Source organism: Mytilus californianus, unplaced genomic scaffold, assembly GCF_021869535.1.
Source record: "Mytilus californianus isolate M0D057914Y unplaced genomic scaffold, xbMytCali1.0.p SCAF_9, whole genome shotgun sequence".
Lineage (NCBI taxonomy): Eukaryota > Metazoa > Mollusca > Bivalvia > Mytilida > Mytilidae > Mytilus > Mytilus californianus.
In genome coordinates, this window is record NW_026262745.1 from 95,211,088 (window position 1) to 95,283,176 (window position 72,089).

The 72,089-nt window shown below is 31.8% G+C and overlaps 3 protein-coding genes across 3 annotated transcripts; 1 reads left to right on the forward strand and 2 right to left on the reverse strand.

Annotated features, from left to right (window-relative positions):
• The first annotated feature begins 17,941 nt into the window (after window positions 1-17,941).
• Window positions 17,942-20,764, forward strand: LOC127714053 (putative nuclease HARBI1). Its single transcript, XM_052219999.1, has 4 exons — window positions 17,942-18,215; window positions 18,351-18,698; window positions 19,649-19,719; window positions 20,483-20,764. The coding sequence occupies exons 1-4, from the start codon at window positions 17,942-17,944 to the stop codon at window positions 20,762-20,764; spliced, it is 975 nt and encodes a 324-aa protein (XP_052075959.1).
• Window positions 20,765-22,487: 1,723 nt separating this feature from the next.
• Window positions 22,488-26,249, reverse strand: LOC127714054 (uncharacterized). The gene is made up of 5 exons (XM_052220000.1): window positions 25,680-26,249; window positions 24,968-25,024; window positions 24,160-24,252; window positions 23,430-23,583; window positions 22,488-22,686 (listed from the first exon to the last, which is right to left on the reverse strand). Exons 1-5 carry the CDS (start codon window positions 26,086-26,088, stop codon window positions 22,488-22,490), a joined length of 912 nt encoding a protein of 303 aa, XP_052075960.1. The 5' UTR covers window positions 26,089-26,249.
• A 5,764-nt stretch (window positions 26,250-32,013) lies between these two features.
• On the reverse strand, window positions 32,014-46,418 carry LOC127714055 (heat shock 70 kDa protein 12A-like). The gene is made up of 8 exons (XM_052220001.1): window positions 46,339-46,418; window positions 43,095-43,188; window positions 41,972-42,038; window positions 36,777-37,059; window positions 35,247-35,462; window positions 34,045-34,201; window positions 32,667-33,168; window positions 32,014-32,044 (listed from the first exon to the last, which is right to left on the reverse strand). The coding sequence occupies exons 4-8, from the start codon at window positions 36,849-36,851 to the stop codon at window positions 32,014-32,016; spliced, it is 981 nt and encodes a 326-aa protein (XP_052075961.1). The 5' UTR covers window positions 36,852-37,059; window positions 41,972-42,038; window positions 43,095-43,188; window positions 46,339-46,418.
• Window positions 46,419-72,089: the final 25,671 nt, after the last annotated feature.

The following is a 72,089-nucleotide window of genomic DNA, read 5'->3' on the forward strand; positions in this document are numbered from 1 at the left end:
CTTTTAAATATCAAAGGACAATAAAACCTCTTTACGCCATGAAAAAAAAACACAGCACTAAAATGCAAAAAGGAGCAAATGGAACTTGAAATTTTTGAATCGGCGCAAATAAAACAACAAAATCGTCTCAAATGAAAGATTGAAAATTTATAAAATCGGCGCAAACGTCATCCGTCCATATTTACCTCTTGTCTGCTCTCTTTGGTCATGTCGTTATTTGAACTTCGTAATGTAATGGCCCTTATGTAAATTGAAATATTCAAATCTTTGCAATTTGTTTTGATAATAATAATTGTAATATTTATGTTTTTATTTATGAATGTTCCTGTTGACAGTATACAAGAAAAACAATACACATTGAATTGAGTTATAATAAAATAACTGTTTGAAACAGTAATATCTTAAAGATTTTTTTTATACGACATGAACTTCATCGGTTAGAAATACTTTAAATATTATTAATTGTAATGGTTTATATTTTCGCAATAATTTGAAAAAAAAATCTTTTAGATATTACTTTTTCAAACAGTGATTTTTTTCTTCAAATTATTGCGAAAATATAAACCATTACGATTAATAATATCTAAAGTATTTCTAACCGATGAAGTTCATGTCGTATAAAAAAATTAATAAAGGGGCACTAGCTACGAGATATAAAAAAATTATAAAATATGATTTTTTTTGTTCAATCATTAATGAAAGTGGAATAGTGAAATAATAATTCACTTTTAGCAGCCAGTATTGTCTAATTTTGTCAAAATAAGCAGATAAATATTGATGATGAATTATTCACTTGCAAGTGAATAATTCGACCTCATTGAATCCGTATTCATGTGAACTTCAACTTAACCCCTTAGATAGAGTTGGATAACGCATGAATTGTGTGCATGTTTGATTATTTAAAGAAAAGAATGTCAACATTGAAAGTAAACAAAGGTAATTCATTTAGTTGACTGATTCGATCCTCAAAAAAAGCATTCTTATACAGGTAAAAATGATGATTAACATATATTCTTAATCTATAAATGAAATTAAATAGACCTAGAAGAATCCAAATGCACGAGTTGCGCTATCTATTTATATCTTTATTTATGTTTATATCCCTTATATGGGCATCGGTGGTTTTCGGGAGGTCAACTCGACATTTAATTAGATGGCGTCTAGACTGAAATACACACAAAACGAAGCTACATATTATCGACCCTATGCCCTGGAAATTGTTAATTTTAGATTTTTTATAATTTGGATAAATGTTTTAAATTGTTATATAACAAATATGAGAATTTGAGTCAAATTGGTGAACATGAATTTGACAGCTAGTGCCCCTTTAAAGATAATTATATATCACATATTATATATCACATTGACATGATATGATTATCCGTCAATATATAACTCGTTGTGACTTTTAGATCAAGAAATAGAGTACAGTAAAAATTCAAATTTACAATTACAACATTAAATTATTCTAGCTTTATATGTAACACATGAGTTCATTTTGAATAAATAATGTTTTATGAATTATTTTAACGGAGTAAACGAAACATGTCCGCGTGTTCGATTTTAAGAAACAAGCGTTTCAAAAATAAAACTTTGTGGCGGGAAAAGGATGTCTCTAAATCTATATAGAAAAATTAACGAAAATAACTTCTTAGAAACAACTTATTATTTTATAGTATATAGTGTAGTAGAAAGTAATCCGAATAATTCACAACCTCGTAATAGATCTATTCTATTCGCAAATTAATATAGCCATCGTTGAGCAGCGGAATGTAACAACTGAATTATTCTGGCTCAGTAGAAATATAATGAAACATTTTAAGATATTTTTTTCTAACAAATTCATTTCTATATTGAGATGTGCAAGGTATTTGGTCAATTAGTTTAACGTATTGCTTTTAAATAAACAGGATGGGTTACTTAATACAAAATAAACATATCAATTTGAGAGAATAAGTAGGATACAAAATCCTTTTAAATTATATGAAATCGTAAACATGAATGTCATTTATTATTTTGCACGAAATAGTAACTTTATCGTTTTAAGGTTCAATTAACATATCTGCAAATAATTTAATTTTGGATGTAACGCGTCTTCTGATTGGCTGAAAGTGTTTTGTTTATCAGCTCATAGACATAATTTAGTCATGTGACCGTGACGTTGTCAACGTTTTTTCATGATTTACTCCGGTTTAAAATGGAATTTAGAATTAAATTATAAGGAATGACTGTAATGTTTTTTTTGTCTATTCGAAATAACATAAAAAATGTGGTGCACACTTTAAAATAATCCGCTACGCGGGTTATTCAGTGTGCACCACATTTTTGATGTTATTTCTTCATAGACAGAAAAAATATTACAGTCATTCCTTAATTACATTGGATGAAATGGAAACGGGAAACAAAGTTTGTATTCGCCTGTCTATAAATAAATAAATTTTATTGCGGTTTCAATTCAAACGTTTTTAAAACTTAACAAATTTAATCAGCGAACCAAGGTACAAAGACAAAAAAAAAAAAAACAAAGATAAAAAAAAAAAAAAAAAAAAAAAAAAGATTTTACTATATTATAAAAGCAGCAATTATCTTTCATCAGATTTTATACGTTGTATATATACACTGTATCTAATTATTTATGAATTCAGCAAATTGAATAGTGCAATAAAGAATATAAAACTCGTATCAGACTAACTTTATGATATTTATATAAAAAAAGATGTGGTATGATTGCCAATGAGACAACAATCCACCAAAGTTCGAACGAAGTTTGTTTACTTGCAAGTGAAGCTCTTTAGAGAGTGTGTTTGTGTGTGTGTGTGTGTGTGTGTGTGTGTGTGTATATTTATACATTCGGCAGTTAAACATTTGATCTAGATCCATGAGGAAAACGTTCAAAATATCCTGTTAACAGATTGGACTATCATCGGATTTTAACTTGAAATTAACAACTATGTCGGTGCCATTAGTGAAGCCCGGAGCACCTGAGTTCCCACATCAACTCATCATAGAGACCAAATGTTTGGTTGGATTCCTGTTTCGCATTTTTCCGTATGTTGTTTTGTGGTCCTTTGTTTAGTCGTTTTATTTTGCAGTGGTGTTTCCTATTTTGTTCGACTGTGGTTTTTGATTGCTTTCTTTCAAACTTTTTCCCCTTTTCTTACGTGACTGTATTATCCAGAACCTTTTATGTGTCTCATGCTACTTTCATGAGTTAGCTTTAAAATACAAAATAAGTGTATTTAAGGCACCATTTTTAAGTTATAAGGCAATGTCGTGTTATGAATAATAAATGCGTTTTCTTAGTTTTGTTAAAATCACGTCTCAGTTATAAGACTTATTCATTAACATTCCTTCTTTTATATCGCCCTATGTTTTACGACTTATGTAGTGACCAACTATTTTCTATATAAATTATTCAAGTCACGGTTATTGCGTTTTAAACAAATAGACTCAATAATTATCAAACGTGTGATATGTTTTATTTATGCAAAATACATTTAATATATTTTTGCTTTTTGTTTATCGCCTTTTTACTCAATTATTTACTAAACAATTGCTTACGGTAATTCTATTGCAATTTTAAATGATTATGCATATTAATTATGATGTATTAATTTGCATGTTGCTTGATTTAAACTGAATATTGTAAATTACCTTTGATATAATCATATTGCTTGGTTCAAATAGTTACCATTTTATTTTTTTTCTCATTTGACTGCATACTGTATTTAGATTAAATTGCTCTGAAAATTGTATTTTTCTTTATTTCATTCTGACACTTTGAGCTCCGAGCTTAATAAATTTCAACTTTGTTTACAGCCCTAATATTTAGTGTGTACTTGTTGTGGTAAAAATTAAATAGTAAACATTTAGAGACTTGATGAAATTTTGCGTTAATTAATTAAAATTTCCGTATCTTACTGCTGAAATTTACTTAACTTGCAAAGCTATATTTAATAAATACAGTCAATACAGAAATAAATCCATTTACTTTGATTCCTGATGAGAAATCAATTTGACCGTTATCCAGCTGTATTTATACTGGTAAAATACCCACTATTATCCAGGTTATGTCTCTATGAGATTAAACATGGAGATCATATCTGATAACCAGTAGGTAAATAAAACAAAATTTCTATGAATATTAACTATTTCCTAAAAGAAGCGTGGTTTGTGAAGCAGCTTTCTATTTTTACAAAGTGCAACCTAAATATCGTAATACATATATAACTTGTTTTTACAATGGTCTTAGTACAGACTTAGATACGTAAATATTTACAATTCTTTTCAATTTTTTGAAACCTTTCAGTAACCTAACACAATGAACTAAATATAATGCTGTTAAACGAATCATCCACACAAATCGACCTTATTCCACTTTATGATTTTCCAAGAATTCACTATCAATATATTTTCATAGTAATTAAATTTCATTTGGAAGTATTATTTTACAACCTTTAAAAATATTATTAACGGATTACTACCTATTGTTTATACTTAAGGACCTCTTTTTAAAGGTAGGATACTACATTTAGCATATTAAACTTTTCGAAAACTAATTGATACTGATACTTACACCAATGCTTAGGACGACAGGAAACATTTTGATTAGAAGTTATCTCAATTTTAATAATGATCAAATATACATGTAGTCACATTAACTTTGTCAATTGGTGGTTTGTTATATATGTTTTACATAACAATTATATCACATATTTGTTTCTTTCAATACTAATTACCTATCTGTTCAGTAAAATACAACTGCCCAATGAAGAAAGAGATAAGACATTGTAAAGGATTTTATGATGTGAAACATAACTTTGTATAGATTATTTCATTTTTTACGTCAACGATAAATGATATTGCCCAGATTCTACTTATTGCAGATAGTTTGTATGATACAAAATATTTCGAACGCTTTTTTAAGGGAAATCCCAATAACAGTTTTAAAATCGGTATCTTAATAAATTTGTAAAAAAGTAGCTTATAAACAAAATCAATTACATGTACTTACAGCCTAGTGTAAAAAACGTTAATTTCCGGATATTTATCATTTTGCAAACACAACTACATTTTAAAACTCTGAACTGAAACTATATTATGATGAAAGAATTTATTATAATAATTATCATATGAGCTGCGTCGGATAGAAATATACCATGTGCAATTGAATATCAATACATCTGTTAACCTATTTTGGGTTGAAAAAATCTCTACGGAAAGTCTGTTACTGTTTGAAAATTGAGTTGTTATAAGACCTCTACAGTGGAATAGTGGTTACCATTTAACATGGTTAAAATATCGGAATTTGATTAAGCTTTAAGAAACACAAGGAAAGGTCTGTTTTGTGTATTTACTGAAAGTGCAAAAAAAAAAAAAAAAAAACACGAGTAAACGTGTCTTAAAAATGCAGACGTTAAATTACTAAAAAACGTTGCTTCTATATTGATCAATGTTTTGTTTAAGAAAGTCTCTTAAAAGGTATATCCATCTCTTTCCAAAATTCTACAGATGTAATCATTTGATCATTTTACGTAAATTATAAATGTTCATTAATCACGTTTAACCAAGGGTACTTTTGCAAGAAAACAAGGTTTAACAAAAGAATAAATTAGTATCATCCCTTCGTAAATTTTACGGACGCCATCACGAGTTGGTTGACCGTTATGGAATATCCGTTTCACAGATGATAGCGGATATGTTCCAAATGTCGTAACTACAATTTCATCCCCTTTTCCCCGAATGTAAACAACCGTATTAGACTTATTACCGGGTTTTTACTAACATGAGCAACACGACGGGTGCCACATGTGGAGCAGGATCTGCTTACCCTACCGGAGCACCTGAGATCTCCCCCAGGTTTTGGTGGGGTTCGTGTTGCTGTTTGTCTATTGGTCTTTTTCTTTTTTAGCCATGGCGTTGTCAGTTTATTTTCGACTTATGAGTTTGAATGTCCCTTTGGTATCTTTCGCCTCTCTTTAAATAATGTTGATTAAAAGGTAAATAATTTGCGATTCTCATTTCTTCACACTTAACCTATATATGAATAATTCAATAAAACATTCACCTGCATGGCCATTTTTAATATATGATGTATTCTTTGTGTGTTTTTTAATATTGTCTACTTCATGAAAAATATAAAAATGAATCTTATAAGTGTGTCATAAATTAATAAGTTAAAATTATTTCGTAAAGTCATAATAACAGAATCAATCGATTCTTACTTTTTTTTTCTGTTTGATATGATGTTGCAATTTCATTTTACACCTCTTCATGGTCTCAAAGTTGACACGTTGAAAAAAGTATATTCAAAGTATAGATACAGTAGGTAAGTCAATGATACAAACGAAAACCGAGGGAATCAAATGAAACCCACACGGATTGAAACCTTAACCATGTTAACGTGGGTGGTGGTTTCTCACTACATCCAATCTCCCCGCTCCAGACGACATGTAGCAGAGTATTGATAAATTAATCTTAGTAACGTAATGATGTTTAAGTAGTCTATTTTCTTAAATTATCAATGTTAATGTCCGTTAGTATTTACCCGAAATACTCCAAGCGTAATTTAATTGCTTTAAAAGTTCAAATAAAGGTCCAATTAATAGTAGTTCATCTGGAATTTAATTGGATAATACGAGAACTGGAAAGAAGCTTTGTATTCGTTGGTGCATAAATAGTTTCTTTTCTTTTTCGAAACTTGGTACTAAGAACCATTATGAGTTTTAGGATATTGCCTTATCATGACGACAGCCATTATAATGGGATTATAAATGCCCTTAAAATAAAACGGCAAAAATGCCAACTCCCAAGTCGCATCAACAACTTGTCCACATACAGGTGTGTTGTACATGTTTTTCGCCTTCTGTTGGTGTAAAAATGAGCATTTTCTACTTTGAAACATTTCGGCCTTTTCAGTTTGAAAATCGGAAGCGTAACCGTAGTAAAACAGTCAGGATTCTTCTTCCTGAAAATTATCTCCCAATTTACGCCACTTATCTTTTTTAATTGTGAAAATGGAAACCGTCGTAGGGATGACGCGCTGTCAATTTAGCTTTTGAAAAACAAAGAATTTACCCACATATTCTAAAAGACAAATGTATCTCCTAGCTGTTAAGCATCATTTAATGTAGTTATATGGCTTTATTCAACTTAAAAAAACTATTGTCTGATCGGTTGTCATGAAGAAAGTTTCGAATAATCAAAAACACTAAACAATTATAATTAAATATTTCGTAGAAGGGCAGACTAAATATTTTCAGAGGTTGAAGACTTATTACCCTAGATACCACACACACACAAAAATTTTTTTTGATGGTTTGCAATTTTGAGATCCACTTAATGCTTTGGAAAGATCATTCTTTTATCTTTCTGTAGATTTTTTCAGCGGAATTTATGCTTATGAACAAAAAAAGATCCACATGTATTTGTGCCTACCACAATTGACTGTTTTGTAAAAATTTGTCTTTGATATAAAAGTTTACAAATATCTCGAAGCACCATACTATAATTTAAGTAAAAGCACGTTCATAAAATGCAAAAAATCCTAAATTATGCACCCGCATTAAACTTTTAAAGCCCATAGAAACAGATTTAAACAATTCAAACATACTATCTTGGCCTTTTTTAATTTCGAATTTTCTCTAATAAAGAATTAAATTTCAAGTGGATATCAGCCTGATAAATTCTATATAGAATAACATAAATCGTAAAGAAGATTCAAAATAGAAATAAAGATATATACAAGAAGAGACTGTTAATGATTTGTTCGCATATAGGGAAACGCCTTGTAGGATGAAATTGCAGGTTACATTTCATCTCACTTGCTTTCTTAAGTCTTCGGCCAAATTCTTTAGAATTACCCAACATAGTTGTAAATAAAGTCGAGAGGATTATCCACAAATTTGACATCATTTTTATTTTCAATCTACAACTAAGGGAAATAATTTAATCAATAGGGTCAAAGTCATATGGTGCAAATCATATGAATAAAGAATCTAAGATTTTGCCATTTGATTGATTGATTGATTGGTGTTTAAACGCAACTTTCAACACTATTGTGCTATTTCGTGACGGTCAGTTTTTATTGGTGTAGGAAGCCGGAGTGCCCGGAGAGAAACATTTTGCCATTTGAAATTGGAATGTGCAATTAAGTATATGATGCACATACGTGACATGACAAACTTTAACTTTATAATTGACTACATACATGCTAGGCTACTCCAAGAAATGTAGTTGATTAAAAGGTTATTTAGATCGATGGTACTTGAAGAGCAAAGAACTTACGCGTTCAAAATACTAGTTTCTGTTGAGCAATTGAACTGAGGAATGTTATTTGCTAAGATCAACGCGGTGGATGCAACTAGCGAAAGAAGAGATATTAACATTCCCAGAGCAACCTCGTTTAACCCATAACCTTGGCGAGGATAGTGTTGCTCATTTTTTTGTTTTCTTTAGTTTCTTTTCTTTTTGAAATTTATTATAGGGATAATGTTACGCATTCTCCACGTTAAGAGACCCGTGCAACAACTCTGGCGGGGGAGAGGGGGGGGGGGGGGGGGGGAGGGGGTATTGGTTGGTCTGTTGCAAGGTAATTTTTCTATCCTTATCCCCAAATTCCTCATTTTCTAGTGATAATCAAAATATGTGGCCTTTTACACCAGTCAAATTACCTTGCAGAACCTATATGTTGTATCATTTCATTGTGGCAGTCAAAATATGTCACCCTTCACACCAGTTAATTTACCTTGCAGAACCTATATGGTGTGTTATATTATGCAGGCAATATTTGTCAATTCACATAAGGAAGCAAACATCATCCAATCACATCGCAGCATTACGCGAAACAAAAAAATAAAAACAAAAGACAAAAAAAAACAACATGGATTCGTGTAGATTTTCTTAGTTTATTCGTTATTCGATATATATATATTACCTTATTTTGTCAGTTTTTATGGAGTTCCCCTTTTTGAACTTACCTTTTGTTAGATTTTTGATATAATATTTTTAAATCTTTATATCATGTGATGAAATCTATTTTAGCATAAATGAATTATCCTTATGATTCGATCCTTGTTCATTTTGTGAATTTCCAAGAATTTACTATCAATCTATTTTCAGAGAAATGTGAACTAGTACACACTTTTATTTAGGGGCCAGCTGAGGACCACCTCCGGGTGCGGGATTTTCTCGATGCGTTGAAGACCCATTGGTGGCCTTCGGCTGTTGTGTGCTCTTTGGTCGGGTTGTTGTCTCTTTGACATATTCCCCATTTCCATTCTCAATTTCATCAAAGTACTATCTGGTAATTATTTTGTATCAATAAGCTAGGATCGCTTTTAACAGGTAGGGCAGCACATTTAAAATAGTATACCCAATTTGTTATTAAATCTTTTCATAATCCAATAAGTAATGTAACGTGTAACGGGCAATTAATGGATCCGTATCTGAATAAATCAGGATTTCAAGTGTTCAACTCAAATTTGCACCACAACAAGTTGTCCTATTTAAAACAATTAACACACCCTTACATGAACTCACAATGTCAAATATATACGCTACACAATGCACATAAATTAGATTACAAGGTGAGTTTCCTCATTCACAATGTATAAACACAATGTCTTATAACAGAATATATATACACAATGTCACTATGCAATCACTATGCAACATGTATTAGGCCTGATTATTCACAATGTCACTCATATATCACTATGCAACATGCATCAGACACTTTATTACTTTTTTTATTACACAATGTCACCAACTGATTACTATGCAACATGCATCAGATAAATATCACACAAAACGTATGAACACATTAGCACATATATACAACATTTATTAACAATATCCACCGATTTGTAATATCACCTTATTAATGTTCAATTAACCACAATAACAAAATGACACAATGACACTTGCACAATTCTTCAATGCACAAAGGATTTATATGAATACAACTCAACTCACACACTAATTATCACTATGAATCCGAACGAAATGAATATATTCCAAACTGGTAAGATTAAACACAGTGCACTTTCACGTATACACTTCCAGAATACAACAACTTGCATCACCAGCAAGTATACACCTTGTACTTTCACTGTACAATAACTTATTATATAAGTTCACTTTATAACACAATCACTATTCCAAATATTCACATATAAATCCAAACACTATTTATATCCTTTGGAATCACTAAATTTACTCTACTTACCAGTTGGAATATATAATCCTTGAACTTTACCCTTCAATGGTCCACAAAAAACTGACAGAGTTTCTCTGTCTTGGGCTGGTTTATATACTACCATCTGGATCAGTCCATTATACTTAAAGGGGTGAAAATCAAGACTATACCAACTTTAGGGGTGTTTTCAGTAAAAGATGGTGCCCCAACTATGGAAAAACTTATATACACATAGAAACACAATTAACAGGAATAGACAACTGGTATTTCACATCAAAATAAATGAACTATGACCGATATCCGATACAGTAAAACAAATGTTTTGTTATAATATTACAAGAGATTTTTTGTCTAGAGTATATGCATTCACTATGGTGTTTGTGTTCTGAAAAAGTTTAGTTTTCTGAAATGCTTTTTTTTAAATGTTTATCTTTTGTCTATTTTTGTGGATCCATTTGAGGCGTTGAGAATTTGGATGATAGTTTTAATCTTCTGATCGTATTTCTGTATTTTTCTGATCAATTTAAATTCTGTTATTAACATTTCTTTTGTCAAAAAGACTCAGATTGCTGCATTTAAATACTATTTATGGATAATTATCTAAAAACCAAATAATAAGAACCGTCAAAGTAGTATCTTTATATATAATATATAGTGTGTTCGCCTTGAGGGAAGGTCAAATGAAAACAAAGACTCTAAAATAAGCATTTGCTGCTTATCACCAAGCTCGCAGCATTTAAGAGTAAGAGTAGAGACTGAACGACCCAGTATTGAAATATTCTGTCCGGGTTGAGGACTTTACCATTACACACAAATGAGACACTGATTCTTACGACACAACTGGTCTATCTTTGTTTGTAGTGCATTGGATTCCCTCACATTTGTCTTATCTTGGTGGTGTATATATATATCATTGTGTTTGCAGCATCTGTGACGCACAAAATTTATAATTATCATTTTCAATTAAAATATTAGTATTGAAGAAATTGTCAATTTAAATATTTTGTTACAGAAACTTACTAAACTATGGCTCTTAAATGCGTTGTGGTATGCTATGGCCTGAAAGACGATATCAATGTTTCACAAATATTTTATAACAAGGCTGAAGCAAAATGTTTGTTTGAGAGCTCCAAAAATGATGGATGGCTATATGTTCTAAATTACAGCAGGACACAACATATGTATGACGATTATGAAGGACCAGAAACTGAAGATATGATTGATGGTGAATTTGGGGATCTGAAGCATCGAAGTGTTGCAGTGGAAACGGCTCGAATGGAATTCGCAGATGAACCATGACATTTTTTAAAACTGATTAGATTAAAATTAACAATAACACTTTTTTGTGCTTGTTTGCATGATTGTTGTTTTTTTTTTTTAATTGAATTTTTGATGTTTTTTTCTTGTCATAATGGAGAAAACTATGTTAACATTTTTACTGCAATTTATTCCTAATTATTAAAAAAAGTTCAATTATTTATAGAGAAACCATTTAAGGATTATCTAGTTCACTGCACTGTCGCATGGCGTTTACATGTCTTGCATGTTATCACTATACGGACTTAATTCGGAAGGTTCCTCACACAAACACTGCTCCAACAGAATTATGATGAAGAACGACTGAAATCGACACCTCTGTTTTTACTGTTTTCATCAAGAAATGGTTGACGTATACGTTTGTATTGCAACTCTTTACAATCAGTATTTGAAACTGTTTTTTTTTTATTAAAGCTTACGGTATTTAGACCCTATGTTCCAAAAAAAAAAAATCGGAGAGAAGTGTTTACAATGTCCAGATTACCAGTAATAATCAGCCGACAATATGGAAATAGCAGAGGTGAATTCAGTAGGTGTAGACTCAACCAAAGTCATCTATATTGAGATCATGCAATACGTGATTGCAGTTTAAAATTTTAGTCGCAAAATTTTTGTATATGTATAAGAGATGGTAAGAGCAAACCGATTTTCAAAGGAAAACGTTTTGGATAATAGAAAAATAATCAGATATGATATGGGTGCCAATGAACTGGATTATGATAAAGGATATTGCCGGAATTCATAATATCGAGACCTTTGTTTGCAAAGGAAGGGTAGTCTGTGAAGTCCAATATCCGACATGATCGCTTTAAATTTGTTTTGGTTTGAATTGTGATTTCTAACAATGCGTATTCAAACGTATCCTGCGTAAGTTGTACAGAGAACGAAATTTGTTTTAAAATGAATAGTGAATTGAGCTTCCTGCGGATGTGCTAAATACTCAAAGACTTTTGTTTAAATGACCGATGGTTATCAATAGATACATCACGAAGAGGGGTAATGTATACTGAAAGTGAACATGTTTGTGTTCACGTCGATGAGCAGAGTTTAAAATTCTCGTTGTATTTTTTTTTATTTCAAACAAGACAAATATCATATGATTAAATTTTTTTATGAAATAAGTTGTGTCAATTGAGTTTTTTTTATGATGCATTTTTAAATTTTATCATGATAATAGATGAATAGATCAATCAAAAGAACGATCATTTATTTTTTGTCTGTTTTGCTTTGTTTTAAACTATTGAAATACCTATCATCCCACTTTTTGTTTTTATGGTGCGGATTGAAATGATAAACTGCTATCAGTTATTGATTACTTGTGTAGGCATAGATTAGAAAATAATATTTGATTACAATAGCCAAGGTCTTTAGATCATTGGCGTTGAAATGTTTGAGTCGTCATGATAAAGGTAAATACGAAAAGCGCTTCGGACGCACGATATTAATAGTGTTGATTTCATTGACAACATTTTTTTTATATGATACTCGCCAGTTTTTACTTTTCAAATAAAATAAAATATAACATGCAGAAAAAAAAAAACAATTCCAAGGAAAATTCAAAACGTAAAGTCCCTTATCAAATGGCAAAATCAAAAGCTCAAACACATCAAACGAATTTAATACAACTGTCATATTCCTGACTTGGTACAGGCATTTCTGTTTGTAAAACATGGTGGATTGAACCTGGTGTCATGCTAGCTAAAAGAGGGACGAAAGATACCAGAGGGACAGTCAAACTCATAGATCGAAAACAAACTGACAACGCCATGTCCAAAAATAAAAAGACAAACAGACAAATAATAGTACAGATGACACAACATAGAAAACTAAAGACTAAGCAACACGAACCCTACCAAAACTGGGGGTGATCTCAGGTGCTCCGGAAGGGTAAGCAGATCCTGCTCCACATGTGGCACCTGTCGTGTTGCTTATGTTATTACAAATCCGGTAAATAGTCTAATTCGGTAAGTCAAATTCGTGAAAAGGGAAGGGTATTGTAGTTACGACATAAAGAACATATCCGATATCATCTGTGAAACGGTTATTCCATAACGGTCAACCAACTCGTGATGGCGTCCGTAAAATTTACGAAGGGATGATTTCAACTTCATCATTTGGAACTCTTGGCTTAATAGCTTCCTTGTGAGCAGCAATCCTCTATCAAGGAAATCATGATAGAAACACAAGCCCGGGAATATCGTATCAATTGGGAGATATATACTCCGTATGCAGGCGCTGCTGGAATGTTGCTACATAGAAATGGAAAGTTCACAATTGGGAAGCTGAAATCATCTCTTTTGTCGTAAAGTTTTGTTTTCAACCGACCCTCATTGTCAATTTCTAGATGTAAGTCAAGATATGAGGCAGACTTAACTGTATCTGTAGTATCCTTTATCTCTAGTTCGATGGGATAGATTCGTTCAACATAGTCACCAAATTTTGTATTATTTAGTGAGAGAACATCATCTATATAGCGGAACGTAGAGTTAAACCTCTCACTTGTATGACAGTCGATTAAAATTCCATTATTCCGAATGAGGGTTCTGATTGGTTGCCTTATGATTTTGCTATGGTTCTATTGACTAGAAGGGGAAACAGAATTTGGAATATTTCCCCAACAGGAGAACATATTAAATACAGAAAAAAGGAATATAATTACAATATTTGTATTCAAGATTTTGGAGTACGATCTGCTAACCCTTCCGGAGCACCTGAGATAACCACCAGTTTTTGGTTTGTCAGTTGGTCTATTTTCTTTTTTAGCCATGACGTTGTCAGTTTAAATTCGAATTTTCAGTTTTAATGTCCCTCTGGTATCTTTCGCCTTTCTTTTATCTTGGGTTGTGTATGTAGCAAGTTTGCAGCACGAAATTGATAATTGTTATTTTCATTTGAAATATAAGTATTGAAGAAATTATCAATTTTCGTTTTTTGATACAGAAATTAACAAAACTATGGCTCCTAAATTTATTAAATGCGTTGTGGTTTGCTATGGACTGAAGGACAATATCAATGTTTCACCAGTATTTAATAACAAGGACGACGCAAAACGTTTATTTGAGAGCTCAAAAACTGATGGATGGCTTTACGTTCTAAATTACAGCAGGACACAACATATTTATGACTATACTGATGAACCAAAAACTGAATATACGATTGATGGTAAATTTGGGGATCGTAAGCATCGAAATGTTGCAGTGGAAATGGCTAAAATGGAATTCGAAGATGATCAATGACATTTTTTAAAACTGATTAGATTAAAATTATCATTAACAATTTTTTTGCACTGTTATACTGAATGTGAATTTGCATTGCTGTGCGGCGTGTATCGGTGTTTTGTACATTCAACATTTATGGATTTATTTTTGATGTTTCTGATATGGTTTCTGTGGGATAATCTGTTGTCTTATCGTTTGTAATCTAAATAATTATAACATTGCCTTTCCCTATCATCATTGACATGAACATTGTTTGAACGAATATTGTAAAATAATTGTATAAAGTTCGAGATTGCATGTTAGTAACGTAAGCACGTCACTGTTTTTGATATCCTGTGGTGTTTGTCGTTGATGGAATATGTTCGTTGTTGTTCTGTGGTTTGCATAATGTGTCGACTATTATATAATTTGTTTGTGCGCTTCTCTGTTATGAATGTTCTTGCGTGTGTTTGCGCTGTATTTCTGTCACGTAGTGTTTCAGCGATATTTTTCAACATTGTCATAAAACCGGAGGTTAGGCGTACCATTAAACCAGGATCAACCAACCATTTTTTCTTAAAATGTCCTGTACTAAGTCAGGAATATGGCAGTTGTTATCAAATAGTTCGTTTCCATGTGTGTTGGTGTTTGTTTTTGTTGCACTTCGGTGTTCCTGTTGTTCCTTTGTTTTCCTCTTATAGTTGATGTGTTTCCCTCGGTTTTGGTTTGTAACCCGGATTTTTTTTCTTCAATCGATTAATGACTTTTGAACAGCGGTATACTTCTTTAGCCTTTATTCATAAATTATAGTTTCTTGTTGAAGTTATTTATGATACTGTGATACACTCCGTACCTTTTCAGTATAAAATAATTTATGAGAAGTATTGTATTCGAAAACTATTATCAACTTGCGACATACTGTGGATTCATTTATTTTCGTGGGTACCAATTTTCGTGTATTGAGGAAAACTTGCATTTTCGTGGGTATTTGATTTCGTGCTTTTGCAAAAGTCTGCATAATTTCCTATACAAAATTTGTAATTCGTTTGACATTTGGATTCGTTGTTCCCGGGTTACCACCAAACCCACGAAAATTGGTATGCAACGAATAATAATGAATCCACAGTACATTGCGCGTTTATCATCGATTACACATCCACTATTTCTTATAAATACTCCAGCTTAACTAATTTCAAGTAAAACGATTTTCTGTTTTACGTTTTGACAGTAATCCAGGGAATGATATAAAGATAATCTTATATTTTGTCTATTTAATTCTTCAATAGTTGGAAATGATTGCATCCACACATTTCACATCTATATGTAGGCATCTGACAATTTAACAAAAGTTAGTTTTGTATTAAATGGTTTACTTGTATCTAGAAACCGTTAAAATACTAAATCATTTGAATTGACTAAACTTGCATTGCGACGCTTTCTTTTGTTTATAGCTTATAAGTAGTAATTTTCTTCATCTCTTTGAGTTGGTGTTGTTTATATATCTTTGGCTCCTACTTTCTGACTGCTACCTGTAATTTTCTATTCCCTTTTTTATATGACTGTATGGTCCGGAAATTTATATCTTGAGAGATATTTCAAATTGTTCTAAATATAATGTAAAATTATAAATGTCTGAAGACGAAAACAAATAAAATTTGGATACATTATAGCAAAAATGAATCGACAGTTTTAAGTGGATTCCAACCACAGAGTAATTTTATGGAATGTAATTGGTTCCGTGCAATATCTTTTAAACAGTAGTATACTACTGTTGCCTTTATTTTGTACATGTTCCCGACCATATGAGTCCTTGGACCAAAAGGTATTATCATGACTATATGCGTATAAATTCATATAGTCCAACTTCCTAATTCAAGGAAATTTGGCAACAACTCTTATTTCATTAATATATGGTGATTTTATTATAGCGGATTTTAATCTTAAATTACGCTATTTTGTATAATATGTTATACAGTGAAATATATGTTACCTCTCTTTATACATTAATGAGTTTTTTTGTTCTACTATCATCACTTACGCTGGAGATTAGTTTGCATTTCGTAATTATATTGTTTTTCAAAAACCATCTTCACCTTGCGTTTTTTTTTAGAAATAGTAAAAAGATCATTGTTGAAATACAGGAGTTCTTTTCCTAAAGCAACATGATTCGACTATGATATGCTTATTTGAGTGGTGATTCATGCAGGAATGATGCAGTTTTCTCTAACATGTCTAAATGTACTGGTTTTGATGATATTTAATGGCATCTACCAGTTAAAACGGTATAAGCTAGCTTACATTTTTTTATCATGACTTCCTCGACATAGGTTGTTGCTTACAATAAAAGTCAGCCCTCCGAAAGATTCTACAGCCGCCCTCATAGTTAAGATTACTACTTTAAAATATCTGTGTCTAAAATGACCATGTCAAACCCATTTAAGCCTTTTAATCTCACGAGAAAGGTAAATAAATATGCTTGATTTACTTACTTCAGGTGTGACGAGATGATTAAAGCTGTAAATTTTCTCACTGACAACATGTACGTACGTTTCAGTTTTAAAGGTTATTGACAGGTTGTAGGTATTGCAATGGGCACCAACTGTGCCCCTATAATATAAGACTTTTTCCTGTACTGTTAGGAACTACAGTTGCCTAAATAGAAACACCCGTCTTAATTCCATTTAATCGATAAATGCAACAAACATTACTGTTATCTTGATGATATTGTTTTCGTTAAATAATCTAGAATTATCTAAATATACTACCAAAATTTACCCACAAGAACTTACTTTAAATCAGTGAAATTTTAACAGCAATAATTGCCTATTCCTTGATTGAGATATTGCAGTTTTACACGAGAAACTGTGGATGAAAAATTAACGACAAAATGACCGTTCCTTTGTTCAATATTGTAAATTTTTCTTTTTTTATGGTGAATTTCCTTTAGCACAATCTTACAGTGTGTAAATATATCCCTACTCGTTCGCTCTGCCTGTGTCTTTTGCAAATTTGTTTTGATTTCTATGAGCGTAATTTATGTATTACAGGGCCCGGTTGTTCAAAAGTGTCGTTAAGCTAACGCAGTCGTTAAAGTGTCGTTAGAGAGTCGTTAAATTTAACAAATTTGTTAACTGTTGTTCAAAAAATTTAACGACAAAAGTAATGTTAAAGAGTCGTTAACTTTAACAACTTCTGGGAGGTCGATTAAATATCTAAGTTATTGTTAAATATGGCCGCCTTTATGCAAGTACCTGTTCCACCTCAGAGAAAAGAAAGGCATTTTCGCCTCAAAGATGACCTTTCTTTGAATTTGTCCAATGAGGAATTAAGAGAAAGGTACAGATTTGGTAGAGAAGGAATTATGTTCATTTCCAACCTAGTTAGCAATGATGAGTCAAGAAAAACAAAGAGAAACCATGCCCTCACTGTGCCACAGCAAGTCATGGTTACCATGAGATTTTTAGCCACAGGCAGTTTCTTGCAAGTAGTTGGAGACACAATAGGTAAGATTTCATTATATATTTATCATATGTCATTTAAAATTAAGTAAACATTGCCAATGTGGTGTTAATCGACTGCTATATTTATCTTTGGCTGATTTTTGAGTGATACTTTCAATTTGTTGATTTTCTAAATAATATATAATCAAACGGTAAATACACATTTTATTTTTGTACTTTATCGATCTCCAAAATTGTATGTTGTTGTTTTTGGTCTGTTTACAGGTTTGCACAAGGGAACTGTCTCACGTATTGTGTCTGATGTTTTGAATTCATTACGTGACAAACGGGACGAGTTTATCAAGTGGCCGATAAATGTTGATGAAACAAGAGGAGACTTTTACCGTCTAAGTGGTTTCCCAAATGTGCTAGGGGCAATAGATGGGACACACATCCGTATCCAGGCTCCATCAGAAGATGAACCATCATTCGTGAATAGGAAAGGGGTACATTCTGTCAATGTGCAGGCTGTTTGTGATGCCAGAGGTAAAACATTTCTTTCTTATCTAATATGACATTGACCTTCATAACATAATAAACTGGTTTCAACTTTTTTGTATGACTGGGACCCCTATAGTCTGTTTCTCACATAGTAATTACTTTCACTTTCACTCCAGTGTAAACCTTCATCTAGGACATAAAAGTAGGATTTTATATGGTTTACCTATTACAGGTAAATTAAAATATTGGTTAGTCAATATTAAAAGAAGTTATTTGTCATTTTTTCTTCAATGAGAAAAAGATTCTGTTCAGGGGCCCAGCCATTTTCAAAAAGGGGGGGGGGGGGGGGTCCCAACCTAGGATAAAGGGGAGTTCCAACCATATGTCCCCTTTCAAATGCACTGATAGTTCTAATAGGGGGGTTTCCTGGAACCCCACCACAGATCCGCCACTGCTGTTTCAGATACATTTCTTAGATTTTCCCTTTTAATCCAAAAGAAAGAAAGATTAACCTAGGTTAACCTACAGTACAATTTATAATTTGAATATTGCTCTGATGTGGATCAACTATAAAAAAATAAAGATGTATTAGCACAATTGATTTGATTATTAATATCATGTTTTCCTAGTTTGAAACAATATAATTAAGTCATAATTTGTGAGTCTATACATGCATTGTACATCTGAGTTATCATGGTTATTCATTGTGTTTTCTGAAATTTGAAGCAATTATACACTTGTAGTTGGAAATGTTTGGACACCCCCTTTTAAGATTACCATTACAATACTTTTAGGTAAATGGATTCAAATAAATTTTAGTTTTTAGTCCACTGTTACATGATCCCAAATAATCCTCACTTTGAAACTCTTGCTACACCTCTTAATTAGAAAAACATGATAATTAATAAAAGATAATTTGTTACATATAATTCTGTTTATTCTATTACAACATTTCTTTCTTCTTTGCATTATATATAATATTCTATATTTTGCAGGTAAATTCACAAACATAAATGCAAACTGGCCAGGTAGCAGTCATGATTCCCACATATTCAGGACTTCACAAGTATGTATTTTATTGCCATGTTGGTCATCTTTTATTAGTCATATTCCCTTTCAAGCACTATATGTTAACAGTAGGAAGATTTCTTATTTTCTCAATACATATTAAAATCTCTTATCTTGGATTGGTTACCACTGCGGGAACATAAACCCCCTATTTTTATTACCTGTCATCATTAATATTTTTTTCCCTTTTTGTCATTACACATAAAGGTGTAAAAATACCAATCTGCGGACATTTGAATTTCATTTCAAAATAATGAATTTATCATTTCACATTTACATATAATTAATCATTTTAGCATAATAAAATTTGGATTAATGAAAGAAAGGCTAATACATTATTCATATAAGATTGCAATTGTATTTCCATATCTTTAGTAAAGGATTTATAAGTTAAAAAATCTATTTTTCCATATATAAAGAAGCAACCTTTTAGTTTTAAGTGGGGGCTATGTTAAAAAAATATTGAGATACAATAACTGAAAAAGAATATAGAAATATCTTTAGTAAATGATATATATGTTAAAAAATCAATTATTCTATATATATAAAGAAACAACCAATTAGTTTTAAGAGGTGGCTATGTTAAAAAAATATTGATATACAATAACTGAAAAAGGAATATAGAAAAATAGTCTTGCTCAATATTATTTAAGGTAAATAGTGTAACTCCTCCGTGAAGCTGAATATATACATTTAATTTATACAAATGGTAGTTTTAACCAAATATAAGATGTAAATGAAATATAAACCTTTATGTATAGGTGTGTACCTACATGGAACAAAATGGTGGATGGGCAAATGGTGTACTGCTGGGGGATAGTGGTTATCCTTGTCGTCCATTTTTGATGACCCCATACCAGAATCCTGTACAAGATCATCAGAAAAAGTACAATAGATGCCACTGTTCAACAAAAAGTGTGATTGAGAGAACATTTGGGAGGCTGAAGAGACGGTTCCATATATTACACTCAGAGATAAAGCATAAAAAAAATCAATTCTTTATGCAAATGATCAGTGTCATAGAACATAAGGGGCAAGGATGAAATTTGAAAAAAATAGAGTTTTGAGTAAAAAAAAAAGGCAGGATGACAATTTAGGTAAAAAAAGTCAGGATAACTAATAAAAAAAAGCAGGACCGAATAGAGTGAAAAATAAAAAGGCAGGACTGAATTTTTCATCATAGCCCCCCCTCCCCCCCCTCCATACAAATCAAATGGTAGCTCCCTAAAAAATGCAGTTGATTAAAAAAAAAAGAACTTTCATCTTTTGTTGGGGTTCTTATCACGTTATTGATTTGGATATTTTGAAATTGGTCCACATTGAGGTCAAAAAGGGTCCAAAATTAAACTTTGTTCGATTTCATCAGAAACTGATTTGTTTTTGTGGTTCTATATGCTGAATCTATCTGTGTATTAATATTTTTATATTAGGCCCTGTTTTCAAATTAGTCCATATAATATAAAATCCAAAGGGTCCAAAATTAAACTTTGTTTCATTTTACAAAAATTGGATTCTTTGATATGCTGAATCTAAACATGTATCTAGATTTTTAATTTTGAACTTGTTTTCAAATTGGTTCACTTTGAGGTCCATAGGGTCCAAAATTAAACTAAGTTTTGATTTTAACAAAAATTGGATTGTTTGGGTTCTTTGACACATGTTTGATATCCTGAATCTATACATAAATTTATATTTTTGGTTTTGTACCCAGTTTTCAAGTTGGTACAAATCAGGGTCCAAATTAAATGTTGTGTTTGATTTTTACAAAAATTATTGAATATATTAGATGTGCTGAATCTTAACTCTGGTTTCAGATTTTGGATTTGGAGCAACATTGGGGATGTCGAGATCCATGCAAAGGATCAAAAATTAAATTTTGTTTAATTTTGGTGTATAGAATAATTGTTAGGTGTAGATGTCTAGCTGGCAGGTGTCATCTGACCTTGACCTCATTTTCATGGTTCATTGGTCAAAGTTAAGTTTTTGTGTTGTGGTCTGTTTTTCTTAAACTATAAGCAATATGTCAACTATGTTTGTTGTATGGAAGAATCATTACCTGTACTTGTCTGCTTGGCATGGTTCATCTGACATTGACCTCATTTCCATGGTTCATTGGTCAATGTTTAGTTTTATTGGTTAAGTCTGTTTCTTATAAACTATAAGTAATAGGTCAACTATCTTTAGTGTATTGAATGATTGTTAGGTGTACATGTATTTCTTGTTTGGTTTATATGACCTTGACCTCATTTTCTTGTATCATGTTAAGTTTATGTGATAGTTGTAATAAAGCTGTATATTTAGGACTATCAACATAATAGCAAGGATTAGTAAAGAAGGTGAGTCATTTCAGCATGTGCACTCTTGTTTAAGTTCTAACTTCTAAGACCAAATTAACATGCTATTGTGAAAAAAGGCAATAATTCTACGTTACTTTCACTCTTTGGTTTCAGATAAGAATGACACCAAGCAAAGCATGCAAGATCATCATTGCTTGTGCTATTCTTCACAATATTTGCATCCTATTAAATGAACCAGACATTGAAGATGATGGAGTAGTGATAGACAATGATGGGGAACGTTTCTTTGCTGATCAGGACGGAAGAGGTGTCAGAGACCACATTTCCACCACATTTTTTAATCACTGAAATCATGAATAAAACATTGAAAAAAGCTTTTTTCAGAATATGTATTTTATCAATAACAATAATTTAAAACATATCAAAAATATAACATTAATATGGAACTATAGATAAATGTTGATTAAAGTTATTGAAATAAAGCCTCTAACATTGACTCTGTACAACTATTTTCAAAATTTTTCTTTATCAAATCATAAAACTCCATTTGCTTCTTGAAAAGTTCCATTCGGGCCCGATTTCTTTTTAGCTCGCTCTGTAATGCCTGACACTGCAACTCGTACACATCTTCTGCAGTTCTCTTGGGTTTCTTTGTCCGTTTATTCTCACTGAAATATATAAAAAAAATTAATACTTGGTAAATCTTGTAAATAAATATAGTTATTTAAACCGGTATAACTATTTATGTAAAATTGTTTTTTCAAAGGCCAAGATTTCTACAACTTGTACATAAATGTTTATACCTTTAACTAATACTCTTTAACAAAAATTGATCATATTGAAGTAAGTGTTCCGGATTAATATTTAAACAAAAGGTGATGTAGACTTTCATTTAATTAATTCTACAAATTAGTATTTGGGATATTTCTCTGAATCTTACATTTAACTGATAGTTAAATGAGATAATTTGATTTAGAATTTAGATCCTCATTTACAGGACATATTTGATCATAAAAGAACAAGTTTAATGAAACAATTTAAAGGGAGATAACACTTGATTTTATACAGGGCTGCTGTATAAACTTATTGGCACTTTAAGAATATTTATCAGTATTCAAATCATTACATAAGAAGATGTGGTATGATTGCCAATTAGACAAATATGCATCAGAGTCCAAAGGAAGCCCAATTAAGCCAAGTTATATCATCATAATCCCTTTAACAAAGTGCAAGTATATTCCAGGATGTATTCAGGTGTTTCATAAACAAAAGACTCGTCAGTGATGCTCCATTTTAAAAAAGTTGCAGCGCCAGATATATACAACGCTAAAAGAGCATTCAGTACATACCCAACTTACTTAGTGTATAGAAATTATAAAGGCTGTTGTATTCTTTCATCTAAAACATATACCTGGCTTTTGGTGGTTGCTGAGTGCTGCTATTAGTAAATGAAAGAGGTATTTGGGCTGATAGGTTGGCATGTTCAGTATAAGGTGTTTCTTCATTTCTCTGGTGAACCTGCTCCAGTCTCCTAATCCAGATACTCTCCACAGAAGATGGTGGTTCTAAAAGTTTTGATTAAAGAAACATTAAAATTGCCTCAGTTGATTGGGTATACATTGCATATGTGTTGAGTATATAAAAATAAGGAGGAATAGTATGATTGATTAGAAGACCTTGAGACAACTATCCACCAAATTGGAAATGAAGTTGATGTATATTTGAATATTTATATTTAAATGTGTCAGTCAAGATACATATATTCAAGACATAAAATCCCCATCAATTGAACAACATAGATTAGTGAAAGGTATGGTAAAAAAGTAATATAGCCATGATAGCTCTTTCCATATGTCATTATATTCTGTACTGTCAATTACAACTTTAGAAAATATATAAAGACCAATTGAATGAAAGTAAGTAAATAGATACAAAATTTACTTAAAGCGTGCTATTACAGAGACCCTGTATAAGACCCTCCATGGGTAATTTTTTTATACATATAAATTCTTTTCACAGCAATATATATCAACTTTAGTTCTTTAATTCAAATATTGATTCTGACACATTGCATCTTCATTTTTATGAAATGCAGAATTGTAAAAATAATAGCATAATGCAAAAATCTAAGTAATAATTACCATCAGCTGTCTGGCATCCTGAGACAGCAATCTGTGCTGGAATGGGTGAGCTGACAGGTTCATCAGTATATATTTGATCAGATGATGAGCTTTCTGAAATGAAATGAAGATACATAATAATTTAATTTTTTTTAACAATCATTTTATTTTGGGATATTTGATTGATAGTAAGAACTCTTCATTCGATCAAAATCAAATAAAATAATACTTGAATAATGTTATTCTTGTACCTGTTTTCATTAGCTGTCATATAAATACTATACACAACAGGGATGAATATTCATGAACATTATTCCTCATTGCAGTGAACCCCCCCCCCCCCTTTTTTTATGATCTATGCATTTGAATGGGGACCTTTTAAAATGACTTGATCCACCCCTGTATTGATTATACTTACACTCTCAATTTTATACCAAATTATTTGTTACAAGGGCAAATAATCTCACTCTTTACTTATGGTCACAATTATAATATTACTGCAATTAATTACCAGTCAGTGTTAACATTTTATAAATCTATATCATGAACTGATTCATTTAATTATCAATTTGCTCAGCAATTTCATAAACTATATATTAAAAACTGTTTATATCTTAAATACTAATATTTTATAAAAGGTTCCAGATTTAAACAACGATAGGTATAGGATGGCTACTATACTAATTCTGAATTTAAAAATTACTAACAAATCAAGCAATTTAATGGGCTTTTTTTGTTGATAAAATTGATTTTAATGCTTAAAAGAAAGTAAATTTGTTTAGAAATTTATTGTCATGTGTATGCATGAATATCTTCTTTGGATACACACCTTGTATACTGAACTGTGTTGGTCTACTCTCACATGTTTCTGTCTGCTGAGGAAACCCTATAAAAATGATGAAGTGAAAATTACAAAAAAAATCAGGCACAAAGAAAGATAACTCAATTTTTAATAATGCATGCCTATTTTGAAATGGACTATAAACATGTCACAATGACTTTAGTAAAGTATTCAATGCAAGTTCGTTCTTGGTTGTATTTACAAATAACTTTATTGAAATTTAAATAATCTTTAAAAGTAAAAGGATTTTCTCTGAAAATTTTACTACAGCTTATTTTTTTTTCATGGTGGTAAAACATGATGTAAGGGGCATTGCAGAATTGACCGCCAAAGGTGATGGCCAACAAACTTCAGCTCTTGCAAAACAATAATTATACCTTTTTTTTATCGATAAATAGATTTGTATGTGATGATTATTTCTCATCAATATCATAAGAAGGTATTTTTATATATCTAAGGTAAGAGAAAGGTTGCATTATAACACAACATAAAATTCTATTTTTAGCACATCGGCGACGTCTGTAGGGAATTTCGTTGAAAGGGATATCCTAATGTCAAAGCAGACGACGCACTCTGGCTTAATAATTTTCTGCATTATTTTCTATGATAGCAATACAAATAACCGTCAGATTTATTGTTTCAAAGGAATTAAACAAATTAATGGAAGCATATCATTGATTAGTAAATCTAAAATACTTGCCCACTGAAGTTTCCATCCCTTCATCTATTCCTTTGAAAGAGGAGGTGTCTTTTAATGCATTTATTATGTTCTCCTCAGCAACGCTTATTGGTTTTGGAGCAGGTCCTCCTCCTGTCTTGTTTCTCTCCCTCTTTTCATACACAAATTTTTCTTTGGCGTCTCTTGTGAGGTTTCTGAACTTGGTTTTCACAGTCAGAACTTGCCTATAGCTCACACCAAGAGCATTCACTTCTGCAGTTATCTTTTCCCACATTCTGTTTTTTGCATCAGCTGTCACATCCTTACCGAATTTCCCCCTCAGTAAAGCCAGTTCTTCAACAACTCTCCTACTGATGAGGTTAACTTCCATACTGGAAAAATTCTGCCCTCTAATTCTTGGAATTTTCTTGGGGGGTTGCTCTTCAGCCATTTTCAAACAGGAAGTGGAGGAATTTTGGGTAAATTTTTTGGAATTATGGGAAAATGTTAAAATAAACAGTTGTTAAATTTTTTAACAAGTTGTTAGTTAACTCAGTCGTTAAATATTTTTGAACAACATAATTTAACGCAGTAATTAGCTAACAACAATATTAAAATTTAACGAGTCGTTAGGTTTAACTAGTCGTTAGCTTAACGACACTTTTGAACAACTGGGCCCTGGTAAATAATTAAGTCAGGGATTTTATAACAGTAAATTACTTAATATCTTTACTGAATTTTTCGATAGATACCAATATTTTGCTTGCAAGTTTGGCTGAAAACTTTTTTCAGACGAAATAGCACATCCTAATTTAACAATGATGTTGTTTACCGAGACCAGAAATTTAGATACGGACTGGATAAACCTATCAATTCTATAAATGAAATTATTGTAAAGGTTACCAATTCCACACAGTAATATTATTAATATATTTCAGTATTGATTTTATTGATAAAAAATATAGAAAAAAAAATAAATCAAACATAATATTGTTGTTACACACGTATACACTTTCACGGTACTATAATCCGTCGACACTTTTATTTTGGCATTGCTTCGTGTTTTCGCTGTCTGTTAATGACGTTTTTACACTAAGTCCATTGGATATTGGATGTATACTGATTTTAATTTTAGTCTTAGATACATGACTTTTTATTAGTTGTTAAAAAAGTTCATCGGAAGATACTAAGACATTGTTGATAAATATTCCGTATCAACTTCACAAAGAATACATAATGGTCTTGAAGTATAGACGAAAACAAGAACGAAAAACAAATATGTTACACTGCAACAAACGACAACAACTGAAGTCCAGACTGTTTAGTCCTTTTGGCGTTGCTCGATACTTATACATTCCGCCATTGTGTTACTGTGCTATGGTCATTTTTATCTTTCATTTATGCATATATGCTATGTCTATATGCCACTTTTTGTTGTTGAAATTTGGTTTGCTATAAATATGATTACACAATGTTGACTGCTGAACCTCTATTTTTGACATTTTTGACATTTTCACTTTTATGTCTGTTTGTTTTGTTCACACATTGTTGTAAATATTATGGAATTTTATGCGGCTGTTAGGCAAGGGAGCTAGCTATAATCCAGGTTAAATCCACTATTTTCTACATAAGGAAAAGCCTGTACCTAGTCAGTAATATGACTATACTCTCAGATTTGTACTTTGTGCTTTTTGTGTAGTTAGGAATTTATAAAAACCCTGCCACGTCCGAATTGTGTTTTTGGTAGATGTGTTTCGGCTTTATTTGAAGAAGATTTTATCCCTTTCCAACTGATGATTTTGTACATTATGTTCTTATGTTATGCTGTAACATCACTGTCCAATTTAAGGGGAGGGTTGAGTCACTCACAATAAAATTGAGAATGGAAATGGGGAATGTGTCAAAGAGACAACAACCCGACCAAAGAGCGGAAAACAGCCGAAAGCCACCACTGGGTCATCAATACGGCGAGAAAATCCCGAAACCGGAGGCGTGCTTCAGCTGGCCCCTAAAGAAAAATGTGTACTAGTTCAGGGATAATGGACGTCATACTAAACTCTGAAATATATAAAAGAAACTAAAATTAAAAACCATACAAGACTTACAACGGCCAGAGGCTCCTGACTTGGGACAGGCGCAAAAATGCGGCGGGTTTAAACATATTTTTGAGATCTCAACCCTCCCCCTATACCTCTAGCCAATATAGAAAAAACAGACACACAGCAATACGCACAGTAAAACTAAGTGTAAAGAAGTCCGAGTCCGATGTCAGAATAGGTAGCAAAAGAAACAAAACAAAATGACAATGATACATAAATTAACAAAGGACTACTAGCAGTTACTGAAATGCCAGCTCCAGACCTCAATTAAACTGATTAAAAAAATATGTCTTCGTCATATGATTATCAAGCACAATCCCTCCCGTTAGGGGTTTAGTATCATACCATCATAAAATACATGAGAAGAACATAACCCGTATCATGCCAACAACTGGTTTTAGAATAATTATGTTTATTTACGATGCAAAGACCCTATAAGTGAATCAATATTGAGCCAAAATATGCCATCTTTAATGACCTGACAACGGTATCGTAACTATATCCGTTCTTAATAAGTCTGTTTAAAGGTTTTGTTAGCGTTCGAGGTGAATGCCGACATTTTTGTGCTTTGTAAAGAATATTACCATAAAAGATTGGATGTGAAATACCTGAACGTTTAAGATGTATACATGTTGATTTATATTTACGAATGATGTCCTTGTGCCGATGATAAAATTTAGTAAATGTTTTGACTAGTTTGTGATATCGAAAACCCTGGTGTAATAATTTTTCAATAATACATAGATTTCTTTCGCTAAAATCTAATACGTTGTTACATGCACAAGCGAATTGTACAAGTTGAAATATATAAACACCATAAGATGGTGACAAGGGAACGTCACCATCTAAAAATGGATAATTAACAATAGGAAATGAAAAATCATCTCTTTTATCATAAATTTTGGTATTAAGCTTCTCGTTAATGATATAGATATCAAGATCCAGGAAAGAACGGTTGCTCATTGTTAGTATTAGCTTTATTTAAAGTTAGTTCAACAGGATAAATTTCTTTAGTGTACATACTGAATTCGTCATTATTGAGAGCCAATATATCATCCAAATATCTAAAAGTATTATTAAATTTTTGTAACAGATGTTGTTGCGATGGGTCTTTGCTGATTTTAGTCATAAATTGTAACTCATAACAATACAGAAACAGATCCGCAATAAGTGGTGCACAGTTAGTTCCCATTTGAATTCCGATAACTTGACGATATACGGAATCTCAAAAGCGAACAAAAATGTTATCTAGTAAAAATTCAAGGGCAGTTATAGTATCAAAGCATGTCCAATTGACATAGTTTTTTTGTTTCTTGTTACTGAAAAATGACCTAAAAGAGTTTGAATATACTTATTCGCATTCTGACTTTTTAAATGCCCATTTAATAAGGTGTGTGATTTTTTCTTAATAAGAATATGAGGCAAAGTGGTATATAGGGTAGAAAAATAAAAACTTTGAACAGATTCAAAATCACCAATATAAGCATGCAATTTATCAAGTACTTCCAACGAATTTTTGACCCTCCAAAAGTAATTAATTCCACTATTTTCAAAGGCCTTATTTGAACAATTTATTATCAGGTTTTTGATTTTACCAAGTGTACTAGTAACATTATTAACCCGCCACATTTTTTATGTGTATGTCTCTAGTTATGAGCATGCAGTTCAGTGGTTGTCGTTGGGTCATGTCCGTATGAATATGACAACTGTTTTTAATTCGTGTTATGTGTTTGAGTTTTGATTTTTGGCATTTGATAAAAGGACTTTTCGTTTTGAATTTTCCTTGGAATTCGGTATTTTTTTTTTTTTTAAATTAACCATGTTTACTTTTGGCTTTGAAATAGCTGTCAGTAACTGCGAGTACTCTCAGATATGTACTTTGTGCTTTTTGTGTAGTTAGGGATTAATAAATATTCTGCCACGTCCGAATTGTGTTTTTGGTAGATGTGTTTTTGCTCTGTGTCGATATGAGTTTAGCTCTTTTCAACTGCTTATGTAAAGTTTGTTCTAATGTGTGCTGTAACCTCACTATCAAAGTTAGGGGAGGATTGAGTCGCTCACAAACATGTTTAACCCGCCACATTCTGTATGTCCCAAGTTAGGAGCCTGTAGTTCAGTGGATGTCGTTGCCTCATGCCTGTTATGTTTGTTTTTACGTAAATTGTTTTGTTATAAATTATGCAACAAGGTTTCTCAATTGAACTGTTTCATATTTTTCATGTCGGATCCGTGTATAAAATTGAGAATGGAAATGGGAAATGTGTCAAAGAGACAACATAGCTGACCATATTTGAAGTCTGGACAGCACTGGATTCATATCTTTATAAATATCTTAAAAAAAAAAGCTCCAATGCTTATCAAGAAGTTACGTTTTTAGACTTAGGCATCTACGATTTAGATTAAAATGTCCTTTTAAAGACTTGTATTCATTTAAAAAGTGCACAATCCCAGCCTTTTATCCTCGAATCTGTCATCAATAAATGAGTTGTTACTGATGTGTTTACTTGCACGACGTGTTCCACCAGTAGAAGAGGAACTGATTTCCCCTTCGGGTCACCTTTTTCTCCTCAGTTTGTTTTTGGAAGATTTGTGCTGCTCTATCTTTAAATTTTCTGGGATATAATTTTTTTCTCATTATTTTTTACTTTTGTGTTGACTGTTTTTAATTGGCTTATGGTGTTTGATTCCCCCATAAGTATCTGCTTCTTTTTTTTTAAATCAAGAATCTTTGTTAAAATATCTTCATTACTGGGTGATACGTTTTCAGAGGGAAAATGAAAATTTCTTGAAATGCGATTTTGAATAGAATAAATACGAGTAGTGTGTGATTGTTCTAGTACTTATTTCATTATCCCTTTTCATACTTGATATATTAAAGGATGAATGATAACGAATGATTGTTTGTGAACTCATCTTTATTGCAGAAAGAAAACTTGTTAAAAAAAAGCAAAATCATGCAATCCAAATGCAAACACATTGAAACTAAAAAATATATTTAAAGAAATACACACATAGTATACAATGATTGATTATGAAAACAAACATTCATCATTAACCGTGTTAACTGTGTAAACAACAGTTATTTTATGTTGACTTCATCTTGATATTTAAGCAAACATGTGTTATGAACACGAGTTTCTGAAAGATTTAGGTATTGAAATTTCTAATTGTAAACTCTACTTTGAAGAAAACAAAAACAATTTTAAAAATACTATTCAGGGTCGACTGAATGTTTGGAAAAGCATATTCTCTTTATAAACCCCTATAAAATACGGGAAAGTACACAAAAAAAGCAAAGCTTAAACACTTTTGAATGTAATAATTTTAGTAACATGGCTGCACGATCATCATACTTTACACGTTAGTTTGATTATAAAGTAACTGATTATACATTTCAAAAAAGATCCTTTTTTTCACGAATTATTTCCTGAAACTCGATATTCAGTATTATCTTATTAGATTGTCACAAAAAGTAAAATCATTACTTGCAACATGGTTTTTCTCGTTACAATATGTATTTTGTTCACATGTTCCCGCATATGTGTTTTTCAATACACCGCTGTAGAATTTTGCTATCTAGCAAATATTTTCGCTCAAACTAGTACTAGTGGCTATCATGAAGTAAGGTATGACCCCAAGGTTTTGGTGGGGTTCGTGTTGCTTAGTCTTTAGTTTTCTATGTTGTGTCTTGTATACTATTATTTGTCTGTTTGTCTATTTCCTTTTTAGCCATGGCGTTGTCAGTTTATTTTCGATCTATGAGTTTGAATGTCCCTCTTGTATCTTTCGCCCCTCTTGTATAACTTAATGCTGCGATTTGAAAACTCAATTATTCATGAATTTGTGTCCTGAATAAAACACCACACCCTTTCTTCTCCATAACAGTTATTTTCTTGCCTGTGAATTCCGTTAGTAAATTTAAAGCTAATCAGTCATTGTCCAGAAACCGGAACGTTAGAAACATGTTTAGCCGTTCCGTGAGTATAATTTTCTATGAGTGTACCATGGTAATGTTGACTTCGCATGAAGGGGTGACACGGGATGCTCATTTCCAAAATCCCTTTTATTAAAAAAAAAAATCCCACTTTCCACATTTTTTTTTCATTTTTTCCACTTTTTGTTCCGCCTAAATACCACATCCCCACTTTAACCCCTATATCCCACATCCCAAATGCGTATCATTCCCCTATTTGTCAGATTATCAACATTCAATGGAAGTTTAAACTTATTGTAATGATGCAAGATATGCTGTATAAACAGGCACATGAAGAATGTCCCTAGTAAGCATTAACATCATATTTCAATACTCTTGATTATATGTTTTCAGTATTTCTAAGTTAAATCTGTTTATATATAGAGTTCTAAATCTTTTTTTATACAAATATCCGGTTTTACATTTTCAAACACTATTTTCAATAAAAATTACTCAAAATATTGAATAATTCCCTCAAAACGTAAATTGGTATTTTCGTCTTCTGCCATCACCCTGAACTCGGTTTCGTCATACCAGAGTGAAACCGCAAATATTGTAGGTTTGCGAAGTTTGGGAAGTTTGAACTTGATAGTTCCAATCTTTGTAAAATCGTTGATGTTGACCTCATGTTCCGGGTTATCGCTCTTTGTTATATATAATTCAATGCAGCCCAGCTGGTTGCTATCATCAACTTGGATCTTGCAGCTTTCAACGTATTTCCCGACATCCATTCTCCTTCCTTTCTCAATAAGGAGATGGAAGATTTTTTTGTGTAGAACATTTCCTAGCAGTAGATTTCGATCCCCAGGATCAACCGAAGCTCTTATTCCTAAACCGTAGTTGTATTTAGCGACACGCCCAGTAATCGGTTCTTTGGAATGACCAGAAATAACAGCCCCAGTAAGCACAACAATTTCAGGGTTCTGGGGAATAATCAATTTGAATTTGTGACCAAACTCTTCTTCGAAAGCGGTCTGTATTATTGGCGACGAAGCATATCCACCGACAAGTATAATTTCGGAAACTTCAATTGCTTCTTGTAACAAACCAACTATATGCTTAGTTATGTCAGAAATGCATTTATTGAAAATGCCCTTCATCATTTCCTGGGAAAATAGTATATGCTTTTCTCCTTTGCCTATTACGATGTTGTTTCCAAATTTTTTCGATAATTCCCCAACGTTTACCTGCTTCTGTAAAAACTCTGGCAATCTAAGAGTAAAGTCATCCTCTTCGTCATATTCTCTTTTCGCAGATTCAATGTCAGCAAGCAATTCCAAATAAGAATTCATTTCTTCGGACCGCAATCTGTGCATGTGTTGCCCAAATATGTCATTTAGCACATCTACGATTTTCTTATTGATGGTATCACCACCCCATTTACCTCCCGATGCCTTACTGATTTCCTTCATTTTTCCAGATTCCAAAACTTCGGATACCGTTATATCTACGGTTCCACCTATCATAAATAGAATTGCAAAAATTAAAGAGGCAAAAGATACAAAAGGGACGATATTACGTAAAAGAAAAACAAACAACACCATAACCAAGCCGAAAAACTACGAAAAGACAAACAACATTTAACAAATCACAACACAAAAAAGATTGAGCACCACAAAACCATTCGGGAGTTATGCCATGTACTCTGCAAGGGTAAGCACATTTTCCCCTCTAGTGGTAACCATCGTGCTTCCAAATACAAGTAAACTTATCGATGATAAGTCCATTCGTTGATTTGACAATCGACGAAAAGGGAATATGATTGTGGTTATGACAATTGGAACCTATCCAGGGCCATCTTATAAACAGATATTATAAACAGTCAACTAAATCACCATTGTACGTACAATGATTTAAAATGTATATATGTTGTAATAGTATAGCTCTGTGGAGTTTGTACACTCCTGACGATTCAGAATTTGATATATTGTTAGAAGACCGTATGTAAAACTACCAAAAAAAGGTTAATGTTTAATACTCGTTTGTTGTGTTTGGTTGTTTTCTCGTTGATTTTTACTAAAAATCTCCGTTATTCTAACTAATGTAACAACACTCGAGCACTTTAGTTTTAACTTTTTTAAGTATGTTTATTTTCATTATTTTTGGTCTTCGACTGTTGGATTTTGATGTTCCCTTGATATCGTGATAGATTGTTTTAGGGTTTTCTGATTGTTTAAGAATATTTTGATTAACTGCTGATACAATTATTAGTTTACTTTTCACCCAAAAATAACTCAATAATGTACGGCTCCCGGAAAGTGTGGTCATAAAACCAAAACAGGCATTGAATCACTTTTTACCATGTGTACATTTTGAATAGTCTCAATGTAAATACCTTCTAGGTCCACAACCATAAACTTTGAACCAGGTCTAAAAAACTGTAGTGCTGAATTCCTTTGGTCTTCGTCTCTCACCAACTCATCATGCTTGCAATAGACCGCTGCACATTCTGGTTCGAGAGCAAGTGACATGTTGTCCCTGTCTATTCCTGTCTAAAAGTACGAAAAGCTAAATTGTAAACTGTATATTGGTTAGGACAATACGTTACTGGTTTTGTTAAAAATGAAATTCAGTGATAATACTTAACTGAAAATAATTTATTAATTTGCTTTTGAAGCGCTTTTCTGGATTTACCTCAATTAACTAAGCACTAAGATGCAAAGGTTTGAAGACCTACAGTTATATGACCAAAAGGGATATGAAAATAATAGCGATAATCATCGAAGGGATGAATAAAGGAGTTAGATAATGTATCAAAGGAAACTTTACGAAGGGTGTAAATAAGAATTCATGTCAGTAAAGAAGCACTGACTACAGAGCAAAAGTTTTTCTGGATTTTCTTTTATCAATAATGGCAAAGGCAAACAAATTTAAAGCTACGAATGTAAAAGTCTGTGGAAACGAGAGTGACTGTGAAAGGGACATAAAAAAAGGCATAAATCGATTTAGATAAACTTTTTCTTAGAATGCAGAGTTAGTTAGATACTATTTTCTCTAATTTTCATGCTATTTTCACATGTCTCGATCGGTGTGACAACTTTCTTGATTTCCTCTAAATTTCCTATTGTGACGTCATTAAAAAAGGCGACCATGTCTAATGACGTCGCATATTAAGAACACAACTCTGCAAATTATTGAAGAGGAAGGAGAAATTTGTTTAGATATGGCCTTAAAATCATCAAAGAAACAGATTCCACCACTATATCTCGTATATTATGATATTTCTTCACTCTCAACAGTTAAATTTTAAATATTTAAAAAGCTCGGCAAGCTTCGCGTTTTAAAAGTTTAAATTTTACTGTCTCGAGTGGAGAAATATCGTAGCACACTTGATGTAGTGGTGGAATCTATATTTTTCTTATTTTTTTATGAATTTGTGAACGCAGAATATAATTTGTCTACACTATTTGTGATTTATGTATGTTTTAAATCACAGGTTGCATTGTTAGTGTCAATACCGATTACATGACAGAATTATACTTAAAAATTTAAAGATTAAATTACCGCAATTTTATTTCGAAAATGAAAATTATATACCTTTTCAGCTGCTTTAATCATAAAATGTCGGGCTTGTTCACTCCAAATGGCAGGTACCGTTAATACCCAATGTATATCAACATCTTCAATACTTGTGTTCATCTGCTTTATTCTTTCGTTTGCCTTTTCTTTAATGTGTACAATACAAGCAGCAATCACAGTAATACAACTCTTTTCCTTTCCATCTATTGTGCGCAGTTTCATACTTTTGGAAAGCTATAAGAGAACATTTATCCTGCCATTAGCCGTCCTACTATACTTGCAATGAGTACGTTTTGCACAATTATCAATGATTATGGATGTTGAATTTTTGTCCTGTTTTCAATGAGTCAGAACACCCATTTTCACAAGTTTTCTAGTGAAGGCGGACAGAAAGCAGTATTTGTTGTCAATGTCTTAAAATATCATTTTTTTACCATGGAAGAATACAGATAATAAAGGTTGCCTAATATATTACAGATATCAAAATATTGCATAACATATCTTTATTGGCGGGATTATTGTCTCTATATCTTTATTTTTTTGCATATGGACTTTTAATTTGGCTATTCCTTGTTTTTCTGTTTGAACATGGTATTGTCTTATTTTTGTAATTATAGTATTTGAGTGACCTTTATATAGTTTCACTCTTTTTTGTAATGCAATTTGTTAAAGTGCGTTTAATTATAGACAGCTATTTTATAAGATCAACAGTTTTTTTTTCTATTAAAAATTATTCTGTAAAGACAAGTGTTTACAGATTGTAAAATATTTTGAGTAAATGTCGGTTGTCAAATACATTTTCTTACCATCTAGGGATAGATTTAGTAAAGAGACTACAAATTATTTATCTAACTGTTGAATGTTTGATTGAATGATAAGTGTTTAACGCCCCTTTCACCACTATTGTGCTATTTCGTGGCGGTCAGTTTTTTGTTTTTATTGGTGGAGGAAGCTGGAGTGACCGGAGATTAAGATTGGAGTCAACACACCTGCCACTTATGGGATTCGAACTCACAATCCAATGTTGACAGGCTAGTGATACAGTATTTAGACTACTTAAACCACTCGCCTACAGAGACTCCTTTTAACTGTCGAAACGACTTCAATGTATTCAGTTGAAACAATATTTAAATATATTATTATTAAATAGGATGTTATTCAGAATAGCTATGTTAAACTAAAAACTAAAATATTGATATCTTTTATTAGTGAAACCGAACTTTCTTGTAAAATGAAAAAGTTTATATAAATGCATGATTCCAATTTTAATACAACAGACTGTCGAGATCTTAAGTTTTTGAAACTAAATTAACCTAAAATAACGTTATACCATCGAAGACAAATTGAGCATACGAAAAACACCAAAAAATCGAATAATACCAATTTCTTGATTAGCATCTTCCTTCGCTCTTAGTTTAAGTACGAGTTAACATATGATAAATTGAAAATTCACAATACACTTACTACCATATCCTTACAAAAATTAAATGAGACAACATGATATGTTTTTACCGACTTATTTAAATGGTATTTCAAATTTCAACTTACTTTCTCACCATGAAGTTGCATTTTGAAGTTTCGGAAGAAGAACAAATCGTCTGCCTGTCCTCTTAATAATAACATCTTATATTTTCTTTCTGCTTGTTCTCCGAATGCTACAAATTCTTCTGCGTTGAAAATCACCGATGTTTGTGTTTTGTGATATGCTTTCTTCTTTTATAGTTTTATATTCTCAACCCTTAGAGGATTGCTTTCAAACGATGATTTTGTCGAAAATGCAGCACCAGAAAATGTCGTTCCGAAGTCAATTGCTGCAACTACCTGTATAGGTCTGCAAGAAGAAATAGATGCATTCCGAGATAAATAAACAGTGTTGTTGCTTTGTTTCTTTTATAAACTGATAATCATATAATGCAGCCGTGTTATACAACTTAATTAAAAGTACCAAAGTTCAAATCTCGTAAATGGATTAGGAAGAGACAAATCAAAGAAAAAAAATGGTATCGCATTAATTCAAAAATGTACAAGACTGGTTCGTTGAGAGGGTAACCAACTAGTGAACACTCTCGCAAATATATACTCCAGGAACTTGTAATTCAGTGGTTGTCGAAAGGGCGTATTTGTGCCGGCAATGCTTTAACTACAACTCGGTCGATACTCTGCTCGTGAACTGTACGTTCCAAAGTTATCGCCAGTACAATAGCCGAGATTCGATACTGACATACAAATACTGATATTATGTTATTGTAATTGGCTGTATTTCTTTTTTGAAATAATTTGAATTAAAGGAATATATCTCCCTCGTGCAAAGCTCCGATTAAGCTCTTTTTCTTATATCATTTTGTATTGTTGGTTCTTTTAAATATTCGAATTTTTGAATATTATGGTCTCGAGCATCACCGAACAGACATTTATTGTGAAAGTGCGTATCTGATGCCATTAAATTGTAACGGTTAATGTTATTACTATCAACTGTTAGTCACCAATGGTATCACCGACCCAGTAGCCAGTACTTGTGTTCTTGAATATAGATACGGATATTGTGTTATTAAAATTTGCTCTTATGAATTTTCTTTTAAAGGACAAAGTACGATCAGAAGTATTAGAGAACGGCATCAAGTTTTCGTTCAGATTAAAGGTGATGTGTCATAAATTATAGTACTATATTTTTAAAGATTGAAACCTGTATTTTTGTAAGCTTCAACAGATTTGTCAACTTTCGCTGATTTGTTTTGTTGTGGTAAATACCTCCAGATCAGCGAAAAGTTTTCTAGTGCTTTTATGTATTTTTAACTTTTCTCGAGCCTCGAGCTTACCTTCAGCACACTTTCTTATTCATACCTGTCATTCCTTGGACATACACGTTGTTGCATTTAAAATATCTATGTGGGCCAAAGTAAAAAATTAAAGTATGCGAAAAAAATCGTCATAGTTTCATTGAATCATCGAAATATTTAAACGAACTGAGGACAACAGAAGATTTACGATATTCACTGTATCTGTCGATAGCATTTTCTTCTGACTATAATGGCTAGTTTCTTTACGACTTGAATTTTACATCTACGTAAAATTAACATAGCATACTGTTGTATTAATAATTGCATGAATTCAAAGTGAGAAGTCAGCAGACCGTGTCGAGTTTTGACACACAATCCTAAGGAGCTGTGACAAACGTCAGAATATTTGTTTTGGAATAATTAAACCAAAGTAAATTAATAATTGGTTGTTATTTGACAAAATTTCAATGTTTAGAACACTGTGACATAGACGTTAACCGTGGATCGGCATGTCGAAGCAGGAATACTTAACGTAAAAAATAATAAGCACGTTATCTCCGTGAAATGGTGTATTCTGAACAAAAAAAATCAATTTTGAATACAAATTCTATATCCAACAGATCGATATTGATGTCAACATCAATTTTAATACAACTTTTCCCTTCAGAGACACGTATTTTCATTGAATCAAATAAGTTTTATAAATGACGTTGACGCTTTTGCGAATAATGCTCTCATTCATGTCCGCATTTCTATTAAGTAAGCATTTTATTACCGGTGGCGAAAATTAATTACAGAACTGCGAACTATAACAGACATTGTAGTTCATACGACATAAGAAGACACCATGTGAAAAGTTTTATTATCAAATTGTGTTACAGTAATAGTAATAAAGATCAAACAAAACAATCCAACACTATGACCCCGTTCACACTCAGACATTTAGATCAATTTAAGTCAGGTGTGAATGCTTTAAATCGATTTGATTTGAATGGGTCAAAACTAAAACACCGAAAAATGTAGTCTAGATTGAATCAATCTAATTCTAAATGTATACACAGAAATCGATCTAAACTAATCTGAGAACTGATCATTCATTGTTGTAAAGAAACATATGAAAATAGTGGAATAAACCATTTTTGGAGTGTAAAAAATTCTTTAGATATTTTAGATAAATTACGTCGTTTTGATGGTCCTTTGATCATGTTGATTTGGTAGACAGTTTTGACTTTTCCACTCTTTACACTACACCTCTACATATAATCTAATCAAAGAAAAGTGTTCTTATCTAATTGATGGTCATTCGATAAATCTGATTACAAATTTATTTGCTGAAACTCATGTAAAGCCTTTTTCTCAAACGAGATAGGTAAGTATACTAGATATACTTACTGGAGGTGTGATAAGATGATTAAAGCCATAAATTTTCCCCTTGACAACATTCATGTACGTTTCGTCAATAAATGTATCGACAGATTGTATGTATCCATACGGACACCAAGTGCGCTCTTTAGTAGCAGACTTTTTTTGTACTGTTATGAATCAGAGTTTATGGCCAAAAGCAGTAAAGACCGTCAAAATTCTTTTTAATTGATAAATTCAGCAACACCTACCGTTATGCAGATGATATATTTTTGTTAAATAATCAAGAATTCTCTAAAGACATGCCCAAATTTACCCAAAGGAACTTACCTTAATTAGATCAAATATTAACAGCAATAAGTGTCGTTTCCTAGCTTTAGACATTTTAGTTCTACACCAGAAACTGTACACAAAAATTCACAACAAAAGGGATGATTTTTCTTTCCATCTTGTTTGTTTCCTTTTTTGATGGGGATGTTCCTCTGGCACCGTCTTATGGTGTTTATATATCCCAAATCTTTTGCTATGCCCGTGTCTGTAGTGACGTTTTGCATTTCAACGAGCGTAATCTCTGTATTACTGGGAAATTACTAAGTCAGGGATTTCGTAACCACAAATAACTTAAAACATTTACTACATTCTTCCAAAGATACAAAGACTTGGTTTGCAAGTTTAGCTGTACCTGTAAAAAACTTATTTCAGACGGAATAGCACATTCTAAATTTTACGGTGATGTTGTTTACCGAACCTGAACATTTATATACAATCCGGCTTAACTTATCAATCCTTTAAATAGACTTATTATTAAAGGTTACAAATTCAACACTGTAATTCGATCTTTGAAAAAAGTAAAATAACAAAAATATCGACTCCAAGGAAAACCAAATCGGAAAGTCCCTTATCAAATGGCAAAATCAAAAGCTCAAACTCATCAAACGAATGGAAAACAACTGTTATGTTCTTGACTTGATACAGGCATTTCCTTATGTAGAAAATAGTGGATTAAACCTGGTCTAATAGCTAGCCAAACCTCTCACTTGTTTGACAGTCGCATACAATTCCATTATATTTACAACAATGTGTGAACAAAACAGACAGACATAATAAGGAAAAATGTCAAAAATAGGGGTACAGCAGTCAACATTGTGTTATATAATCTTAATCACTATAAAAACAAACAAATATGCCAAGAAAGAAAATTATATGACATATAGAAAAAGCACATAAGCACAAATGAAAGACAGACAAAATGGCATATAAACAAATCACATAAGCAAAATTGAAAGACAATAATACTTAAAATGACCACAGCACAACGATCTTTAACATAACCCTGGTTCATCAACTTTCTGCCCAAACACTGGTGATGTTTTATAAAATCTGGGTAGCACCTTCGAGTTCTTGAGTTGGGAAATGTATATCCCATATGGAGCTGAAGTTTATATTGCTACTAAGGTGGGACCCAATCAGAAGAGTTTGGATTGTTAATGGATAGAACATCATCAATATATCTGAATGTGAAATTAAATTATCTGCTTTCTTTCGTCATCTTGTTTTTGACAGGTGTCTGAAAGAACACCGACTCATATGAAAATAAGATTAGGTCGGCAAGGAGAGGCGCACAGTTCGTTTCCATAGGAATGCCGAATATTGGTTTTATTGGTATAAATATTGATTTTGTTAATCAGTAAATTGAAATCATGCTTCAGAGTATGGTTATACATATGTGAACTTTAACGGTACTACAATCTGTCGATACCTTTATTTTGGCATTGCACAATGTCATGTTTTTCTCGGAATATTAATGACGTATTTACACGTATTATAAATCCATTAAATGATGGATGCGACTGATTGATATTTTAGTTTTAAATACATGATTATTTCATTAGTTGCTATTGACATGATTGACTTTGAACTAGCCGTTTGTAACTGCCAGTACTCTCAGATCTGTACTAAGTGTACTTTTTGTCGTTAGGGATGAGGGATGGATAAATATCCTGCCACGTCCGGTCTGTGTTTCTGTTTGATGTTTTCTGCTTTCGATCTGATGAGTTAAGCCATTTTCAACTGATTTTTATAGTTTGCTCTAAATTTGTGTTGTTACACCATTGTCCCATGTTGCGGAAAGGGTTGAACGCTCACAAACATGTTTAACTCCGCCACATTCTTAAGGTGTCTGTCCAAAGTCAGGAGCCTGTAATTCAGTGGTTATCATTGTTTGATGTTTGTCATATTTGTTTTTTCTCAATTGTTTTGTTATAATTTAGGCAGTTAGTTTTCTCAATTGAATTGTTTCATTTTTTTCATGTCGGGGCCTTTTATAGACATACATGTAAGTCGAAAATTAACGGACAACGCCATGGCTAAAAAAGAACAAAGACCAACAGACAAAAAAAAGTACAGAAAACTCAACATAGAAAACTAAAGACCGAGCAACACGAACCCCACCAAATACTGGGGATGATCTCAGAAGATCTTGGAAGAACAGAAGTACTAGACCAACAACAAATCAATTAACGATCGTGCATGATTTTGTTCTATTTGTATGAAATTTGAAATTCATGTTGCGGTATTTTGAATATAACTGTATTAACATCTTACTTTTTTGGAACTTCTAATAATTCAGACATGCGCTCAGACTTTCTTGCTTCTGATGATGATGCTAATTCTGATAAATGAAAAAAAAATATATGGCAATTATATAAACATATGCTTTAGAAATGTATTAAGAACAGCTTGTAAAGAACGAAAACCTTTAAAAAGTAGACATACGATCTTCCGCTAAAGATGTTTCTTTGTTTGATTAAATCACAACGGGTATTTGTCTTAACAACAGATTAATCCCTCGTCCTTTGTTCATCGCTTTCAACATATACGTATTTTTACAAAAAATTATCTGTACTACAGGTGATATGAATGTACTAGTATTTGCTTACCACTTTTGAATCACCTACTATTATGCAATTCGATTGTAACGATAATTTTCATTGGACGTTGACAAATATTTTGAAGCGTTAAATTCCACGTTCTAATTCCGATTTTGTTTGTATGTAATTTCTCAAAACATAAGCAAGAAAGTAACATTTTGTGCCTGAAAATGTTCTTTTTGTCAATATTAAAACCATTCAGAAAGAGTAAGAAAAGTACAAATACGTCTAGTATTTATGTTTGACATCGGGAGTATTTATATGACGTCACATTGTTAAGTTACCAAAGACGATGCAACAGTTTCGAAGACTTTTTATGGCATTTTAAACCCAAAACATTTATTAAATGGAATTTTTTTTAATATGAGGAATTAGAATGGAGATAACTATATTGTATTTTAAGCTTGGCTTTCGTAAAACTTGATTTCATCTTCGCAAATTACCCATTTACCAAGCCCCGGTGCGCGTCGCTAGGTAAACTCAATTTGCGACAGTAAAATCTACGTTTTACGAAGTCCAAGCTTAAAATTCAATACAGTTATCTCCTAATTTTGTTCATTTGTGGGGTTTCCGTTTTATTTGATATTCCTTTTGCGCAATGTGTTGTTTTCTGTGTGAGCTTTGTAATGTTATTCGAATTTATTTTTTTATTCTTTACTCGTAATAAACTCTGGTACTTTATGAGGTATAGTTTTTGAGTAAACCACTTTAATCTTTTTTTTGGCAAAATGGCCTGTCTAAACAATTTTAAAAATAACTCAGGCACATATATCTATCAATACATGGCAATATGATACCCTTGATTTCGTCAATGGACTGTCCAGCGGAATTATCGCATGTACCATCTAATTCAGCTAGTTCGTCTGGCATGTCTGGTAGATAAAAACTACTCTGTAATAAATTACAAATACTTAAAACGTATGTTGTTATTTTGAGATTTTTTGCATGATGATGATATGATTGATGTTTTATTGTTTGTGTTGTATGTGTTGTTTTGTTTCTGGCACAGCGTAATAACTAAATAAAAGTAAAGGAAGTTCTACATTATTGATCAACTGACAGAACATTAAATCAAATTCTTAACACACGATATATATGTTTACTTTCAAATGCACATGCTTTAAAAATAGAACTGACTTCGCTCTATTGTGGATATTGTAATTTGCTATTTGATATTCAGATCTGAAATCATGAACAGAAACAAACTTCATATTTGATTGCCATATTGACAATTTGTTGGAGCTCTCTTATATATATCGCACTGCTTTTTCGACATTTTTTCTGCATAATACTTTACAAGAGTCGATGTTAACACAGTACAATATTAAAAAAAGCTATGACATTACAATAGAAAATAAAAGGATATGATTAAATGTACATGGGACAAAATCGCACACAATACATAGAAAAAATTATCAATGAACAGGGCTTTTTTTCCTGTTCTTCACCTTGGCAATTGTTTTGTTTCTGAAATTAACAGTTGTAATATTAACATTCTGTCGTAGCTGTTACCAGAGAGCAGAGAAAAATTAGTATTGAAGGAAATCTGCCATCTTTCATAATGACGCGAATTCGGGCCAATATTATTTGAAAATGTCCCACGGTATAGTTTGATTTGCCGACCAATGCATCTTGTATTTAATTCTAATGCAATTAGTTTGTATCAATGTTACTGATTGGATGACAATGAGCGTAAAATTCTCTATCTCCTTGTCTGTAACTAATGAAGCCGACATTTTGAATTTCGGAATGTATTGACATGTAATTTCTCCAATAATAAACAAAAAACTCACAATTGCGCCTAGAAATCTTCTTTTTATCACACTTTATTACATTCTGAAGCGGACAAAAAGCCAGAAAACGCCCGGTGTTTACGTTTGATGTCAGAATCATACCTATGACGTCACCTAGTTTTGGCGCCAAAAAAGATAACATACTTTTGCGGAATTTTCGTAAAATGAAAATTTTACACTGAAATAATGACTACAATTGAACGATTTGTTTATTTTGCATTAGAATAGGGATAACTGTATTGTATTTGAAGCTTTGCGGACGTCCATCGGTAGTTTATCTGTTGCAAATATCCGTTTACCTGTCTCCGCTACGCGTCGCCAGGTAAACTAAATTTGCGACAGTAAACTACCGATGGACGTCCGCAAAGATTCAAATACGATACAATTATCTCTTAATTACTATTTCACCAACATTCCAACTGACACTTTTTTCGGAAAATGACATCTGTAACAAACATAAATTTTTAGCTACTTCTTTACAAGCAGAACCAAATACAATGAAAGTTCCAACTATGTACTTGCTTCCGAAGCTGCACAAAACACCTTACAAATATAGATTTATTTCGTTTTCAAGCCATTGTTCCACTACTAAAGTGTCTATTCTACTTACTAGTACACTTGGTACAATCAAAAACCTGATAATAAATTGGTCAAATAAGGCCTTTGAAAATAGTGGAATGAATTACTTTTGGAGTGTCAAAAATTCGTTGGAAGTCCTTAATAAATTGCATGCTTATATTGACGAATTTGAGTCTGTTCAAAGTTTTAATTTATCTACCTTATATACCACTTTGCCTCATATTCTTATTAAGAAAAATTTCACACACCTAATAAAATGGGCATTTTAAAAGTCAGAATGCGAATATATATGTTTAATCTCTTTTAGGTCGTATTTTAGTAACAACAAACAAAAGAACTATGTCAATTGGACCTGCTTTGATACTATTACTGCTCTTGATGTTTTACTAGATAACATATTTGTTCTCTTTGGAGATTCCGTATATCGTCAAATTATCGGAAATCTAATGGGGATTCACTGTGCACCACTTATTGCGGACCTGTTTCTGTATTGTTATAAGTTAAAATTTATGACTAAAATGAGCAAAGACCAATCGAAACAACATTTGATACAAAAATTTAATAACACTTTTAGATATTTGGATGATATAATGGCTCTCAATAATGACGACTTCAGTATGTACACCAAAGAGAATTATCCTGCTGAACTGACTTTAAATAAAGCTAATGCTAACAATGAACACTGCCCTTTCCTGGATATTGATATCGATATCTTTGGAGCCGGCAGTAACTGCTAGTAGTCCTTTGTTAATTTATGTATTATTGTCATTTTGCTTAGTTCTTTTGTTATCTATTTTGACATCGGATTCGTACTTCTTTTAAACTGAGTTTTACTGTACGTTTTGCTGTGTGTTTGTTTTTTCTACATTGGCTAGAGGTATAGGGGGAGGGTTGATATCTCACAAAATATGTTTAACTCCGCCGCATATTTGCGCCTGTCCCAAGTCAGGAGCCTCTGACCTTTGTCAAATCTTGTATGATTTTTAATTTTAGTTCATTTATATGTTTTGGAGTTTAGTATAGCCTCCATTATCACTTAACTAGTACACATTTTTGTTTAGGGGCCAGCTGAAGCATGCCTTCGGGTGCGGGATTTTCTCGCTATGTTGAAGACATTGGTGGTCTTCGGTTGTTTTTTTGCATTTTGGTCGGGTTGTTGTCTCTTTGACACATTCCCCATTTCCATTCTCAAATTTATTGTACTAGCGTGAGGAACACGACGAGTACCACATGCGGAACAGGATCTGCTTACCATTATGGAGCACCTGATATCACCCCCAGTTTTTTGTGGTTTTGGTGTTGTTCGGTCTTTAGTTTTCTATATTGTGTTTTTTGTGTACTGTTGTTTGTCTGTTGGTATTTTGTCTTTTTTAACCATGGCGTTGTCAGTATATTTTCGATTTATGTGTTTGAAAGTCCTTTCTGTACCATTCGCCTCTCGTTTAATTAGTGTGATATTAACCATTTCTATAAAATGCAGTTCTAGATGATAGCAGTGTCGTATTTGCATCAGCATAATTTCAGATTTGAATGTCGCATGCAATTGTTCTGTCTGTCAATATAACTTTACTTTAAACCACCCACAGTGTAACTGCAGGCATGAATTCCTGAAATAAGTATAAGTTAAGTGCCTGATTTTATGATGATTAAATTTGCTTTTCTCACTTACAAACATTGTCTTACTAAACTGACTGTTTTGAACTGCTTGTATAGCTTGTATCCATTTTTCTCTGGATTTTTCACTGTTTGCTGAAAAATGTATAGGATATACCATACCATATAATAAGCTCACAGTATATATGAAAATTCAATGTTCATGAATAACTGACATTTTATACTAAAATACAGAAACTTATATACTATGAACGTATGGCAAAGTTCTTCAGTTATAACAAGTAGTTACAAGAAGAAAACACAAACTGGAATGAAATCATCAACATTATACACTTGGTTAAAAGTATTAAATTAGAAAAAGGAATCAGAAATTAATAAAAGCTTTATAACATAAACAAAACACATAATAAACCAAATTTTAGGTACTGTTTTTCGTACTCCCATCTCATTGATGTTGACTCCAAACTTCAAATTCTGTGTAATTGCCAATTTCTATGTTTTTTCCCTGATTATTAACTAAAAATAAATTTGAATAAGGAATCTGACTTAATCTTACCTTTCAGCTTTAATTTTTTTATTCCAATGACGACCTTGAACGTATTTTCATCCCCTATTTTTATTTCAGTGTACTGAAACATATATTTCTACATTCATCAAATTCATATTTTTATCCATTTTACGCAAAAAAAGAACATCGATTCATTCGATTGTTCATTATGATGGCAATAATACTAAACAAACTACAAGCTTAATGACGATAAAAAAAATAGAAACATTGCATGATTGAAAAAAAAAAAAAAAAAAAAAACTATGGCCACTGTTGTGCATCAGGCATTATCTTTTTTTTCTATTATGTTTCTGCTGATAGATTTAAAAAGGAAAAGAATTGATAAAAAACCACCACAAAATAAAAACTCGATTTCAGAAACAATGCCAGCCGTTGTTTTTTTTTATTGTGTAAAGACATTTGTGTCCTTTGAGATATTTGAAGTTAATATCTGCTTGTCTTTCTGAGCAACAAAACCCCTTCTACAAAATGAGAGTGCTCTGAAAAGGTGAGCGTATATTGCTTTAAACGTGACATCTATTTTTAGCTCACCATGCCCAGAGGGCCAAGTGAACTTTTCTAATCACCGTCGTTGTCGTTAACTTTTACAAAAATCTTCTCCTCTGAATTTTCGAAATGACTGGGCCAAATATAACCAAACTTGGCCACAATCATCATTTGGGTATCAATAATGCCCAGCAAAGTAAGATCGACAAATAAAGCAACATGACCAAAATTGTCAATTGACCCCTTAAAGAGTCATTGCCCTTTATAGTCAATTTTTAACAATTTTTCGTAAATTTTTGTCATCTTTTACAAAAATCTTCTCCTCTGAAACTACACAGACAAATTCAACCAAACTTACCCACAATCATCATTAGGGTATCTAGTTAAAACAATGTGTCTGATGACTCCGCTTGCCAACCAACATGGCCGACATGGCTTAAAATAGAACATAGGGGTAAAATGCAGTTTTTGGCTTATATCTCTGAAACTAAAGCAGTAAGAGCAAATACGACATGGGGGTTAAAAATGTTCATCAGGTTTAGATCTATCTGCCCTAAAATTTTCAGACGAATCAAATAACCCGTTGTTGGGTTGCTGCCCCTGAATTATCAATTTTAAGGAAATTTTGCAGTTTTGGGTTATTATCTTGAATATTATTATAGATAGAGATAAACTGTAAACAACAATAATGTTCAGGAAAGTAAGATCTACAAATAAGTCAACATGACCAAAATTGTCAATTGACCCCTTTAGGAGTAACTGCCCTTTATAGTCAATTTTGAACAATTTTTCGTAAATTTTTGTAATCTTTTACTTAAATCTTCTCCTCTGAAACTACATAGACAAATTCAACCAAACTTAGCCACAATCATCATTAGGGTATCTAGTTAAAAACAATGTGTCTGATGACCCCGCCTGCCAACCAACATGGCCGACATGGCTTAAAAATAGAACATAGGGGTAAAACGCAGCTTTTGGCTTATATCTCAGAAATCAAAGCATTTAGAGCAAATACGACATCGGGATTAAAATGTTCATCAGGTTTAGATCTATCTGCCCTGAAATTTTCAGACAAATCAGACAGTCATCTTTTACAAAAATCTTCTCCTCTGAAACTACATACTAGACAAATTCAACCAAACTCAGCAACAATCATCATTGGGGTATCGAGTTTACAAAAAATATGTCTGATGACCTCGGCTGCCAACCAAGATGGCCAACATGGCTAAAAATAGAACATAAGGCTTAAAATGCAAGTTTTGTCAAATATTTTGAAAAACATTATAAATCTGACGGGAGCAAAAATGTTCAGGATGTTGAGCTCTACCAATTGTCTATACATGTCAAAACTGTCAGATGACTTCTTATAGGATTTATTGCCCTTAAATGACAAATTTTACCATGTTTTTCATTTTTGCCTACTATCTTGAAAACTATATAGATACAGAGATGAAGATGATCCGCAAGATAAGTTCTACAAATAGGTCAACATGGTTGAAATCATCAATCGACTCCTTATTAGAGTTTTTGCCCTTTGAAGATGATTTTGACCAATTTTTTGCATGTTATTGCCTTATATCTTAAAACTATAAAAGACAGATAGAAACTTAGCTAGGCAAAAATGATCAGCGAAACAAAATTTAAAATGAAGACAATATGGAGGAAATGGTCAGACGACTTCTTATTGGAGTTATTGCCCTTTAAGGACGATTTTCACTTTTTCTTTGCGTTTTGTCATATGTGATAAAAAATTATAATAGATAACGATACACTTAAAATCACAAAAATGATCAGCACGTCAAGATCTACTAACAAGTCAAATGTTTCCGATATAGTTAAGTAAATTGTGACTCTTTATTGAGAGTGATTGCCCTTAAATGAGGATTTTGTTTATCCTCTTTTGTGTTTTGAGCAAAAACTAAAGAAGATAGAGAGAAACTAAACAGGCTAAATGATCAGCAATACAAGATCAACAAAACAAATTTTTGTCATGAATTCTATTCTTGTCTACAATGTTAGAGAGTGTCCATTGTTGAATATACACATAGACCAAGGTAAGCGACACAGGCTCTTTAGAACCTCTAGATATTATTCCGGTAGATAGCTCTTGATATAATGTTTTGACCTTTTAGTTTTTTCAATTTTTCCTATTTTTTACCATTTTCATACAAATGTTGCAATGACAGTTTTTGTTTTTTCCCTCGTGTGTTAATCTATCCTAACACCTTTATCCAATGGCAGTATGTTTACACTACTACTAATGATGTGAATTGCTCATGTTGAGCTATATAGAAATTGCAACTTATATACAAGTGTTTTAAGAAGAAAGTTCATTTATTTTTGTAAGCTTACCTTAAAATGTTAATGCTGTGTAAAGGCATTACGTCTTTTTCACCAGGGTTTCCTTAAATGTAATATTTAAAATAAGTTCCAAACTAATGATCCGCATTGTTAACAGTTGTACCTTACATTGACAAAATAGATTTTAAAAGTTTGAATAAACATTATCATAGAATCTTTGTTAAGTAAACTTACTAGTTTTTTTTCAGTTTAAAAGGGTACCCAACACGTTGACTAAAATAGATTTGACTCGTATAAATTTCATTAAAATGTTGACACAATATTTACTTTGACCTGTGCACAAAAAAATATAAAATTTTTCAGAAATATGAACCAAACAATTTACAGGAATAATTTCATTGGATATATAGCAGTTTGAGAAACACTAAATTTGATTATTTAGAAGCTTGCTTTTCTCTTCCTTGTCCCCTGAAATAGATGTAAAGATTAATGCCCTCAAACTTTGAATTATACAGCGGAGCATGCAGCAAATGTGTACTTTTCGATGGCTTAATATATTGTATTTTACATTACCATCAGTAATGACTAATAACAGAATTCGTTTTGGTTAAAATTTGTTTCCAGAATTGTGTTTATTGGCGGGCATTGCTTAGCTCGATAACAATATGCAAATCAGCCCACCCTCATGACAACTGGAAAGATAAAATAAAAAAAGACTACAGTGATTACAATCGTATTAAAAAAAGCCGAAATGTTACATTGTCTCAGTGAAGTAATTTAGGTTTGAGTGGCTCTTTCAAAACGTGTACAAATAAGTTATTATGGCAAGATAGATAATGCCTAAATTGAAATATGTAATTGTTTCAACCACATGGTTAACATCAAATCCTGCTTGAAATTGAATAGTATAGAGACTTTATCAGATGCTAAAAATATTTTTTCAAAATTTTACATTTTTCAATGAAAGAAAGAATTTGTTGCTGCACAGTTGGAAAGTTTACATACTTTTCGTCAAGTTTTGCGTAAAGGACATCGCGTACAAAAATGAATTAGTTTACCTCAGAACAACAGTACAAAACTTTATCTCCGACATAAATACACTATGTTTATCAGTTGCGGATCTTGGCATTCTTCGGTCGTTTATAATTTGATTAATGCTATAAATACCAAAATATTGTTTTAACCTTAAAATGCAAAATATAAGTAGTGATACAACATGTACAATGAATTTAAGTAAATATTGAAGGACATGTTGATAATGACCCTGTTGTGGAATATAGTTACGGGAAATTAACGTTTATTCTTTACATTAAATACGAAGAATAAAATGTCTTGGCAGATTTTCTTGCTAAAGAGAACAATTAAGAAAAGATCATGAACAATCATAAAACATGCAAAGTTTTTAAAATATCCTATAACTGAAAGACAAACACACTTTTGAAAACTCTAGACGTGGCTCGATATTCTTGCATCCACCTTCTTGGTTTTTGTCTGTGACAGTTTCTAGTGCGCCTGGTTCCAAATGTACGATTCAAGTTTTATAGTGTTGTTTTCATTTTGAATACCTTTGTATTTATATTTCACTGACTTTATTCTTTATCGGGATAGTGTATATGGATTGATCATAGACACCAAGATTAATATTTTGCACACAAAATTTTGTCTGCAACAGCCTCATCAGAGACGCTCGAATCAAAAACAGTTACAAAGGCCAAATAAAGTACGAAGTTGAAGATCAATGAGGACCAAACCACTTCAAAATGTTTTGGCAAACAAAGCTTCGGTGGACGAATATAGAATGAAACGAAGATAAATTGATTAAGCAAGTATGGCCACCAAAGAGGTTCTGTCTAGATATTATAGAAAAGAAGTTGGCAATACCAAAAAATCTAAACCAAAATCGAAACAATCTTAAAAACAGCATTTAAACAACTGACGTCTAAGTACAATGAACCCAATCAAAAACAGCTGTTTATCTGAGGTGCAGCGGAAGAATTAACAAACTTGCTACAAATGTGTTTTTTGTTTGCGTATTATTAGATTTTAAAGGAAAAAATTAACAATGAATATAAAATGTTATATTTTACAAAAAAATGATTTTTTGTGTTATGTATTTTGATTTTTTTAAAGAATATAGATGATAAATTTTGAACTGCTGTGGAATAAAATATACTTAAGATAGTGCCAATACGTGCAATATCCATCAAAATTGTCCCGTTTTCTAAATTCTGATTTTTTTTGTCTCGTTAGACAATTCTATACATTAAACGACAACGATAGAAACATAAATTCTAAAAGGCATTATTCTGTCTTCAACAAAAGATATGTGCCTTCTCAATATTCTACGTCTTTCTCGTCTCGAGTAATTGTAAATTATAAATGAATGAAAGAGAAACAACATTTTTGTTTTAAACAATGGCACATTTTCCTGAATATAATCTGACATGGTAACTTTATGGGAAATTCATTTTGTTCTTTAAATGTTGGTAACATTATTTTACCGATTTAATAAATTGGTCAAGGTGGTAGTGCTTCTGTACATCAGAGATTTAAATGATACACCTCCATGTTGCTTTGAATATGTATATATAATAGATTAAAAAAACATTTCAATGTATAAAGCCTACTTAAACTTAAAAAAAAAAAAACAGATGCGAATTTGAAAATAAATATCTTTTTAGTGATGTTCGATGCCAAAATATTTATAAATCCGAAACGTATAAAAAAAAAGGTTCAAACGAGTTCAGGTAGTAGAGGCGAAACGTTTGAATATTACGCATATATTACAAATATAACAAAAACCATATATAAGTGTAAAAAGTATATGCACGTTTTGTTAACAAAAATATAAAACAATTATACAAATTTTGAATAAAGTAATTAAATAACTGGAGCATGTGAGGAAACTTTTGGCGTTTAAATGTGAAAAAAAAGAAACAAAACATATACATCTTTACATTATATATAGTAATAAAAAAACGCGTACCTAGAAAATCTTTCTACTCAATTTCTTTTTGTTAAAGTCTTTGAAATCAAGCGATATGCTATTCTTACATGTCTCAAGCGTATTTGTTTACTAGGGTACAACGGGATTATATAAATTGAGTGCATCTCAGCAAATCATATATTGAATTTTTAATTTTGTTTACCAAGATATCAGGTTTGCAAACTGTCTTACAAATTTTAAACCTCTTAGTATATTTAGATTTTCAAGGTCTTTTAATCGCAAGTAAATACATAAGACCTAATATATCATTTCTGAAATATTCGCCCTTTATTGAGCTCATTCAAATTCGAATTACTTGTTTTGTTTGTTAAATGCATGTTTAATATACAACCAAAGCATATCAACTGATTTTGTTGTACACTATAAAACAAACTCATCATAGATACCAGGATTTATTTTTTGTATTTGGGCAAGACGAGCCAAAAAAAGTACGAAGTTGAAGACCATTGAGGACCAAAAAATTTCTAAAAGTTTTGCCAAATACAGCTAAGGTAATCTATTTCTGAGGTAGAAAAGCCTTAGTATTTCAAAAATTCAAAGTTTTGTAAACAGTTAATTTATAATTATGACCATATCAATGATAATTCATGTCAACACAGAAGTGCTGACTACTGGGCTGGTGATACCCTCGGTGAGCTTTGCATTGCCTAAGAGTACCGTTGGTTGAATAATAAGAAATAAGAATTAAAGAAGATATACGTAAATAAAACGACAACAATAGAAACATACGTTCTAAAAGGAATTATTCTGTCTTCAACAAAAGATAGGTGCCTTCTCAATATTCTACGTCTTTCTCGTCTCCAGTAATTGTAAATTATAAATGAATGAAAGAAAAACACCATTTTTGTTTTAAACAATGGCACATTTTTGTTAATAGAATGTGATATGGTAACTTTATGGGAAATTCATCTTGTATGTAACTGTTGGTAACATTAGTTTACCGATTTTCAAGTATTATAAATTAGTAAATAAGATACAAATTAGGACTACAACAAGAACTAAGGAAATCGTATGAAATACAGTTAACAAGTTTTGTGTTGCCTGTAAGGTATGCAATAACGTATAACCCAAGTTTAAATGGTTGGTGTTTGAAAAAAGTTTACCTGAAAACTCGTTCTTGCTAACAGACATTGATCTGTGTAAAGCCTTCACTGTATCGTGGACTATTTGATGTCGTAAAGTACTGTTTGGCCTTAAAATAAATAACTTGTCATTTGATATATTATTGGATGAAGTATCTTTTCTGTTATAAAATAATGGGTTTATTTGGTCCCGCAAACAACATTTGTTTTATGTTTTATCCTCACTACCTTTTTTTAATATATAAAGCATTGGTATCACGTCTTCAAATTTAACACATCATTTTGCTCATTGCTGATATTCGGTTGGAATACTCTTATGTAAATCGCACCATTGTGTTTAAGCCAAAAAAGTCTGTGAAATTCAATTATTATTTGTGTAATGTACGAGGTATGATAAATAACGGTAACAGTAGTATACCGCTGTTGAATAGTCATAATTCGAGTAAGCAAAAACAAATCCGGGTAACAAACTAAAACCGAGCCATTGCTCAACCAGGAAATTAAAACAATAGTCCAATTAATTTAATCTTTAATAATAATGTTAATCTTATCAAATACATAGGTTGATATAAAAAGAGCACAATATTGCAGTCACGTTTGTTGTCTTATACGTGTCCACGTTGATGGATTTCGCCTTTACTTAATATAAAAATAAAGAAATGTGGTACGATTGAGAATGAGACAACTACCCATCAAAGTTCAAATAAAGTGGATGTAAGCAACTATAGGCAACCGTGCGGCATTCAACAATGCAAAAAACCCGTACCGTACGTAAAGTCGGCCATAAAGGGACATGAAAATGTGAAAGAATTCAATTGAGAAAACTAACGGATTAATTTATAATTAAACAATTTAAGAAAAACAGATATGACAGACATTTTCCGTATCATTTTCCACTTATTATTTTGAATAACACATACATTAGCTTATTCCTTACTTCAAAAGATCATTTGATGATATTAACATTAAAATATGACTTATTATAAACTTTTTCATGGGGCGCAAAGCCTAAGCTCATATTTCGATAGCAATACCTTCAAATCAAGGTGATTTGGCCAGGCTTTGCTGATTTGCTCTCAATGCATGTATTTTTATATATTTTTTGTTTCCTTTATGCAAATATGTAGGACAAAATGATAATAGAACTAATTACGGGTATTTGTTATTTTTACTATGTCACGGGGGCGGGGGTGACTTAGATTTCATTATTTTAATAGATCTACGTTATTTTGTAGTACACACCTGGTTTACAACGCCTTGTAGTAGGTCGTATCACATTACTCTCACAGTTATTAAAAAGAAAAACAGCAAACAAAATGCACGAAAAAAGGGACAAAGTATCCAAAAGTACTCGGTGTTACAACTGACAAGTTCAATAGATATAAGAAGATGTGGTATGAGTGCCAATGAGACAACTCTCCATCCAAGTCAAAATCTATAAAAGTAAACCATTATAGGTCAAAGTACGGTCTTCAACACGGAGCCTTGGCTCACACCGAACAGTAAGCTATAAAGGGCCCCAAAAATTACTAGTGTAAAACCATTCAAACGGGAAAACCAACGGTCTTATCTATATAAACAACGAGAACCGAGAAACACTTATGAACCACATCAACAAACGACAACTACTGAACATCAGATTCCTGACTAAGAACAGGTACAAACAAATGCAGCAGGTTTAAACGTTTTAATGGTACCAAACCTTCACCCTTTTTCTGAAACAATAGTGTATCATCACAACATAGAAAGACACACTATAAAATATCAACTGAAATAGCTTAACTCAATCAAAGGACATATTAACACCAGTGAGTATACACTGAACAAATAAATTTGACCTATGATACAATGTAAATACAAAATAAATAAACTAAGGGAAGATTAATAAAAGTAACATGTTATATCGGTATGAAATGTTAAACAATTTAAGAAAAACAATATGCTCGAACAAAAATATCAGCCATTTGCAATTACTTTAAACACAGGTAAATGAAAATAATTTTGTTGTTAGGTATACGTGTACAGTTCCAATAGAGAAAGGAAATATTTTTACAAAATACATAATTTTGATGTTCAAGGCCTTATTTCAACTTATAATTTGACCATGTTTTTTAAAATTAAATTGCCAATCGGTTAACCTGCCCGAATTACGGATGTAGAGTAAAGACGTCCTTAACATTATAAGAAAAGCAAGACCTAGTGAAAGGCCATCATATAAGCATCGACATGTTGCAGCACCATTTACAAACTGGATAGAAATATTAATACAAAGTTACAGTCTACATATTAGGATGAGAAAATAAAAAAAGTATCACAAAAATACTGAACTCAAAGGTAAATTCATGATTCTAATGCAACTCGTTTGTAACGATAATTTTCATTGGACCTTGACAAATATTTTGAAGGGTTAGATTTCACGTTCTACCAGTCCGTAACTAAGAAAGACACCATTTTGAATTCCGATTTTTTTGGGTATGTAATTTCTCAAAAAATAAACAAGAAAGTCACATTTCGTACCTCATTATCTTATTTTTTATAATATTGAAACCTTTCAGAAGCGTACGTCTAGTGTTTATGTATGACACCGGGAGTATTCATATGACGTCACATTGTTTAGATACCAAAGACGATGCAACTGTTTCGCGGACTTTTTCATTTATGGCTTTTTAAGCCAAAATATTTATTAAATGGACTAGGTAAACTCAATTTGCGACAGTAAAATCTACGTTTTACGAAGCCAAGCTTAGAGTACGATACAGTTATCTCCTAAATGGGAGGTCCATAAAAACTAACAAAATCAAACATTATCAACCAGCAGAACGAGTGAAAAACAACTGTCACATTCCTGACGTTTTGACAAAATGTGGTGAGCAATCCAAACAGATATACTCGGTTATTGTGACAATAATTGGGATCCAGCAGCCAAATCTGTGTAAATATACATCACAGACACTTAACACAACTGACAAGTAGATGTACTGAGTACATGTGAACCACCGTAATCAGCTGTAATAAGTCTTATACAGGAACAGCTAACATTTTTACAACAAGTCTTTATAATTATGATCAAATTTACTGTTTAAGTTTGTATTGATCTGAATCGTGATTTGTAACAGTGGTTCCAAAATTTTTTATGATCAAAGAATGCATTTTCAAAAGATAAAAATTTCATTATGATATCTTCTATATTGAAGCTCGTTGAATGTGATAAAATCTATTGTGGAGTTATTCGAAAAGGTCCAAGGGTAACCATATGTTCAGCAATTAAAAGAGAAGCTTTTGTCCCGATTACATGTAGGTCAATTAAAAAAAAATGTTATACGAAAGCCAACATATCCACTTAAATACAGACTGGCAAATAAAGAATCGGTGATGTTAGAAAATGATACAACTTGCAAACCACTTCCTTGTGGCAGTCATGTTAAAGCAGAATATTTAAAGAAATGTTAAGACACAGTTGAAAATATCTTTCATCACCCTTGAGTTGATAGGCCCAAAATAATCGTAAAAATTTGTAAGGTAGCATACTTATCCCCCTAATGGTCATGTTCCTGTTCAAATTCAAGAACCTTGTCAGTGCTTTCGTCATCTTTGTAATTTTCTTTTATTTGGAAAATAATGTGTATTTTGAATTTTAAAATTAAATAAGGACGATAATCTAATATACAGCTCGAAGTACACTTATGTCAAATCTGTTGAAACAGATAACATTACCTTTAAAGATAAGATTCAGCAATATCATAATAATCTTTTGAAGTGTGTGAAGTGGTCGATAATAAAAAAAAAAAAAAAAAAAAAAAAAATTCAAAAACAATACAATGATCCACTCCCATAAGTTCTTAAGTTGATAATTGTATTAAAGATTTTGCTTTAGTAATGAAGAGACTGTGAAAGAATTAAATCATTGTCGGAAAGTATTTCTGTTTGTACCATCTGGTAAAGAAGCCAAGTATATTTTTGCTTTATACTGAATAACTTAATTCTAAGATCATAATATCTAGAATTCTTACCTTTAACTTCTAGTTGAAGAGGAACACGTTTAAAAAGGAACTGGACTAAACACTTATAAAAACCAAAAGGTTTCTAACTACGTGTTCACTTCCGATATCATGATTGAGTTATATTTTGGTGTTGAACGTTTTTCCCGTCATCTCCTTTTAGTCGTTAGAAATAATTCAATTAATAACTGTACAATCTACCGTGAACATATTTATATATATTTTTCTGATGAAAGCCATCATTAAACATTTTTGTTCTTAATGTAATGAATTATTGATCATGTTGATATAATCATTTGGAACATAAGCAAAGACGAATGCATACCACGCAATGGTAAAAGGAGGAAAACATAGTTTGAAAAGTTTTATAAAGCTTTATATACTACGCTCCTCCCTTGGCAATTTATACATCACTTTTGTAACTTCTTGTCGGGTAAAGGATTTAAGATTTTCAATGGGACATTAAAACAATGTGTTACATACAGTCAAATAAAACAAAAAACTTACCAGAGAAAATTTGAAAAATAAAGGACTGCGTTAATTGAAAAGTAAAATAAAAAAAAATACTGAACTCCGAGGAAAATTCAAAAAGGAAAGTCCCTAATCAAATGGCAAAATCAAAAGCTCAAACACATCAAACGAATGGATAACAACTGTCATATTCCTGACTTGGTACAGACATTTTCTTATGTAGAAAATGGTGGATTGAACCTGGTTTTATAGCTAGCCAAACCTCTTACTTGTATGACAGTCGCATCAAATTCCATTATATTGACAACGATGCGTGAACAAAACAAACAGACACAATAGGTAAAAATGTCAAAAATATGGGTACAGCAGTCAACATTGTGTTATGATCTTAATCACTATAAACACAAACAAATGTAACGAAGAGGCACAAAAAGGCATACATAAAATTTAACATCCTCATTTTGCTTTTTTATTGTACGATTTTATTTATCTATGTAAAATCCACCCATAAAGGATGGAAGGTTTTAAGTACTGGCGTAAAATCGCGCGTTAATGACCACTAAATAGTTTAGATAAAACTCAGGTTCAGTATTAATAAGATTAACTTATATATGTAACAAAGTAAATATGATTAATTTAGATATCAATTTTAATCATTTATTATGTTACCTTGTTAAATATACAACACACTTAGATACCGATGACTTAAAACTTATCAGATTGTCAGATTTTCAAACGTAAAATTTTATGTAAGAACGTGATTTTGCAATTTCCAGAAAGTTTTAGCAGAAGCAAACATTGCGTAATTATTGTACAAAACACGAAAGTACAGAAACACTCTTACTGGAAAAATTGAAGTCCTCTCTTCAAAACTTTTAAGGATCCCATATAAAAAAGAAAGAACAAATATATATTATCCCATAGTTTGCATAGCATTTTGAAAAAAATATTCTGTACACATTTTTTATTAAACGAAGTGATTGTAAAATATTTATCTATTAATCCTTGATGAGTGTTAACGTTGCAGAGTCTTGGAGTCTGTTATGCCATCTGTATGAAAATTTACATCAATCAATGGGGAAAATAAAAAGCCGGATCTTTGGGAACAATTAAACAAATAACGGTTAGTCTGATAGAATTTATTCAAAAATTGTCTTACACTTTTAATGTTGTGTTTGTTTTATTGTCCGCCTTTTTTTTTTTTATCAATTAAGCCTTTTGCAGATCAAGAATTTTCCAGCAAGAAGTCATCTCAGCGCTTGTCCGCATCGAAAACCTCTCAAAATATAAACCAACACAAGCACAACGGATATAACTGGTCGTTACAATGTTCTATTGAAATATCCCCTTGACAAAAAAAAAAAATAACTGACGTGTAAAACATTACAAGTATACACTATATGTTTGTAAGATATTTAAGATAAAAATTGGAAAAATGTAAGCTATATCAATTATACATTTACAATTATACAATAAAACCTGTCCGGAGAATAAGTTATACACGTCAACGTTAGTTTTGAACGTTTACATTGCATTTGTAATTGTTCATGGAACATATTTCAAATTGGGTTATTTCCCGTTCACCAGCAAATTCACAACTTTACCCACTGCAAATTTGCGATATGTGTCATCGCCCATTCGAATGCGTTATATACAATATACGTGATTTACATACCTGATTGAAACAGTCATTGCAAACCGATGCATTATGTTAAACATGTCGCCCAAGTTTAAACATAGTTTTCCAAGACTTTTAAAATCAGACACTGCAATTTTCGTCCTTATCAAATAATTGTATCATGATGAAAAATGATAGAAACTATGTATTTTTATTTATCACGTGGTTCTCCAGGATCCCACTTTATTTTTCTCAAATTTTAGATCGTCTATAAACAAACAATCCTTACCTAACATACGATCGATATGAGTTATCTTTTCTGGTTTTGATTATGACAAAGATTTTTTGATATACTTTGCATACGAACTCTCCGAATCCATTTTCTTATATTTTACAAGCTTATGTTTTCGTCATCCGATGTTCTTTCTTTCTATCTGTCTTTCTTTCTTTTCGATATATTTATCTATTCATCTATATTTTTTGTGGAATAACCGTTTCACAGATGATATCGGATATGTTCCTTATGTCGTAACTACAATACCCTTTCCTTTTCACGAATGTGACTTACCGAATTAGACTATTTACCGGATTTGTAATAACATAGCAACACGACGGGTGCCACATGTGGAGCAGGATCTGCTTACCCTTCCGGAGCACCTGAGATCACCCCCAGTTTTTGGTGGGGTTCGTGTTGCTTAGTCTTTAGTTTTCTATGTTGTGTCATCTGTACTATTATTTGTCTGCTTGTCTTTTTATTTTTGGCCAAGTTTATCTGACATCTAATCACACAATAATAAGTGAATGATTATTAATAGTGTAGTAAAATTGACATAATACTGTGGCAGAAACAATGCGTAAGTCAATTAAAAAAAACCTGAACATTTATAAAGGGAGAAGACGAACGACTGTTTACAAAACACAACACATAAAAACTGAAGTTTGAGTAGCACGAACTTAAGTTAACAGAAAGGCTTTGACAGGTCAGGATTTCACAAGAGGCACATGAATATCGGAAACGGGAAATGGGAAGGTTGTCATTACCATATAGATGGTCCTTACATGATTCTTATTCTTCAAAGCAGTACAAGAACTAACGAAAAAACATGAAGGATAAAAAACAAAATGAAAATATGCACTGAATGTTATTATACTAGTATCAAAACGTTAAGAAACCTACACAACACCAAAATTGCTGCTTTTTTATATGTTATTGTTTTGTAAACTGAATAAAAAAACGAAATTCTTTAATGTAAAGTTTGTGGGTCAGCGGCCAAGTTCACATACCGATGACATGAATAACTTAAAAAAATTGTTTAATCCTTATAATTCTTAACTCTAACATTTGTCAGTTTTATATACCCTTTTTTTTTACTTCTATTTCATGTATTAACGTCAAATCAACAGTTGACATGTCGTAACCAATGAGTGACCTGCCATATTGACGAGGTGAAATCCGTAAATGTTCGATTAATGCAATAGAATTGAAAGTTTATCGACCAAAATCATTCATGAAATTTTGCTGAATTTATTTAATTTTAATTTCATACGTTGTCCAAGCTCTAATTCATGCTGTTATACATTGATAAAGGACTATTCGTTCTGTATTTTTCTAAACTTGCATAGGCTACGATAGATGTATCAGCACCGTTGGTCAGTCAAGGTGTAAACTAAGGGGGGAAATTATAACGTACCGATCCCATCCAATTTGCAATTTTGCAAATAGTATAAAATTTATATATTATTATTATGATACTGATACACACATATTAATACACACATTTAGGTGGCTATAATTTGATATAAAAATATAACATGTTGCATTCATGAATGTATCAATCAAGAATCTTTTATCGTCTGATGTATCTATTAAGGAGTATGCGAGAGTTTTAAATAGAATAGTGAGGATGAAAAAGCTTAAAACCTGTTAATCTAGGTAGGATTTTATTTTTTTTTTAACTGGAGAAATGCCTCTCCATTTGGAATCTCAGTCAAAAGGTCAGTTTTATCTGGTCTCGTGAATACCCCTTATATACAGGCACCCTATCCGTTACCCCCAAGGCATCTGATATTGCAAAATTGTGATACATTTGGTAAAACATATGGCTGGTTGTCTAGAGATACTAATTGTTCAGTTGGTGGTTTCAATGCCTTCATATTTCAAGCAGTATTTTGTTTTTTTCAATTTAAACAGTTGAGGATGGACATGTTCCAATGTCATGAATGTTATTTTATGAATACGAAGAAAAACTGTATCCGTATTTTTATTTCATGTATCCTGAGTTCATTTCTTTTTTTCATTTTTGTTTTTTTTAAACAGATGACATACCTGCACTTACATGAATAAGTGGAGCTATAGGTAGTAAGAACTTACTGTTGAAATAAAAGCTCAATAAAGTTATTTAAATGCAAGCTATTTGTTTTCCTTGGTATAACATGTCATTTAAAATTCTAAAATAACGTCCTACTGAAGATATATATAAATCCATTTATTGAAGTTTCAATTAGCGTAAACTTTAAAAAGATCGATCATACTAATCTTTATTTCACAATAATGGGTAACGCAATATCTCGTTTTTAAATACTTTGAAAGCAACTTCAATGCTTGTAATCATTAATGAATTTGAACTGTCGTATGTTGGTTGAAAATGACAAATATTATCACCTGAACATTTTTTAAGACCTGATGACACTAAATATAATATTTAATATAATATTCAGTGTTAAAACAATTTACAAAGCATATACAGCGATTCACCAAAACAAAACGGACATTAATCCCATCAATTCGGCACTGTTGATTTTGGAGCATGCAAGGGAAATATACATTGGATTTAATACCAATATACACTATTTCCAACGTATTTGTATATAATAACGATATTCAACAGTATACCTGAGAACCCTTGAATATCTCCTGCTGTTTAACGTTGATGATGTGTAAAGATGTAACATCTGGCTGATGAAATCATCAATATAATTGAATAGAGTTTATTAATAGACAAGGAAGATTTGTGTAATTTGTGTATTTTTATTGACTTCATCAACAATCATCAACAGATGGTGCAAAGGACACTCATACAAAATTATGTATTATTTTCACAGTAAGAAATCAGAAAATGTCTTTACTCATTCATGTCATTGTGTATAACAGTTTAGATCTATAATAGTGTATGTTCAAGATACTAGAAACAAACAAAAATACATCATATGACAGACACTTTTGTTTGTATTCTAGAAAGACAGACTAGTATAAAAATGTTCGAAACGGATACTTACCCTTCTACATGTATGTATCCCTGAAATGCATGAAGTTATTTTGTTTTTCTTTATATATTTGTACTTTGGTAAAACAATTGTTGCCTAAATGTATACTTTGTAGGTTATACAATCTAAATTTTTGTTGTTTGATCTTCTGTAACGTTGCTTTTGTTTTGTCATCTGTGTGCACTATTTCCAGGAATTTATTTTGTTGTTTTGGACATAATAACCTTTGGATACGAAAAGAATGCAACCATATTCGTCTTTTACATCTATCTCTATATCACTTCCATAAAATGTAAAATGATAATTCAAAAAGTTAAATTCATTACTTAGTAATTCAATTGAATTCAATGCGAATGTCCTACAAGTGAGAGGTTTAGTTAGCTATAAAACCAGGTTTTATCCACCATTTTCTACATTATGAAATGCCTGTACCAAGTCAGGAATATGACAGTAATTTTTTATTCGTTTGATATGTTTGAGCTTTTGATTTTGCCATTTGATAAGGGACTTTACGATTTGAAATATTCTTGGAGTTTGGTATTTTTGTTATTTTACTTTTTAAAATGCAAGGAAAAATAGCCGACCGTGCGAGACCTTCATGGGTAGTCAAGGTCGTTGAACACCCCCTAGTAGTAGTATGCAAGGAAATCAAACACTGACTTTAACACCATAACCTATGCATTGGTATATCATAACCTGCGTCAACTTATACTGAATTACCCTTGCATATCTCCTGTTGTTTAAAATTGATGGTGTGTAAAGATGTAATTTTTGACTGATGAAATGAATAGAGAGTAGGGAATGTTTTAATAATAGACAAGGATTGTCAGTGTACTTTTTAATTTTCCATTGACGTCATCAACATATTTTGAAAAATACAATCCTGAAAACTTTGTAAATTCTACACGTTCGCAAAATTTATTGATTGTCTATACCAAGAAGATGCAACAGAAAATATTAAATCTATCCCAGTTTTGCTGTTGAACTTTTATTTCATTTTTGAATACTTTTATTATATGTTATTTCTAAAAGACGTGTTTGAATTGCAATATGTTTCTTATTGCTTTTTGTTCATTTGTTTCTTTCTATTTTGAAAAAAAGAATCAAACAAAATATAAAAGAGAGGCGAAAGATACCAAAGGGACATTCAAACTCATAAGTCGAAAATAAACTGACAACGCCATGGCTAAAAAAGAAAAAGACCAACAGACAAACATTAGTACACACAACACAACAGAGAAAACTAAAGACTGAGCAACACGAACCACACCAAAAACTGGGAGTTATCTCAGGTGCTCCGGAAGGGTAAGCAGATCCTGCTCCACATGTGACACCCGTCGTGTTGCTCATGTTAGTACAAACCCGGTAATAAGTATAATTCGGTAGGTCACATTCGGGAATAGGGGACGGGATTGTAGTTACGACATAAGGAACATATCCGCTATCATCAGTGAAACGGACTTTCCGTAACGGTCAACCAACTCGTGATGGCGTCCGTAAAATTTACGAAGGGATGATTTCAACTTCACCACTTGGAACTCTTGGTTTAATAGCTTCCTTGTGAGCAGCAACCCTCTATCAAGATAATCATGATAGGAAATACAAGCCCTGGAGTATCGTATCAACTGAGAGATATATACTCCGTATGCAGGTGCTGCTGAAATGTTGCTACATAGAAATATAAAGTTCACAATTGGGAAGCTGAAATCATCTTTTTTTTTGTAAAGTTTTGTTTTCAACCGACCCTCATTTTCAATTTTTAGATGAAAGTCCAGATATGTTGCTGACTTAACTGTATCTGTTGTATCCTTTATCTCAAGTTTGATGGGATAGATGCGTTCAACATAGCCACCAAATTTTGAATTATTTAGTGAGAGACAATCAACATAAATCATGTCAGTACCGAAGTACTGACTACTGAGCTGATGATACCCTCGGGGACTGATACAGACCCAGTGCTGTAAAAAATAAAAATAACACGTAATGAATTGAATTCGTCCGAAGCGCTTTTCTGGATTTTCCTTCACCAGGGACGCTCAAAGCCGAATATTTGAAATCCAACGATGTATAAAAACCAAAAAAGTTAAAGAGCTATATGACCAAAAAGGGCCTTAAAATAGCCAAGTCCATCTAAGGTCAATTTTGCCTGAGGGAGTTGACACCTTAGTTTCTTTATAATTTGAAAATTTCTAAACAAGGATTTTGATTGTGCTTAAAGAAGTGACCAAGTCCCGTACCAGATAAACATTTCAAAAGCAAACAATGTTGCTGATCTTTATAAATGATGTTAATTTACTTTTTAATTTAGAACCAACTGTGATAACTAGGTATTTGTAAAAGACAACTAACCTTTAAATGCATGATTCGCTCTGGTGTACAAAATGCAATCATCCATTAATAGTCTGACAACTTCTGAACTTGGATTCACAATTTGGGTCAATGTGCGCAATTCATTTCAGGTAGGCCGTAATGGTAGCTTTTTCCTCAAATCTTCTGCCCATTTCGTAAACTTGGATATCTATGATGGTTCGTTTCGAAGCAAAGACGTTTTCAAATATGTGGTTAAATTTTCTAAAAAGGGTCTTGGAAAATTTATTTCTTTGCATTATACGAGGGTTGTCCGTAAAGTTTGAGGACAATCTCAATAAAATATTATTTACCCGTCCGAAATAAATAAAACAAGTATAGAACTAATTTCTTGATTTCCTGATTAAGTGTACAAAATTTTATTTTAGTACCTGCTTAAATAATCGTATCTTCATCAATTTAAAAATCATTAGAAACTCTCACCCGGCGCACCCAAACAAATATTTCCGACGCTCCGACGTTCGACGACGTCAACATTTTAACTTTTCTCAACGTAGTCTCCTTTCAAAGCAACACATTTTTTACATCTTTTTAACCAGTCATCAAATATTTTCTCAAACTGTTCTGTTTTCTTTTTTAAGATTATGTTCATTACTTCCTGTCTTAGTTCAGGTAAATCGTCGAACCTTTGTCCACGGAGAAAAGATTTGATACGAGGGAATATCGCAAAATCCATTGGCGCTAAGTCAGGGCTATACGGAGGATGTTTCAGACATTCGAATCCAAGTAAATCAATTTCTAGATGAGTTTTTAGAGAAGTGTGGGCCGGTGCATTGTCTTGGTGTAATATCACTTGCTCTATATTGGCTGCTAAATAAGGGCGTTTCTTTCTCAAAGCTTGAACCAAATCTCGCACCTGAAAGTACAAAATAAACGGACTTTTAATCGTATTGCATCTAAATTAAAATAACATTGATAATATATTTTTTATTCTTTGATAAACACCTTCTTAAACAGTTCATTTCATTTTATTTAGGTTTTAATTATTAATATAAGATCATTCATTATTTTTAAAAGCAAATATTGCGTTAAATACCTTGGAGTAGTATTTAGAATTAACAGTCTCGCCACGGGGTACAGCATATGTCAGTAATATCCTTTTCGGTCCAAAAAGAGAATGAACATATTCTTTCCCATTGATTTGGTTATCTTTGCCTTCTTTGGTGGCGGTGAGTTACAGTTTTTCCACTGACTTGAGTGTTGTTTAGTTTCCGGATCGTAGTAATGAAACCAGCTTTCGTCGGTTGTAATTATTCTGTCTAGAAATCGTATGCCACCACGAGAAACTTTTTTAATAAATGAATTTGACAATTCCATTCTTTTTGTTAAATGTTCTGCTGTAAGAAGTCGCGGTACCCATCTACCACATACTCGATTCATATTTAAATCATTTGCTAAAATGTGGTGCGCTGCAGTCTTAGAAATGTCACATTTGTTTGCAACTTGGCGAACTGTTAGTCGCCAGTCACTGTTGATAACGTTCAGAACTTCATCTTTTATCGCATCTGATTCCCTGAAAGATGGCCTACCTTTCCGCTCATCATCTTCCAAATTGTCTCTTCCGTCCCCAAACCTTTTGTGCCACTTGAATACCAATGAACGACTAACTTTGCTATGTTTCTCAGACTGTTTAAAGAATTTGTGTGTTTCTGTTGGCGTTTTTCCGATGTCTACACAAAACTTTATAACAGCCCGCTGCTCCACCTTTTTCGTAAATTTCCTTTTTTTCAGTGATGCCGATTATTGATTCAATGCTTCAAATCGAGATTTCTCCGCCATTTCGAAATTTTGACCATTCAAATTTAACAGGTGTAACGTCAAGACTATTGTCGACGTCACAATGTAAGTTTCATGTATTTTTTGGCGGATTTTGAAACTTAAAATAACAAAAATATGAAAACACCAGCCTGCATGTTGTATTTTTTGGCGGATTTTGAAACTTAAAATAACAAAAATATGAAAACACCAGCCTGCATGTTATATGATATTTTCGCCGTACTCCGGGTCCCTATTACTTATATTTATATGAAGTAACTGTTATTATTTCGCATTTAAAATTGGACAAATATTGATATAACCGAACTAGGAAATAGTTCCGGATTACAAATATGCAAAAAGAATTTACCTGAAATGCTATTTTTACGCAGACTTCAGCTTGTCCACAAACTTTACGGACAACCCTCGTATATCTAATACTTCCATAGTTTTCACACCTTTATGCTATGGTCCATTGCTCTTCAAAACAACACAAATGGCTAAGCTCAGTCACTTCTTAAAAAACTGAAGCATGTCAAATAGCACTGAGATTTTTGTTTACGCATTATTTTTGATTTCTTCAATTTGAGACACATAAGGGATATTTACCACATAATAACAAATGCATCAAGAATTATGAGTAGCTAAACCCTAAAACCTTATCGTCATCAAATGATGAAAGTATGAGATACAAAATCATCCCAACTCATAAATCATCAGGAATAATGGAGGATCTGATTGATCCTTTAAAGGAAAACATCTTGATATAGCTGTGATAAGCTTATCCAAGACAAAACTGACACACATTTGTGTTTTATATAGATATTTGCATCGTTTGAAAGTTCATATTTCGGAAATTTTATTCCTGGTAAATTACAAAATGACTTATTTACCGTTGGTGAAATGTACACAGTAGCACGTGTATTTAAAAATGTCAAGCACTATGTTGAACTATCTGTAGTTTTTTTTAGAAGTACTTAGCATTTCAACGTTGATACAAATTTGAAAAATCTAATAATAATTCAATATTGATTCAACATAGAAAATAAACTTTGATTCAATGTTTAATCAATGTTGTGTGCCTGCTGGGTTGTTTCTTACATTGACGACAGAAAAAATAAAAAAATAAAATGTTGATATACTTGTGATATGTAACAGATTGAATCCTAAAATAGCATACTACGTGGATGATTTCTACATTTGATACCTGACAAGGGAGTAACTAGCAATATATATTTTGTTGTTCATACAACACTTATCATAAACATCTCAAGTGACAAACCAAGTTATACCAAGATGAAATGTGTAGCTATCTTCTTCATTGTATGTGCAGCTGTGATGATGATTCATCATGTGGAAGGTAAGACGAGAAATTCATTACAAATCTTTTACCTACTTTGTTTTAACAAAATTTAAACTATTTCAGCAAAACACAAGGCCTTCTTAATTAACATTAATTTGTATTTTTTTAAAATTGTGTCTTCTGTATACTACTAGGCAAAATAAATCCCCAAACAGGAATTGAAAAGCACATTGGTTCAAAAAGAAATATTTTCTGCATTTTTTTATGTTTATTTAGTTGACCGATACTCACTCAATATATTTCCATACTTACAGCAAAAATGTTTCTTTGTATTTCGTCCTTTTCTATTTTCCAAGAAAAACATTTTTTTTTTCTTTTAAAATTTGTTTTCTAACCAACAAAGATATTAAGAATTTCGCTAATGTTCAGCTGTAAGCGGTTACTAGATTTTCTGAAAATATAAAACAATTAGTCAGTAATTATAAAAATAAGAAGATGTGGTATGATTGACAATCAGATCACTCTTCACCAAATTTCAAATGAAGCGGATGTAAGCAATTATAGGCAACCGTACGGCCTTCAACAATGAGAAAAACGCATACCGTATAGTCAGCTATAAAAGGCCCCGACATGAAAAATATGAAACAATTCAATTGAGAAAACTAACGGCCTAATTTATAACAACAATTTACGAAAAACAAATATAATTCAAATTGTTTCAGTATGTTTATCTTGTTCTTCATTTATTTTTTTATAATATTGTTTTAATGTAAATCGTTTCATAAACTTTCATTAGGTCTGTGTATCTTGTAATGTTATGTCTTTAAAAATATCATATTTGTTATTTGTTAATTGATTTGTACAGTAATCTTTTCTTTTTTTTATTTGTTTGAATTGTTTTATATTAGTCATTTCGGGACCTTTTATAGCTTACCATGCGGTATAGGTTTTGCTCATAGTTGAAGACCGTACGATGATCTCTAGTTGTTAACTTCTATGTCATTTGGTCTCTAATGAAGAGTTTTCTCATTGGCAATCATACTACATCTTATTATTTTCATATGGTTAAATAAAGCAATTTCTTTATACTTTTAATTAACAGCAATTAAGGAAAGGATGTGTATTTTCATATTGTTTATATGTCTTACAATACAGAAGATTTGTTTAATATCCTACCAGATTATGTTTATCAAGTTTTTCCCGCCTTTCTCATATTTGATTATGTTTTATAATGATGGTTTAAGTGTGTTCGCTGATCATGTTTTTTACTTTTCGTCATCCCTCGATTTTATCCATGTAGTTCCATTAAAAATTTGCCGTCCAACCCCTATTTTTCTTTTCCTTATTTTATAAAATATAGTTTAAAAGCCATTTTTGAAAATCTTCGTGATTTTTTAATTGTTTTGATAGAAAAAAAGTCAATGTTAAATGTATAAAATAACTAAGGAGAATAATTTCCATGCCAAATGTTTGATGGCCTAATAACTCAAAAATAAATACACGGACCTATCATATTATTTTGCTTTTTTAGTGTCGTTTGCTGTATACTTTCAATTTATAACTGACTTTTAACAAATTTTTTTATTTATTTTGATTTATACCGTATTGTGTTTTTTATTCTTGAAAGTAAAAGCGATGCTACATTATCTATCAGAAGGTTTTATTGAATAAGCTGTTTAAAAATTTATAACTGTTAGCATCATTGACATAGTCACAAACATTGTAATTACGCAAAACAATGAAAACATTCACCAACAAACTATTTAATTCTAATATTTTGCATTGATAATATATTTTGTTATAAAAATAAGGAGATGAGGTATGATTGCAAATGAGACAACTATCAACCAGAGTTCAAATAAAGTGGATGTAAGCAATTATAGGCAACCGTACGGCCCTCAACAATGAAAAAAATCCATACCGTAGGGTCTGTTATAAAAGGCCCGACATGAAAATTATGAAACAATTCAATTGAGAAAACTAACGGCCTAATTTATAACAAAATAATTAACGAAAAACAAATATGACAGACATGAACCAACGACAACCACTGAACTACAGGCTCCTGACTTAGGACAGGCAAATAAAGAATTTGACGGGGTTAAACATGTTTGTGAGCGCTCAACCGACCCCCTAGCATGGAAGCATGCAAAGAAAAAAGCAAACAAAAAGTTAATTCTTTTAATACATAATTAAGTCTACACACTTATAGTTTTATATCAATATATCTACATTCATTTTATGTGAATTAAAGGAAGAAAACAGAAAAGGGATAATTACAGAAGAAATGAAAGAAAAGAAGAAGTTAGTAAGAATGGAAAGAACGAAACAAAGGAAAAATGCGGAGGAAAACACGGAAATGAAAATGATGGTATGTAGTACATATTTGATATAGGCTAAAAATTATGAGAATTTCTTTATATTTTTTCCATGCGGTAATCATGCAAGATAATTTTAGTTAAAAAATAATCAAATAGTCTTTTCACCATGGTTGCGTATAACAAACATATCTTTTGTTGATATCATATTTAAATTAATACATAACTTCTTTTTTTTCAAAATCAAATACCACAAACTATATATATGTTTGGAATCAGTGTAAGCAGTCACATGCTTCTGAAAGCGGAAGTGACCCTCGCTGTATATCAAACAAATTAAACAGCAAAAAAGTTTTATTTTCAATATTATTTTTTTCATATCTTTGTAAACCATCAACAATTGATTCTTTGTTTTAATGTACATTATAATTTGATTCGAGGTGGAAAGGTAGTAGTAGTAGTAGGAGGAGGAGGAGGAGGAGTAGTAGGAGTTGTAGTATTGCATATATGAAGTAATTTTTTTTTAGATAAAGAAGATTGCTTGTGTAAGGAAACATGTAATACAGACGGGGCAGACCAGGAGTATATTGATATAAATGAAGAGTGTTCTGGAAATAATAAATGTTGTAAACCCTGTTCTAGTATGTTCTTAATTAGTTATCACAAAATAGCTAAAAACAAATATATAATGATTCAAAAAGTAACACATCATACCTTTTGATCGTTTGATATGATGACTGTTAATCATATTTCATGAAAAAAAAATAAGGTAAAACAATGGCTGAACTGACTGATGTGATCTCTAGTGGATCATTAACTGCAAAAGTATGTAGCAAATAAAACTACGATAGTAAAACTTCGTTTTTGGTTTATTATTCATAAGTCATATTTGAAAAGTACACAACAAAATTATTTAAGATTGAACGGCGATCAAATGTTTCTCAAGTGTTTTTCCAGATAGGATATCAGATCAATTTTATTCGTTTGAAAGCGTATAACAGTTATTTTGATTGACACTGCTGTATTACATCTAAATTATCAACTTTACAGTACATGTGGTGGAAGTTTCACCGGACCGATGGGAAGTTTTACTTCACCAAATTATCCATCAAACTATTGCAATAATCAAGACTGCTATTATAACATCACGGTTGAGGATGGTAATACGGTAATATTAAACTTAACAACCTTTCATTTGGATGATGTTTTCGGCATGAATCCTGATTTTTTTCGGGTACGTCTATTTTAAATAAAGTTGATGCTTTGAT

Excerpts from the sequence above, each read along its gene's own strand:
- LOC127714053 (XM_052219999.1), top strand. The coding sequence starts at position 17,942 with ATGGCCGCCTTTATGCAAGTACCTGTTCCACCTCAGAGAAAAGAAAGG. Across the intron at positions 18,699-19,648 it reads GGCTGTTTGTGATGCCAGAG|GTAAATTCACAAACATAAAT; the intron begins GTAAAACATTTC and ends TATATTTTGCAG. Across the intron at positions 19,720-20,482 it reads ACATATTCAGGACTTCACAA|GTGTGTACCTACATGGAACA; the intron begins GTATGTATTTTA and ends CTTTATGTATAG.
- LOC127714054 (XM_052220000.1), bottom strand. The coding sequence starts at position 26,088 with ATGGCTGAAGAGCAACCCCCCAAGAAAATTCCAAGAATTAGAGGGCAG. Across the intron at positions 25,025-25,679 it reads AGGGATGGAAACTTCAGTGG|GGTTTCCTCAGCAGACAGAA; the intron begins GCAAGTATTTTA and ends TCATTTTTATAG. Across the intron at positions 23,584-24,159 it reads AGGATGCCAGACAGCTGATG|AACCACCATCTTCTGTGGAG; the intron begins GTAATTATTACT and ends CAAAACTTTTAG.
- LOC127714055 (XM_052220001.1), bottom strand. The coding sequence starts at position 36,851 with ATGTTATTATTAAGAGGACAGGCAGACGATTTGTTCTTCTTCCGAAAC. Across the intron at positions 35,463-36,776 it reads TGCAACTTCATGGTGAGAAA|CTTTCCAAAAGTATGAAACT; the intron begins GTAAGTTGAAAT and ends GTTCTCTTATAG. Across the intron at positions 33,169-34,044 it reads TATGGTTGTGGACCTAGAAG|GTGGAACCGTAGATATAACG; the intron begins GTATTTACATTG and ends TATTTATGATAG.